Here is a 67,992-nt window from a genome sequence, read left to right on the forward strand (position 1 = left end):
GGGGTAGGGGAAGGAGGGAATGCGGGAGGGGGAGGGGGAGGGAGTTTAACTGGGGGTACAGAAGGAGGAGAAATGGGGGAGAGGGAGGAGGAAGAGAGGGATGCTGTTTTTTACCGGCTCGAGATGTTGGGGTATAGGGTTGGGCAGGGCTTGGTTGAACGGTTTGTGCTTCTGTTTCTTTACACGAACTACTACACATACATATCCGAAGAACGGGGTGAGAAGAGAAAGAGAAGGGGATTCGAATGAGGCGATGATGATACTTCAAGGTTAAGATGAGGGAAACGGCTGATTTTATGAATAGGTTTTCGAAAGATAGACCCCGGTTTACGGATACGCTGGATGTTATCAAGTTCCTGTGTAAAGATCTCTGGATGCTAGTTTTTCAGAAACAGATTGATAATCTGAAGACGAATCATAGGGTGTGTTTCTCCTACCCTCCCCCGCCCCCTTTTTCCTTTCCCTTATTCCTTCAACGGATATGCATATAAACATAAATATACTAGATAGCTAACTGGCAATAGGGAGTATATGTCCTCACAGACGCACAATTCAAGCCTTTGAAAAGACTCAGTGCCGTTGCAGGGGGCGGGGGCGTGGTTAAAGCTCAACCGGTATGTGCATTTCCCTTCCTTCCCTTTCGCCATCTTAAGCAAGAGGGAGGCATGAGATGAGGGACACAAGCAAGGGCTGACGAGAGGTGTATCTAGTTCCTATGGTTCCCATGCGGCATTATCAGGGGCGCGTTGGCTAGTATGGGCATTAACGCTACGGTGCAAGCGGAGACGGCTGATGGGTTTGTGGCGACGTTTCAGATTAAGAGTGTTGCTGTGAAGTGAAGTGAAAGCTTGATGGGTGTTGAGATGGGAGTTGAGAGAGAGGCATGGCATGGCATGATTCTTGGTGCGGTTTAGCGGCATGGGATTGGCGTTTGGGGAGCGGGGCATTATATGGCGATATGGCAGCATTAGCTTTAGATGAAGCTTAACGATATGTGGGAATCACAGAAATCACAGTGAACCAGGTCCTACTTTTCATGTCCATCCGTTACTTGCATTTCCATTGATTCATAAACAGGCTATCCACAATCCCCAAACAGGCCATCATGCACGCTCTCTTCGCTTCCTCTAGGGATGATTGTAACACGCTTCGCACATGCACCTGCACTCTACTGCACTGCGCTCCCATCTCAAACTCAAATCAAAAGAATGAAAGGGGCAATGTTCATAGTCTAAGTAAGCAAAGCCAATAATCAGTCAAGGGTACAGAGAGATCAATCGGTATACCACAGCCAAAAAGGACAGAGGAGAGGCAAGCAGACAGATGGATGGTTTTGGGACAACTACTTTTGAGGTGGGTTGTGGGCGAACTCTACACCCTTGGCGATGTTGCCTTTCAAGCCTTCCACGCAGGCTTTAAGGAGGGTCTTCTCGCCGTCGTCGAGGTTTGCGAGGGGGTTCTGGGCCTTTTCGGCTCCGGTGGTCTGAGTAGGTGGTTAGTACGATATGATGCTTGGAAGATAAAGATGAAATGCTTACGCCCAACTCAACTGGAACGGAGAAGAAGTCCAAGCCAGTCTCCTTGGCGATTGCATCACCACCGGGAATACCTTTTAGGTAGACGAAAGTAGGGGTAATGATGCCCTTCTCGCCGCTGAGACCCTTCAGGACTGCTTCAGCAAAGCTGAACACGTGCTGTTAGTATTATCTCAAAGCAGACGGGATATGAAATCAAACCGGAAGCCTGCATAAGCCATAGACAAAGTAGCAGATCCGGCACCATCCTTTGCCTTCACAACCTCGTCACCACCAAACTGCACACGCTTGATCAAATCAGCCAACTTGTCGGCTGGGATCTTAACGCTAGGCTTGGCCTGGCTGAAGAGTGGCACAATGGTCTCCCCTGAGTGACCACCAATGACTGGAATGTTGAGGGATTGTGGGTTTGCCTCGCCAATGATCTCGGAGACGAAGGTCTCGGCACGGACGACATCAAGGGTAGTGACACCAAAGAGACGCTTGGGGTCAAAGACTCCCTTGGCCTTGAGAACCTCGGCGGCGATTGGGACGGTCGAGTTGACGGGGTTGGAGATGATGAGGATGTAGGCTTTGGGTGCGACATCGGCGATGATTTCGATGAGGCCCTTGACGATGCCAGCGTTGATGTTGAAGAGATCATCACGGGTCATTCCTGGCTTGCCTGTATGGTGGGTAATATAATATTAGCACATCTCTATGCGCTTTACAATGTAGTAAGGTATACGTACGGGGAATTCCAGCTGGTATGACAACGATGTCTGCACCGGTGAAAGCCAGCTTGGCACCATCGTCCTTGGGGAGGTAGCCGGTGATTTTCTATTTCTCATCAGAACACGATTGATTACTTTTTTCCCTCTTCTCTTGTGGTGTACATACAGCAGGCGAGGAGATGTGCGAGAGATCGGCGGCGACACCTGGGGTGTTGACTACATCGTATAATGCCAACTCGGTGATGAGTGGGGAGGTCTTGAGGAGGAGGGATAATGGCTGTCGAGGTAATGGTCAGCAAAGATCCAGGGGTCCTTGTAAGGGATTCATTGTTGACTTACCTGTCCAATTCCACCAGAGGCACCAGCAACAACTGTAGCTATTAGAAGGGGCCCTAGATGCGCTCGTATCTTTATATTGACATACCGGCTTTGATTCCCATAGTTGCGATTTGGTGAGTGAGGGATTTGTACTACGCGCAAATGTCAACATTACTGTAACCCCGCATTTGGCGATATTGCGCAAACAAGAAATGGAAGATTTGTTTCACGTACCGGATTTGATGATTCCTAGGTATTTGGGAGAAAGCCTTCAAGGATAGACACTTTTCTGATTAAGTAGAATAGACAAGTTGATGATGGTATAGTACAAGAGTTTGACGGAAGTCTCTTGACTGCGTGGAGGGGTCAAGCTTCTTGGCAAATCACGAGGTGGGGAGGAGGGGCTCGAGGGGTACGGGCGTCCGGGAAATGAGCTTACTGCGGTCAACTGTTCCGTTCTTGCGCTCGCTGCAGCCAAGAAAATGTAACTATCCAGATGTTTCCAAGAGCGGAGGATCTCCCTTTTATTAGTTAGGAGAGCTACAGTAATGACCGCATGGGAATCCCCACCCACCACGCCGAGGCTCAAAGCTGGTCGGGATGGATCGGATAATTCTGACGCTTATTCTTACGGTAGTTTATCTTCAGCTGCACAGTCTACAAAGTTTCCCGAGTTCAATCTTCACATGTCGGAAGTTTCAAGGTTGACGAGGCACTCGACCAGAGGTAGGTACGTCTTTATCAGAAGCCAAAGTGGTGGTTGAAAGCACTCATATTCGCCGGACTGAGCTAATCCATCCCTCGCAATAATCACATACATTCAATTCAGACCAGGTTGTCGCAAATGCCATTCCATGATCATTCATTGATATGTTGACCTCAGTATAACTCCGGGAATTGAGTTCTATTCGTGACTAGCAAACACCTTTTCCTCGCTCAATATGACCGAACTCATTCTTCCTTCTCAGCAGCGGCCTTCTTCGCCTTCGCACCACGGAGCTTGCTCTCGGGAAGGTCCTTGGGTTCCTTTTGTGACTTGCGGATGGCGGATGCGCGGGCAATGGCTGAAGCACGGAGATCGGGTCGGTATCCTGACTTGGCTGTGTTGGAGGCGATGGTCTTGTAGGTCCTGGGGGAAACAGAAGTTAGAATGTATCCAGAAGTGATATTTATTAAGCAGCTGGTATAGACTCACTTTCTGGTGGACTTCTTGCCGCTCAAAGTAGTGGTGTGGGATTGGCTTGCTGGTCGTTGTGGGTGCTTGGCCTTCTTGGTGATCAGGGTAACACCTCCATCCGTAGCTGGGGCAACTCCGACGGCCTATTCCATCATCAGTATTTTCCTATTCTTCCCATTCCTCGTGTCCTCAAATTATGCGCACCTTGTCGTTGACGAAACCGGCGTTCTATGAATAAATCAGCTCTTGAACCTCGAATTCATTGCCAGAACATCATACCTTGCGCGAGTGGACGTTGGTCAGGTTAAGAGGATCCCGCGAGAATTGGATACCTCCAGACTGAGCGCGCTTGACGAGGTACGAGTTCTGGTTTCCTGTAATACCAAATTTCAGTCCATGAACATAATTTCTCTTCCGTGCCTTTTCTCCCACTGCCACGCCTCGGGGGTATTTTCAGGGGATAAAACATACGGGAAATCTCCCAGATTAAGTCCGAAGACACTTGAGTTGAGTGGTGTGCCATTTGTGCGGTATTGATGCGGAAGAGTGCAAATTATTCACGTCGTCTCTTCAATATAGTGCAGCCTCCAAATGTTGGAAAGTCGAGTGTGCTACTCGCCAAATGGACCAATCAACGTCGTCCCTGCTTTACCTGGAGCAGACGCGATTTAGTACGGCACTAGTACGAGCTTCGTCACGCATGAAGACTGCGGCGCCTTTTGAGACGGATATGGCATAAAGATGATGCTGAAGATGAGCTGACTGCCCCCGCCAGATATTGTATCTTCAAACCGCTACATTGATCCACTCCTTGCCTGACCATCCCATTTCCCTTTCTTCTTTTCCTCTAATTTCGAAAACGCACCATGGCCTATTTACTCTACACCTCCGTCTTTGTCCTCCTCATCCTCTCCACGGGTAAGACAAGGACCATGCCCCTCAGACTCTGCATCTCACTGACATATATGTCATATAGCCCTCTTCCTCACACGATCCCACTGGCTATCACATATGCCGTCTCTACCAGGCACCTCGTACCTCTACTCCCGACTCCCCTCGTCTTTCTCGAGCGACATGGAAGCCGGTCTCTCTTCCTCTGATTTCGACTTGTCTGGGAATGTCGCGGCTGGTGATTCGAGGGCGGGATTAGATAATGCTAGTAAGAAGGAGATCCAGAAGATTATGAAGAATAAGAGAGTGAACTTTGATGAGGCGAGGAGGATCTATACGGAAGGACGATTTGCGAAGAATAATATCGGACCAGATGGAAGACCAAGGGATCCGAAATTCGTCAGTTTCTCATAGGAGATGGGACATCTGCTCGTATATTCTTGGAGAAGGACTTGGGGATAATTTCTCTTGGAGAACTCCAGATGTATTGGACTTCGAGGGGTTGTTCCGAAATACGGATGAGGCGGGGTGGGATTCAAATACCTTACGAACCTTGCCATCACAACCTCATCTCACCCCCGACTACCGATCTCATTATATGTAGGCTGAGCCACGCTCAGCTGGACTCTCATCAACATACTGGCCAAGATGCCAATACGTTCATTTGATTTCTTAACGTCAAGGATCGAGCGGCAGGCGTTCAGAGCGGTGCCTCTCGGAAATGGATCCGCTGTAATGGCAACTTGTTTACTCGTTTGTGGAGCTGACAGCATCTTACGATGATACATTTTGTATATTGATGACCCAAGCTGGCAGGACAGCTTCAAAGACCTTGATGAAACATATTACACTTGATTTAGCCAAAATCGTGCTTAGCAACTCATATAACCAGTCATGTCTTCTTCCCCTCTCGCTGCAAGGCAGTTTTCATTCACAAGAACAAAGCACTTTCCGGAGGCACTGCACCATAACCATACTTTCGCTACTTCACCAGCATGCTTGCTACATGTCATTACGAAGCTAATTCGCCCGGATACAATGTTTCTTTTTATGTAATATTCTGCGTGTTTCATTCTTATTGACGTATGAGCCAAACGCTTTTTCCGTCTTCCAAACTTAGTTAATAGCTAGTCAGGCTTCTCCATTACCCCTTATCAATTATTATTACTCCTCCGATACAACACTTCTTCCTATGTACGACTACAAATTAAAGCCAATTCAAATAGCTGTCTGCCATATCGCTTCCTTATCCACCCTATTCCTGATCTTATACCCCTTGTCGTTCATTCTCATCTGCACCGTCCAATGCAGCTGCGGCTCAATCTCCCTAATAGGCCTGTACCTCCCCAAATTCATCCTCACAACTTTCTCCCACTCCTCCGTATCCTTCTTCTGTATCCTCACCTTAACTGGCCACATCTCAAGAACCCACCATCCCTTCGCCAGCACGAGCTGATCATTAATCGGCGCCATGGCATCGAAATGATCCTCCACATGCTCCGGCAACAACTCCGCTTCCAAACGACGCCGCTTTTTCTCCGTATATCCATGAGCGCGCGAGAACTCTGCTAGCATGTTGCTTTTCTTCTCGTCTCGGTCGATACCGAGCGCGGTTGAGCGGCGTTTGATCGGTGGGAGGGCACCGGATTCGTATTTCTCGACTGTGGTCGGGGAGGGACCAACGACGGGCTTTTTGGGTGTGAGATAGATGGGCCAGACGGTGGGAATGTCGATGCCGCTTTCTGCTAGGGCCGCTGTGCTGAATAAGATGCCGGTGTTGGTTTCGAAGCATTGGCGAATCATCCTGCCCAACGAATTAGCATGGCAAAAATCAGGGGGCCGAGGGGCCTCATCTCGGGAGCCGATATAAATCTACCTGCGGCCAAAAGCGGCCCCAGGCTCCAAGCTTTCCCCAAGAGGTTCAGCAAAGTGGTAATGATATAATCTTACCAGCGGAGAGGGATACGTGAGAGCATATGTCGCTCCTCGTTGACAACAGCCCCTCCACCAACATCGGCGTGGGCCCCTGCGAACCAGACTTCCAATACATCTGATGCTTTATGCTTGTGCACTGAATGGTTTTCCTTGTCAAATTTCGCCTCATACTTGTCTTGCTCTCGGTCTTTTTTCTCCTCGAACTTATTGAGTTGTTGCTCGAACTTCTTTAGCTCAGAAAAAGAAGATGCAGAGGAAGTCGAAGTTAGTTTGTCGGATCCTGCATTGACCTCAGGGCTTGGCTTAGAGCCAAAGCATGAACTGAAAACCCGCCGGACTTGGCCAACAGTTTTCCCCTTCTCGGCCTTGACTTTTGCCTTTGGGGTCTTATCGATGACTGGGACCTCCGCAGCAGCTGGATCTTGGTGCTGCCATTGGCAAACCTTGAATTTCGCCCGATGCTCATCCAGAGCCATCGCGTGTCTGAAATAACAAATGCTGCTGGTTGGTGATTTGCTGAATGGCAACTTTCTGGGAATGAACCCAACCGAGGCGACGCAGTCCCAGACACCGACAAAATACACATCAACGTCAATAGAGAAAGTTCTCTTGAATTCAGCGCTCATTTTCCACCCTTCCGGTGTATCGTCCTTGTAGAACTGGTATGCGTAGTAAATTTGGGCTTGGTTGTATGCTGGCAAAAGCCCAACTTTATGCAGCATACCGGCCAAACAACGCACCGTGTATGATCCCCTCGAGAAGCCCAGAAGACAAATTTTGTCCCCTTCACGGTAATTCTGCATCAGAAAAGCGTATGCATCCCTGACATGGATTCCTAGGCTGCTCCCAACTGCCATATCAATCGCAGCCGAGAAGCCGCTCTTCAACCCTTGTCCATCGTACGTACCAATTCCAGACTGATAGTACGTGACTTGAGACGGGTCATCTTTCTTCAAGCAACCAACGAAGTTGACGACATTGCTGTTGTCGCCGTCGAATTTGTCACCAGTGCCATCCAGACATATTACAAGAGTCCGCCCTCCAGGATACGGATCGTGCGAGTCTTGGACGGCCTGGATTGTAGTTGGGAAGCGCTCTAAAAATTCTGACTCCTGTGGTTGTGCAGTTTGGTTGAGGGAGTCTCCTGTCCATTCTTGAGCGGGGTACGCTTTCGGTCTCCAAACCGAAGCGTCCTGCTGTGTGTGGCTGCTCATTGTAATTTGTACGACAGATGTTTCCCGGAGGGCGAAACGGCTCCAACGTGACAGCTTGGTTTTTAGAGTTGAGGTAGGTTTGTTGGAGCTTGGAAAAACCCGTAAGCTATGTTCAAACTTCGATGAGCTATCCCGCCAGCTAGCATTACGACAGCAATATTTTAGCTCGAAGAGTAACTAATTAGACTGGAAGCTCTTGAGGAAAGCATCCATGGTCAAAAGCTACCCCTCTCAAGCGGCGCCACATCCGTACCATCCCAAGCTAATCAATCAGATGAACACTGTAGATCTCGGTATTGAAAATCAAAGCAGAACCCCGTCCAATGAAGCTTCCTACATTAGTCCTCATATTTTGCTCACCACACGATGTGACACCGAGGCAGGAGATCACAATCCGAGTACAGCTTGCAACAGACAGCCGTGGCGCTCCAAGCCTGCAGGTAGCCGAGTCGCCGAGTAGCCTTAAAGATTGATAGGGTGAAAGCAACCACTACAGAGCTGAACAATTTAAATGTGTATCCACACCTTTAGTAAGTTGAAGCTATTCCCAATTTCCCATTGAGTCGATACCATTATTTTTAGGGTAGGTCATAAAGCAAGAGAAACCGTCTAGCCTCCGATCCCGTGCCGTCTAGACCCCGCAAGCTAGGTAGGTAGACCTCAACCTCTTGAGGAACAGTGCGATCCGTTCAGGATAAGAGCTAACAGCTTTAAAGTTATGATCCGCGCATGGATGACCCGACTTGGCGGGGAGGAGGCAGATCCCGATCAGGATGGCGCTACTGTAACCGCACGACAGCTGAACACCTACACCTACACCTACACCACAGCCATCTGAGAACTGTGTGACTACCGGTAAAGCGGAGCTGTCTTTTCGGAGTAATATTACTATTGAAACATGCAAGACTACTGCAGTGATTGACTGCTCATGGGGTGACGATTTCTCCTCGAGATATTGTTACCCAATTAGAAGCCAATCGAATACAATCAAGTGAAACTTTTTCTTGCCTCTCTAATATCAACTGCATTATCTTAACCCCGCCTGCATCTTACAAGTACTATTCAGCCTATTCTCCCTCTCTTCGATTTCTTTAGATCATTCTGGGGTAGAATTACTTGACGTTTAAACAGATCCTTATTGTACAGAGTTCATATCTACTATCTCTTAACTCCACCACACAATGCCAGGTCAATTGAAGACTTTGATCGGGTCAATCAGGCGGAAGCCTGCCACAGCCCCCGATGGCAAAAGAGACGACGAGGTAGATCCAGTCAATGAAAAGACTTCCATTGGCCATGACCTAGCTCATATGGGCCTCAAAAATGCGGGAACAGTTGCAACCGCCGTAACGACACTTGCCTCCGGCGCGCCTCTAGACGACAAAGAGCTCCTGCTTGAACACGGTGTCTCAATGCTGCAGTCATTGCCACCCAACAGTGGCCTCAGCCAAACGGTTTCCAACAACTTTATTGGGATGCTATACCATGACCTCCCTCACCCTCCACCTACAATGTCTGGCCCTTCAGCTAGATACAGGCAGCATGACGGCAGCGGCAATAATCCGTGGATCCCAGAGATGGGCAAAGCTGGCTCGGCTTACTCCCGCAGCGTGCCTCCCACCAAGCCCAAAGGTCCAAATCTCCCAGACCCAGAACTGGTCTTTGACCAGCTTCTCAAACGGACTGGGCCATTCCGCGAGCACCCCTCCGGTCTAAATCGATTTTTCTTCTCTTTTGCTACGATCGTTATCCATGAGTGCTTCCAGACGTCCCGTAAGGATCCCTGGATCAACGAAACTTCAAGCTACGTGGATCTGAGTACGATATATGGCAATACAGAAGTAGAACAGAAGCGGGTGAGGAGTTATGTGAATGGGAAGATTTTCCCTGATTCCATCGCTAGTGAGAGGATTATGATGATGCCGCCTGGTGTTGTTGCTATTCTACTAATGTTCTCGAGGTAAGTTGGCCGCTAGGAGCCTACTCCTAGAAGTTCTTAAACCCGAAAATGATGTGAAGATTATGTGCTAACTTGAACTCTTCTCAGAAACCACAACCATGTTGCGGAGAATTTATTTACTGTCAATGAACAAGGGAAATACAAGCCTTGGGAGAAGCTTAATGATGAGCAGAAAGCTTGGTAAGTCCCTATTTTGAAGTGGTTTTATGGCTGGATGGATTCATTTGACATTTTCAATTGAAGGCAAGACAACGATATCTTTCAGCTGTCTCGAAATATCAATGTAGGCTATTTTGCGACTGTGGTGTTGAAAGACTATGTCGCCGCTATTCTTAATACTCCAAGGTAAGTAGTAGCTGTGGTTGAGCTCTATCCTAAATCCTATTGTGCTTGATCCCTCCCAAGCATTATGATACGTCTTATTCATTCAACGTTCCAATCCACATGTTCTCCAGCCCTGGTTGAAAAATATGATACTGACTCGTGGATGTACTATAGAGCTAATTCGACCTGGTCCCTTGACCTGGGTGCGGAAATCAAGTCGGATGGAAAGCGAATCGAGAGAGGAACCGGCAATGTTGTCTCTGTCGAATTCGCAGTGCTTTACCATTGGCATGCTGCTCTTTCCGCAGCTGATGACAAATGGATGGAGACTGTTATAATATCCGCCTTGCCTGATCTCAAATCCCTTGATGACATGACCGTCGAGTTATTCCAAAAGGTCATGATGACTTACGGTCATAAGCTCATGACAACCGAGCCGAAAAATTGGACATTTGGAGGTCTGGAAAGGGGACCAGATGGGAGTTTCAGTGACGTTGATATTGCAGAGATTCTTAAGAACTGTGTATACGAGCCGGCACATGCTTTCGGAGCGCATGGTACTCCTGCTAGTCTGAAGATTGTTGATATCATGGGTCAATTGCAAGCCAGAGATATTTTCAATGTCTGCACTATGAATGAGTAAGTAATAATTCTTTTTCTTGTGGTGGATGCAACAATTGCTAATCTGTTTTCTCTCTTATCAGATTCCGTCGATACCTTAACTTGAAGCCCTACGAGAGTTTCGAAGATTGGAATCCAGACGAGAAGACTGCCAGAGCTGCCGAACTGCTTTATGGCCACATCGAAAACCTAGAACTCTACCCTGGTCTGATGGCCGAGGTCACAAAGCCGGCTATGCCAGGTTCCGGTGTCTGTCCGGGTCATACATCAGGACGAGGTATTCTTGACGATGCTGTCGCTCTTGTCCGTGGAGATCGGTTCCTGAGCTATGACTTCAACAGTACTACTCTAACCAACTGGGGATTCGCTAAAGTTGGTACGATACTTCCGGGAGGCTATGGTGGTATGCTACCTTATTTGCTGTTCAATGGTCTTCCAGGCGCATACACTGGCACTTCTCCATACGCACTACTTCCTTTCTATACCCCGTCGGCAGCAAAGGGCATATTGAAGCAAAACAAGACCATCCAACTCTACGATATGGAGAGACCGGCAAGTGACATGAAAGTTATCGGCATTCATACCCACGAAGGCTGTAAAAAGATATTTGAGGACCGAGAAGTTTTCCGAGTTATGTATCAAAAGGCCATCCGCCAATGCACGGACAATCATGATTTCATGATTGGGTGGGATGATAATAAACGTCACGATGCCCGTTCCAGCATCCTCCACAAAGTATTATTCGAAGAGAACTTTGAGGCTAACATTACCAAATTCTTCAGAACTAATGTCGCCAAGCTCATCAAGGACCATTCATTGAAGTACTCTAATAGCACCAGAAGGTCAATTGACATCGTACGCGATGTCACAAATGTCACACCAATCCTCTGGTTAGCTGAAAGATTCGCTATCCCTCTCAAGACGAAAGAGCACCCAGCTGGCCTGTTATCAATCCCCGAAGCATTCATGATCTACCTCGTGCTGTTCATGTACCAGAGCTTCAACGTCATTCCCGCAAACGAGTGGAAATTGAGGGAAGGGGCAACAAAAGCCGCGCCTGTTCTTCGAGGAATATTCGAGGCCCATTTGAAGACGCAGCAAGGCATCAAAGAAGGCGTAGTCGACTGGCTCGCCAAAGGCAGCGCCTTTGAAGTTGGCCCCGAAGCCGACAGACTCTACCACGCTCTCAACAACTCCAAACTGCCCATTGGAGACCTAGTCGGCGACTGCATCGGCATGGGCGCTCCCGTCGCCGGAAACCTGACCCAGCAAGCCTCCCTCCTCATCGACCTCTTCCTCAGCGAAGGCTACGAGGAATACAAAGCCCGCATCATCGAGCTCGCACACAAAGACGACGCCGCCTCAGAGCGCGAACTCCAAGGCTTCGTCTTCGAAGGCATGCGCCACGCCGGCGTGGTCCCCGGCCTCCCGCGCGTCGCCTCCAGAAACATCACGGTCCTAGACGGCGCGCGGGGGCCCGTAGCCATCAAAGCCGGACACACGATCCTGATCGCGACGTCTAAAGCAGCCATGGACCCCGTGCAGTTCCCCAACCCGGAGAAGCTCAACCCGCACCGGCCGTTCTCCGACTACATCTTGCTGGGCCACGGCATGCATTACTGTTTCGGGGCACGGCTGGTGGGGAGTTCGCTGGCGGCGACGCTGAAGGAGGTTTTTAAGCTGAAGAATATCAGGAGGGCGGGGGGGAGACAGGGGCATTTTACGGTGGTCGAGCATGAGTTTGCGGGGGTTAAGATGAGGCAGTATTTGGATGGGAGTGCGAAGGAGAGTCCGATTCCTACGACGCTTACATTGGAGTATGATGAGTGATAGCTAGGTAGGTAGTTTTGTGGGTTGGTATAATAGTGATAGGACAGTTGAAAATAGTTTTTCTTTTTCGAGAGATTACCAGGCCGTTCCCCTTTTTCGATAAGCGAGGGATTGATCCTCTTTCTCTTTTCAACATTATAAGTACGATCGTTATTAAGTATCGCTGATTATTTCCGAACCCCCGCACGATCACATGAAATGGGTGAGGTGAGGACAGTCATGAAGGATGGTGAATCAAAATATTTTTTAAACTTTGTCTAAAGTCTTGTGGACGTAAAACGCGTGAGGGATATAGGTATAAACAACTCAGAAAACCCCCCACCATAAATCAAATAAATCATCCAGTCATCTAAAGTTACCCCCTAGCCTCCCATAATAACGACAGGTAGGCAAAGCAGAAAGTATGTTATGGTATCAAACGCCTCAGAAATGCTATGGTACCCGGTATCAAAATATCCCACCCATTTTCCTTTCTCTGTAGGAGGGGTAATTCATTCCCCAACGCCAAATCCCAAATGATGCGATGTTCGTTATAATCATCTAAAGCGGTGGTATTTATCATCGCTCACTCTGTCGTCCAATTTCCCTCTTCATAGAAATCCTCCCTCGCTTCCAAATACACCGACGCTGCCTCTCCATCCGCAGCGTTTATCCTGACCATCTTTATCGCTCCTGTCTTCGTTGTCAGGGCCGTACTCGCTGCTAGTTCTGCGACTGCCATCTCGGCCTGAGCTGGAACTTGCATTTGTTTGGACAAGTAGCAGGCTGCTCGTCGAGCTCAGCCTCTTTGCAAATTCCTGGAAACTGAGTCTTTTGACGCTGGTGCTGCTCCTTCTCTTTTCCTTGTCTGATGAGCTCGTTTTCAGGTTACTTCCTGATGAGTTGGCGTCCTTGAGAGAGGGAATTGTAATGCTTGAGACAGATCGGGGTGGGAGGGCGAGCGAGCTAGGCCGACTCGTGTTATTCCGAGATGACGTCGTACCAGCACGTGGTCGGAGACCTCCGCCGGATGAAGGGGGGGGGCCATGGAAGGCCGACAGGGCTTGCGAGTTGAGAAACGGGATTGGAGGACTTCGAGGTGCAGGAGAAATAGGTCGGTTGGATGAAGGTATGGGTGTGCGCCGACCCGATATGTAGTCCAATGCCCTTTGAGCAGGTGTCGGCATTGCAATGTCGTTATTTGACAGATCGAGGCCGTTCGTCTCGTCATCCTCGTCGTTAAGATCGTCGTCGTTGTCGGATCCCTCCGATTCTTCGTCCAGATCCCATTTAGACTTGGGCCCGACACTTTCCTCTTTCGTTCTATGCTTCTTTCTCTCGTCGGCTTCTCGCATGAGCGCCTCAAATCTCGCAATACTGCTGATTTTCTCCTCTTCTCTATCCTGAGCTCGATCGCCGCCTGGTATATATTTCAATTGAAAAGCTCTATCCAGAATAGTCTCCCGTGGCCCTGGAGGAGTAGACCCAAATGGTGGTGCTATTGGTGCAACCGCCGATGCTATGCTGTTGCTACCTCTTGTATGTGAAGATAGTGCTGACGAGCGCCCCTGAGCTGATGTCCAGCCTTCTATGAATTGAGAATCGTACCCGGAAGTTGATGCTGGAGATGGAAGGTCGGAAGGGAGAGTAGGATTGTAATTTTGGATCTGGTTATGAGAGAATCCCATGGGTGGATGAAGCGAACTAGCTTGGGACGAAAGATCTGATCTCCTAGATCGAAGACTAGGCGACGGAGAAATCATCGCTGACCTCTGTGCATGGGGATGCGTATTCGTATTATTCTGACTCGAAGCGGTCCGTTGATAATCTGGTCTACCAGTGGAACTTGTTTGACTCCTTGTCTCTCGAGAGCTAAAGGGGTTTGTAAATGAATATGACGGACTCGAGGGAGTAAGCGGGCTGTCATCCGGTGCATCGGGTGTGAGATTTGGCTTCACAGCGGCCTGCCAATCGTATATATTGTAACGCTCCTCCTGAATTGTTCGGAAGAGGAGTATATTTGCCCAGGGGTCCTTAGATGATGTGAGCCCACCAGTCCTACTTGACCTCCGCTTTCGTTGTTTCTCAGATGTCGAGTCTGGCTTGAATTCGATCATCAGTGTGGGTAGAGATGGGCCCTGTTTTCGGTGTTGGATGTTTCGTATCTCGCAGGACTTGAAGGAAGTAATAGGATGCTGTGCGAGGTATTCCCAATCGCCCTACGGAGCAGTGATGTTAGCATTTAACTGTCCATAGCATGCAAGTATAGTCCGCACCTTGGCCTTGTAGATGGATATATATAGCGTCTGCTCCTGGCTTTCTTGGGCTTGTGGTATAACATCTACCAAGCTCGGCTTCGAGGACGTTGATTTTAAAACTTTGCGCCCACTACTGCTCTTCCCCGTGGATTCTGCTAGGGCATCTATCTGTGCTTTCAAGGGCGCGCCACTTCCAAAGACAACATAACGAGGCTGCGAGTAAATTGCTATTAGAGACATAATCCAAAAGAGGATTGCAAGAAACCAACCTTCCACATTGCTCGCCCGATGAAAGTTCCCCGCTCTGGAGGAAGCGTCATCATTCCTTCCATAACTATCATGTTGAGGGGTAGCGACTACGCGCAATCAATTGTTGAGGTCCTAGTGGTCCCTGGCTGAGATTCCCGGGAGGTCGAGCGCACAAGGTTCAGATATAAAGGAATGCTTCGAACATAATAGCCTCGAGGTCATGTACAGTATACTCTCCGTTGTACCCCTCGAAGAACTCGAATTGCTGTTGGCACCAGCGTCTTTTTTTCAAAGACTAGGAGGCTAGATGGAGAAGAAATGAGGCCCGTTTGTTGCTCGCAGGCGGCAGACTGTGGAGGTAGTTAGGTTCCGAACTACGCACGGGTAGTGACGGTACCAATAGTTCGTAGAGGGGGTTCGAGACTTGGCCGTCCTCGGAATCGGATTTGCCTTCTGTTTTCCCTAAATCAAGAAGGCCGTTCGTCTTTTTTCTTCCTCTTCTTTGCCTCTCTTTCTCTCTCTCTTCCTTTCTTTGTGTGCGGCTCGCAGGTCGAGTGGATCTACCCACCCTATCTACCGCATATCCAGGGGCTTCAGCGGTATGTATTGCGATAAACCCGGTGTTCTCCAGAGTCGTATTTCACGCCACTTGATGTATGGAACGTTTGTTGCTGGTCAAATTACAATCAAAAACGGGCTTCAACCAACAGTATCCTGAACTGCGAACGTGTGCATATGCAGGTCAAATGGGAAAGGACGTCGGCAGCAAGTCTGTGCATGTATCCTGCAGAGCCTTGTCAGTGCCTGTGGAGGGTCAGGTAAGAAAGGTTTAGGCGCAAATGGCAAGCGGGAAGCTTAGGATATGAATAAGAGTAGTACGGTGGTAGAGAGGAGATGAAGAGGTACTTGAGATTTCATGAGATTCTTGTTCAATAATATCATAATAATAATAATAATATTATGGATTCTGATTAATGCGTGCCGGGAAATCAGATGAGCAAGATCTACTCCATTATGATTGGCTGGTGTGACCCCTATTTGATGGTTCCTGGTCCCTGGAATCCTCTTGTCTCACTCAAGAATGGTCAACCTTAGACTCTTAGAGCCGAGAGGAGGCAAACTTGGTAGAAGCTCTTTCTTTGCTTGCTTTCTTTTTGGTTTTTCCTTGTGTGCCACCCTCTCTCCTCTCTCCCCTTTCTCAACGCCACGAACTTGTAAACCCTTCTGGATTTTGCCACTGCCTCTTCAAAGACTTCTTTCATCGTCTCCGATTGCCCCTCTGCAAAAACATACTCTTCGTACAGTAGCTCGAGTAGTACTCGTCTACACTCTTTCTGATACACTTTGCCCACTTTTATAGTCATAACACTTGGCTTACGTACTGTGCCCTGCATTAGTGCCTATAACGGAGTACCTTACCTTCGCAAGGCAAGGCCCCAAACTTCTTCAAGTTCGTCTCCTGTACCACAAATCTCGCGTGGGATGTCAGCCATCCAGGTTCAGGACACCGCAACCCGTTTTTGATCAATGATCAATTGCTTGATCCACTTAGAAGAACGGCAGATCTACGATAGCCGTCTTCATTATTGAGTATTTACCCGCAGGTAATAATATCAATACTACCCCTATCACATGATGCCACAACTCTGGATAATAGCCAACTTTATGGAGGGTAGGAGTAGGAGTACGAATGAGGTAGTCTTACAATCTTCCTTCTGAGCGGAAATAACCCCTTTGAATCCAATTGCCGGGTCCTCCGGATGGTTGTACCCATATGTAATTTACCTACTCCGTATAGAAGCAAATATATTTCATATTACCTTTCAGGGGTAACGTTCTCTTTCCAGCCTTGAACAAATGAAGTCGTCGCAAACGGATCGCACTAGAAATCTCCTCAGCTCCGTCGTCCGAATCCTGTTTGCCTAAAGGAGTGATGCTTGACGCCGCCGAAGAATAAATTACTTCTAAAGGGATAGAGGAGCCATAAAATAGGACGAAGTACGAGCTCAGCATAGAGCATCTAACTCTTCTGATCCTAGCAGGAAAGAATATTATTAAAATCGCTTCCGGCGGGCCGCACTTTGGGTATGAAAGAGGACTAAAGTGATCTGTGCTTAGATAGTATAGTCCCCGACCCGATAATCGAGAAGATCCTATCGATAGACCTTTCTAGGTTGGTCCTTGCTGGGTTTCAGCTTCCCCATCCCCATCTTCGGATGCTGACTGAATTCCAAGCACGGCACGAGAATTCGAACTTCGAATCCTGTCCTTCAGAACAGAACAAACAAACAAACACTTGGAAAAGAGAGGCAAGGCAATACAAAACTCGTGGAACCTTATCACAACATGCGCATACAGTACAGTATGCTCTGCTTATCATTTCTCCCGTGCAGTGCAGCGGGTAGGTAGGCAGGTAAATGTAATCTTACCAAGGACTAAATGTTTTGCTCCTGCTGTTGTTGGCACGGTACGCTTTGTCTCCCTCATGAAGTTTTTCGGAGTTGATTTTCCTGTCCTGTTTGCTCCACAAACGCCATGGCCGCATACGGAAACAGAACTCCCACCGCTCAAGTAGTGGTGTGCCCACATCCCGTGTCTCGTCTCTCCGGCGCTGTCGTCCCCATGTTGCCACGTTTTCCCTCTCTCCCTCTTGCTTACTTGCCGCAGAGCTGGACATTGTTGGAATCCCTGGAATCTGTGCCACCGGAATGTGATCGGTCGCTTGGTTTTTGACGGCTCGGCAAAGGAAAAAGGAAAGAAAAGAGGGTTTCTGCGGAGATTTTCTGATACAGATACCAGTCCAGTGGCCTGGAGTCAGTCAAGGCTGAGAGGTGGCTTGCAGATTGTGTAACGACATCCAATGTTAAATTGGCATCTGAAAGCGCGATGCGGATAAATAGTGAGTTTATTATGGGGTTTTCTCTTCGTGCTTCGTTCGGCATTTTCTTTTCATAGCAGGATTACTCTGGACATAATGCTCAGGGCAACTAGCGTCTAGTATAGCATTTCTTTCTAGACAAAACCCACCCCTCAATTCACCGGATTTGAGAAGCTTCTCTCCGATTCAATAGATTGTAGATGTTGTGCTATAGCTTACAAGAGCAACAAATGCCAAGTTTGATTTAGTCTTTTGTGCCTTTAGTGAAGGCTATGCTAAAACGCGGATTTCTAGCGTAATGCTTTTCTTCTCTAGAAACGTACCGAGTCTGTGAGACTACTACCTTGGCTATGGAAGTCCTATGATCAAGTCAGGTGTTGCGTATTCATCTTCTTCTGCTAGGCTATGAAAACTGAAGACGGCGAGTCCTGTAACGAGTCAACCTTCTGCTTATGACTATCGAGCAACTGTCCTGACGAAGTTGTATTTGCATTTACATTCACAAAACCGCCGGGCTAAGGGTAGAGGAGTGGGTATATATAATTGAATAAACCCAACTCAAAATACATCCCAGGTGTAATGGTGTACTGGTCTAGGTTTCTTCAAGAATGAATCGTCGAACTTGTTCGAGGGTATCCTAGCCCATCTTTTTCTTTTTTTGCATTTGCATTTATGCTTGCCGTCCTGGGCTTGCTTATAGCCGAGAGCTTCGTATGAATTTTCTATAACAGGTTTCCATTCAAATTTCACACCAAACGCCGTACGTCTCCTTCGTCAGCAACCATACCTTCCAGCGTTCCTTCTTTTTAAATGCGACTGCCAATAATCACGATCACGATCCCCCTTCACCCGAAGACCTGCCAGCTCATTCGCATCGTCCGAACCCGAGAGCCGACGACTTTCCCCGATTCAGTCAGTACCTTACAACCATTCATGCTAGCTTACTTATAATACAACTTCGCAATTGCAAGAGCAAGGTTTTCATTTGGCTTTTAGTCTCCAATGACAGTAGCGAATCAATAACAGCATCTAAATTCTCCGACCGACTTTTCTCGACAGCAGTGAATATACTTACATCTCTACCTCTCTTACGTCCCACATTGAAAACTGTTGCGATCTAAACAAGTGGAATTTGTATGGTCCTCGAGGTATAATCTAAGCATAGGCTGCCAGGTTAGATTTAAGAGGCTCACAGTCAGTTCCAGCATCGTACCCGTTCAGAAAAGGTACCATTGCTTTTACTCCGTACTTTTGCCTTCTTCCCTTTCTTTTATATCCCGTTCCGCTGCCCAAACCCCCTTGTCATATCTAATCGCCCTTCCTATATACTCCATTTATAACAAACACCGCTTCACTTTTAGCGAACGCCAATTTTCGTTTTTCCGTATATCTACTAGAAGCTCTTCGGCGGTAGTAAGAGGAGTCAAGCAAGTATAGTGGGACAAAATGACCTTATATATATGCCTATGCACTTGCACGTTTCTATGGAAGGTTAGACTAAATCCCGTCATGATAGAATAGAGTAAGTCTATTATATCAATTCATGCTTCATGCTTTGTGTCATTTTCAAGTATTAATCAATTACCGAATGCAATCCCTTTTCGTCGGATAATTTCCACAGAAGCTGTTGGTTTGATGAACGTAATATTTCACTAACAGCCAAAAACTCATTTTCCAACAAGAAGACTTTACTCACATATTAGGTGGGAGTTGGAGTTGTGCTCATTACATAGCCGGGCAATGTCATGTTAGCTTTACGAGTAAATCTCTATCTATTACTGCCTCGCCACAAAGCTTGTTTCCTTCGCAGTTCGGAATTATGTAGAAGAGTATGCATCTATGGCATGACTTGTCTTTTATAGTCTTGCGTTTTGCACAAGGTTCGTGTAGGATTACGGTTTGGATGAGTAAACCGTGTCGGTTTACAGCTTCTTTGTCATTGAGTAAGATGGAATGGATGGTTCTATGGTTGGCAAATGTAGGAGCATTGTAATTGGACTCGAGTTTCCGGGGATCGTTTACTGGGCTGTAAGGCAACGGATGATTGTTTGTAGTATATAGCGCGATGCTTTAAGTGCTGGGGTTTGCTTATAAGACAAGCACTAGATGAAGGCTTTCAGACTATTAAAACCATACTAATAGAAGCGACTTGGAGTGATTGTAGTAAAAGTAAACAGCATGTTTACTATCGATTTCCGAGACAGATTTCCGTCATTACAATATGCAAATACCCAAGTCTCGAATGGGTATATCTTTGGACTCACACCTCAGAGCAAATCAAGCTCTAAGGGACATTATGACTTTTATAACCTACAAGAATCCCAACTCCAAACTCCATCCCAATGCAATCATAGCCCCCTAAAATCCTATGCCTTTTTCCCCTTCGCAGCCTCCTCCCTCATAGCCCCAATCAACCCATCACAAGCATCCATGTCCTCAGCATCGACCTTGCCCACCCAGTCATCGCGCCCCAACTTCCCCAACTCGGCAGTCAACACATCCATCGCCGGCTGATAATTCCTACACGCCGAACTCAGCGCATAAACCGCCTTCCTCCTCACGCTTTCATCCTCCCCCTCATCAACAGCCAGCTTGGCCAGCCCCGGGATGCCACCCATGGCCAGGAGGCGTTCCTGGGATTTAACGTTGTTCTGCACAGCAGTGCCCACACACCACGCAGCCATTTTCCGCATCTCGCTCTCGGCGCTCTCGAGACAGCCCAGCAGTGGTGTCCAGAGCGCAAGGGGGCCGAGGTTATTCGCGTTGTCGAGGTTTTCGATCAGCTGTTCGAAGTTGTCGAATGCGACGAGCTTGTCTTGGAGAGTGAGCTCGGGGTCGGGAGACGTGATGGCGCTCATGGAGGAGATCATTAGGTCTGCGTCCGAGGGGCCGCCGAAGAGCGCGTTCATGGCCTCGGGGTTTATTGTGGATGTTGGAGGTGCGGTGGTGGGGTCTGAGGTGCTGGCGCTGGAATTTTCGACGCTCCATTTTAGGAGCGAGTTCATGCCTGGATCCATGATATTGGTGGTTGTGAGGGTATTGATGTTGGTACGGTGGTGGGGTAGTTTCGAGACGGGATGTGGTGTTTTGTGGTTTCTGGTGGTAGGTTTCGAAGGATTGAAAGTATACGAGGTTTGAATTGAGAGACTTTACTTTATAGGTAGGTGAACTTGTAGATGAAATGTGTTCGGTATTCAAGACGTGAAAATTCGTCGATTTTGTTTTGTATTAGGGAGCTTTCTATAAACTTCTCGTGCTTTCCAGTTTAATTTTCCATGTGTTCTGCAGTAAGTCTCGGAGTAGATTTAGTAATTATATGGACCCCGCATTTGGCTCGTGATCTCAACGTCAAGCTTCATAGTTTTATATTGTGAACTATTGCGAAGTATAAGGCAGTTGCGCTTTGATTTTTTAGCTAGATAGTGGTTTAATGCAATTTTCGTAATAAAAGGGCTACAGAAGTTTCGAGTCTGTGCAAAGAACCTCTGCTGTCACGTGTTAGTTCCCACGTGTTTGACTAACATGTGTAGGACCCATGGTTCTCTCCGTACCTGGGGTCCCGCAGTCTAAAGCTTAATTGAACATCTATTGAACACCCAGGACGGCATCCAGGGCAATATCCAGTTTCATGCTGATTATGCATAAAATGATAAGCAAGTTTCGGAAGTTTTGGTCACAATTTACCCCACCAAGAATGCCCCTCGATAACTGCACGAATCTGCTACCTGAGGTGCCGTAGAGACAGTTGCTGTCTGAACAAACCTAACATGGTCGGTGGCTGGGGATGATGGGATGGGCAAGGCAACATTCTAATATCAGCTCCAAGTGCTGCCCTTGCATACCTACGCAAGCAGTATGTGATTCACAGGGAATTGTGCTTTGGAGGCAACAAAATGCATGGAAATGATGACAAGAGCCTGCTTGGCGCCAGAGGCTGACCATCGGATATAAATAACCGTACTGCCCTTGACGCGCGTCTGGCGGCGACAAGTGACACAACAGGGGGCAACATATAGTTGCCTCATTATAGGCGTCAAATAAAGATTGCTGTGATTTGTTGTTGTCCGGAGCATGCTTCGAGAGTCCGATGTGTTGCGGTGTGAATGGCTTCGTGAGAGAGCTTGTCTGTTTTGGGACTTGTTGAGCTATAGCGGAGGCTGGTGGGGCGTGCCACAACATGGTATGGGATGGGGAAAAGAACAATTTTGCTGCAGTCCAGCCACTACCTCCTGCTCTGATAGAAAGGAGGAAGAGCGTAATAATAGAATAAAAGAGACAGGCCTTGTGGTAACCTTGTACAATTCCGTCCCATTCATCTTCACTCTTGCTCTTCCTTGCCCGAACCCAAATCTGGTGTCCGACCTACTTACATACCTCACACCGGTGCCTAAAGCGGCAGTCCCCCTTTACCTACTGTAGATCTGCGAGAGCTGTTCGCTTCGCCTCCCGCACCGCAGCAGCCATTAACGCAGTCGCGGCCCACAAGAACTTCCATTCGTGACAGCGCCGACCGTCTCTGCCTCTTTCCTCCTTCAACCTCGACTCCTCCTCGAACACTTCTCCGCATTCCCATCATCAAGTCTTTTATCGACCACGAATCTCCTTGTCGTGATCTCCTACACCTTCGTACCCTTTCTCACAGTCTTATCGACGTGAGAGCTGTTCACCGCCATATCCCACACAACCTCGATTTTTAAAGACTTCACGTCGTAATCAGCAGCCATGGAAGGTAAGCACACATGGCCCCCTCTGAATACCGGGCAACACACCTGCAGCGCATCAACATGAGCCATGCGGACACTGGCTAATACTATCTTCCCTCTACAGAAGAAGTCGCAGCCCTCGTCATTGACAATGGGTAAGCTCCCATATTCCCTACGACCAAGCTGGACCTCAGCAGTGGGGCAGCTTTCGGAATTCCGTCTTGATATCTCGCATTTTCAGTGAATACAATATGTCTGGGCTTCGCTGACGAGTCCTGCAGTTCCGGAATGTGCAAGGCCGGTTTCGCTGGTGATGATGCTCCGCGTGCCGTTTTCCGTAAGTCCTCCTTATCTTCATCCTGCTCTTGTAGCAGTCGCATCAGCTCCTGGAAGCCTCAATCTTCAGCAAACGGAAAACTAACAATCAACAGCGTCCATTGTTGGTCGTCCTCGTCACCATGGGTAAGACCGCCCAACCCCGCCACTTTCCCCGCTATCCGTACACGAAGAATATAAAACTGATAAGAATGTAGTATCATGATTGGTATGGGTCAGAAGGACTCATATGTTGGAGATGAGGCACAGTCCAAGCGTGGTATCCTCACCCTGAGATACCCAATTGAGCACGGTGTTGTCACCAACTGGGATGACATGGAGAAGATCTGGCATCACACTTTCTACAATGAGCTTCGTGTGGCTCCAGAAGAGCACCCAGTTCTCCTCACTGAGGCTCCTATCAACCCGAAGTCCAACAGAGAGAAGATGACTCAGATCGTTTTCGAGACATTCAACGCCCCCGCCTTTTACGTCTCCATCCAAGCCGTTCTCTCCCTTTACGCTTCCGGTCGTACCACTGGTATCGTGCTTGATTCCGGTGATGGAGTTACCCACGTCGTCCCAATTTACGAAGGTTTCTCTCTTCCTCACGCCATTGCTCGTGTTGATATGGCTGGTCGTGATTTGACCGACTACCTCATGAAGATCTTGGCTGAACGCGGTTACACTTTCTCCACCACTGCCGAGCGAGAAATCGTCCGTGACATCAAGGAGAAGCTCTGTTACGTTGCTCTTGACTTTGAGCAAGAAATCCAGACTGCCAGCCAGTCTTCCAGCTTGGAGAAGTCATATGAGCTTCCTGATGGACAGGTCATCACTATTGGTAACGAGCGTTTCCGTGCTCCTGAAGCGCTGTTCCAGCCATCTGTCTTGGGTCTTGAGAGCGGTGGTATCCACGTCACAACCTTCAACTCCATCATGAAGTGTGATGTCGATGTCCGTAAGGATCTGTATGGTAACATTGTCATGGTAAGTTTTAGATTCTGGGTTATAAACTGCGGATTGCTAACAACCACATAGTCTGGTGGAACCACCATGTACCCAGGTATCTCCGACCGTATGCAAAAGGAAATCACCGCCCTTGCACCATCATCCATGAAGGTCAAGATCATTGCACCACCCGAGCGAAAGTACTCCGTCTGGATCGGTGGTTCCATTCTCGCATCCCTCTCTACCTTCCAGCAAATGTGGATCTCAAAGCAAGAGTACGACGAGAGTGGACCTTCCATCGTCCACCGCAAGTGCTTCTAAGGTATGCAAATATTTTCTGGGATCTTCAGATGCGCCACTAATCGGATTTACAGCATTTTGCAGACAATTTGTGCGCCCTTCACGAACTTCACGAATATGATCAAGAGGAAAACTCGAGCAATCTATGGAGCCCCCTTGTTTTGCTCTTATACAACGTTGTTACATTCCGAAAAGTGCTGTTGGTAGTGATTGAGCGGTTGGGTGGTCTCAGATAAGGGAATATTGGCATTCTCTTAGCTGGTTGTTTTACTTGCTTTGGAGGAGCGGTCAACATTGTGGTCTACCAAACGAATAAATCATACGAAGGCTTTTTTCTATCTTATGGTTGCGTATTCAACGAAGTGTTTCCACCTTTTCATAAGATCGCGAGGATGGTGTATGGTTTTTCTCTAGAGTCAACAAAAGAATCGTCCACTGATACGCTTTTCTTTTGCTTCTGATTGTGATTGTTTCTTGCAGTAAAAGCCATTAACTCTCTTAAGCCCTTTTTACTAGATTATCAGGTGCCTGGCGCAGAGGTGATGTTAAAGGGGCTTTGAATCTCTTTTTGAACGTACTTAAACAACCAGATCATTGCTGATACCAGCTATATTTGATGTCTTACTTGATTCAGACAACGTTGTTTGTGCAGCCTAAATTGATTTCAGACCAGTGTGTCAAGGAACATGCTGTTCCGTTTTGGAGGGTCACGGTTCAGGCACAAGCATGTACGGTAACGCCTAAGTTAATTCAGCCTTTATGGGAATGAATTCGGCCGGCTGGAAATGTTCAATATAACTGTCATCTGACAAGCGATTTATAGTACCATGCCGTTCCCTGAACGAAGGCATATAAGTTCTTCTCCATTCCAGCTCTCTTATTCTCGTAGCTTCTTGTTCACTGCATTCCTTCCTACCCACGCACACAGCCAACTTCATCATGAAATCTCTTATCTGCTGGAGTAGTCTAGCATTTCTAGCAACTACGAGCATTTCTCTCGCTCTAAAACCCTACCAGATTCGCGGCGTCGAGGATCCCATCTACCACCTATACCTACAGGCCTTGCCATCCTCGCCTAGCACGCCCGTCATGGGTCCCGAAGCGTCGTCGGAGTATTTCAATATTAGCGATACGATACAGAGTACGAATACTAGCATGTTTTTGAATGTTGGGAATGGTGGAGGGGTTAGTTATTTGCCGTTGAGTTTCAATGCGACGGGTGGGGTGGGTCCGTGGGGATTGGAGGGGGATACTATTATTACAACGGTGGGGAGTAGTTATGGGAGACGTGAGTAAATTTCAAATTACTGAGAGAGGCAGAGGGAGAGATGGGGTGCGGTGTTGGTGTTGGTGTTGGTATGCTGAGGGGATGGAGGAGAATATACGCTGACGAAACTGGGAAACAGAGTTGAATTTCTTGGTTTGCCCGAATAGTATGAGCGGGTATTATGACTTGTATTTGCAGACGGGGAGTGATACGCCGAGTGGGGAGACTTGTAGTAATTACCAGACTATACATTTGCCTTGCTTGTGCTGAGAGGGTAGGGGACGAGGTGTTGAAGGTCTGGGAAGTTGCTAGGGGAATGGAGAGGGAGGATTGGATGAATGAATGACTTGTATATAGGGGTTGGAAATGGGGAAACTTGTAAATCTGGATATTGAAATGTGCATAGCGTGGGACTCTACATCTAGTCTTGGGTGAGTGCTTGAAAGCTTTGAGATGGGTGACATCTAAGTAATGTGCCAATAAGACCGGGGAGCCGGCAATTTGAGCGTAAACAGTAGAGATACAGTAAGGGAGCGCCCTCATATCCAAGTGCCTTTAGGGGCAAGGAATAGAACATGTTGAAAGGCCTTGATATGATAGAAAACTCGAAAGTGATCAAATGAAGGTAGAAAACGACGTTAGGGTGAGACGGGAGAATGATGTAGGCTTCTGTTGAGAGTTTGAATCCACAAAGAGAGTAGACCTTCCTAGAAGCTCAGGGTTTGATTGAGAATCAAAAAGTACAGCAAACTAGTAAGCCAAAAGAAAGAATGCGGGACTATAAAAGATAGTAATTATGACAATGTAAAAGTATTGCATGGACTAGGAGTATTGCAGATAGTGAACGGCTGCATGTAATTCTGGAATCCAGACCATCTCTCAGTACTAGCATTATGATCATATCTCATAGAAGCTACTCTGAAGTGGAAATACTATAGAAAAGATGAAATTAACTGGGAGGTCGTTCTCGAGGGGGGGAGCGGAACGCGCCTCTCGGGAGCAGCCGAGTCCACTGCGGATCATCAGAAACGTCTCGGATACTACATTTCCACAACCCCACGAAACCAAGTCGACGACACCTGCGAATGGCCTTGCCATACAGACCAAATTCACGCGATCGCGATTAATAGCAAATGGCCCGCAACAGATATGGGAACCTGGGCGATGATCCCTATGGTAGCAGCAACGGAGGAGGATACGGAGCTTCGCCCACGCTCGACGGAGACGATTATGATCCATATGGCAATGATTATGGCGAGAGGTACGGGACTCCACCAACTCCGGTAGTTGCTCCTCCAGCAGCAAGATCTGCTGCGTACTCCCGTCCCAAGGTCGCGCCCGAGAGCAGCGGAGAAAAACAGATAGCCGATGTTCTCGAACATATCAAGGAGGAATGGCCGGCTATGTGCAAGAACGACTCGGTGCCGGTTCAAATAGCACTTCAGTTGCTGGATACGAGCTCTGTTGGGCGGGCACACGAATACCAGAACTTTGAGAGTACACACAAGTATCTGCAGGATTCGCTCAAGGCCATTGTACACGAACATCATCAGGGTTTCAACAGTTCAATTGGTACATTTCACAAGATCCAGTCCAGCATACAAACATCTCAGAAGAGGGTACGGCAGTTGAAGGAGTCTCTCAGCACATCCAAATCGAGTCTTGCAACTACAGACCCGGAGCTGCGAAAATTGGCGACTGCGTCGGGGAAATACGACGAATTGCTACATACGCTTTCGGAAGTTGAGGATCTGGGCTTGGTACCGGATCAGTTGGAGGCACGGATTTCAGAAAAGAGGTTTCTGACTGCCGTGGACATATTGCAGACCGCATTACGGCGAATACGGGTACCGGCGCTGGATGAAATCGGGGCTTTGAGTGATCTGAGGAGTTACTTGGCGAACCAGGAGTCTGCTTTGACAGACATTCTGATTGAGGAGCTCCATGATCATTTATATCTAAAGTCACCTTATTGCCAAGAACGATGGCAGACGCTTGCGAAAGGTCAGGGTGGCATTGGCGAAAATAAGCTGGACCCAGCATCTTCGATAAAGCCCTTCTTCGAGGTTTTAGATGTGATGGACTTATCTCAACCAATGGTGGAGGATCCCTCAAGAAATCCAGAAGCCGACACATTTTACTACATTGAGCTACTGGTAGAATCACTTAATAAGCTCGGTGCTCTCGAATCAGCTGTAAGTACCATCAAACAACGACTTCCCGTGGAGCTTTTCGGGATCGTGAACGAGACAAATAGCGAAGTTGATCAGAAGCATCCGAGCTCGTTACGTGGAGGCATTTCGAAACAGTCGGGGAACCAGGCATTTGGCACTCGGGAGAATTCTATCCGTACTGATGTTATATATGATCTCCTGTGGACTTTATACGCCAAATTTGAGTCCATAGCCGAAAGTTACCGCGTGTTCCACGATGTTGTCAATGCCATTACAAAGCGAGAAGGCATAGAGAATTCATCAACGCTTCTTGGGGGTTTCAGAGAGCTGTGGAATTTGTACCAGAACGAAATCAAATCGTTACTGCACAACTATGTAACGACTGATGCAGACCTTTACCAGTTCGACTCGTCTCCGAAACTGGGATCTTCAAGACAAGACTTAAAGCGAGAACACCTCTTTCAGTTTTCAGATGCAGACTCCAAGTCTGTTCAAATGACCACCGAGTATCAAGACTTGGAAGGGATCATTCGAGCTGCAGTTCCTGGACTGATGTCTGGCTCTCGCAAGGGCACGGATGGGAAGAAGCTACCTACCAACAGGACTGATAGCATGATTGGTCGAAGCGGATCAACGCGGGCGACCAGCGCCTATGACAACAAGACCGGCGGGCTTGGAGCCCATAAGTCCTTGGTGGAGCCAAGTGTTTTCAACATGAGCTTGTTGCTACCTCCAACCTTGAGTTTCCTCCAGAGACTTAAGATCATTGTGCCTCCAGGATCGGATCTCGTTACGAGTACTCTGACATCTTTCCTGGACAATTTCTTAGTCAATGTATTCCTTCCCCAGCTAGACGAGACTCTGGGCAAACTCAGTGATTCGGTCTTTGAGCAATCCGATTCTTTCCAAGAAGATTCACAGTGGGCAAATATTGCTCGGAGACCAATCTTCAAAGGAACAGCTGCATTCTTTGCCCTAATAACAGAATTCTGCAGGATGCTGGATACGATTCCTCACGACCAAGCGCTCAGCCAGCTCATCATTACACAAATGCTGAGATACTACGATCGGTGCTATGACTGGTTCAGATCCCTGGTTTCGCGCGTTAGGGATTCGGACGGCACCACCCTAAAGCTCTCTGCTTTACTTGCTACTGAACAGGGCGATATTCACGAGACAATGGAGAAAATCTGGGCGTCACAAGTGGAGGATCGACCACTTCTTGAAAAGGAGACGGGCTTGTTAATCACGCAGACCAACCAAACTCCCCTGCGATTGGACGATACAATCACAGACCGAGATACCATATCATCGTTATGTGTTCTTTACACTAGCATGAAGTGGCTCGCAATCAAAATCGGCCAGCTTCGTCATATTACAAAAAACGCTGCCGACTCGTCCCGTACAGCGCAAAAGCCCATGGGCAGGCGGTGGACGCTATTTAATGAGTTTGAGGTGTCGAGGTTGCAAGATGAACAGAATCCGGTGTACCTGCCTATGACTCAGGAGACTGTCAGGTAAGTCGCCACATCCTTATATCAGGTTACACCGCTAATGAATCTCAGTGCATTTGATTCCATTGTGTCATCTTACCAAGAGCTTGCTGGCACGGTTCTCTTGACATTGCATATGGAAGTTCGATGCCAGATAATACTTTCACTTTCAATTGCCCTCGCCCCAGATTCAACACCATATCTCCTCGAACAGGCCGCCAACGATCCCGATCCGAAGATCCTGAGCCTCAACGCCGATCTTGTTTCTTACGACGAGACTGTTGTGCGCTTCCTTCGCGACAAAGAGATATCGTTCATCCGCACAGGTCTAGGACTTCTCATCGACAGCTTCCTCGTCACCAACGCTGGCCAGGTGAAAGCCATGAATATAAATGGCAGTGGCAGGATGCAACTTAACATCCTAGTCCTGCAGCAGAACCTCAAAAACATCGAGGCGGATGTCAATCTCGACCGGGCGGCCAGATTCTTCGACCTCTTCAATGAGGGACCTGATGCTGTAATCCGACACGCCAAAGAGGGCAACGGTAGCAATGGTGGCAAGGAGCAGTTCAGCTACGATGAGTTGAAGACGCTAGTGGAGCTGTGCTATTCGGAACAGGCGTCGAGTCCAGAGAGGGGCATCATCACGTTGGCGAAAAGGGGTCTAGGGGATCATCTGCTGCAGCTGAGCGAGTTTATGTGGCAGAGCTAACAATGGAAGATTTACTTTTGTCATTGCTGGCAGGTGTATTTGTATTGGCATTGGCATTGGCATTGGCATTGGCGCGGAGTCTGGAGTACCTCTGTATCTGTAGTTGTGGTAAACCAATAGTTGTATAGTATGGTCTGGTATGCCATGATTGGATCTGAATCGACGAGTTAGAACCTCTCCGTTGGGTTGCACATGTCGGTACGATACTGCAGGTGCAGACGCCGGTGATGTTGTGGAATAAATCTACTAGTAAAGGCATAATAAAAGCACATACAAGTAAGAGAGGATTGCTCGAGTACGGTGCTCGGTATCCCCGCCGCCGCGCCCCGCCCCGCCGCAACATGACAAGCTTTGGCTTGAACCTTAAGGTAAGCAAGATGCGGAATGCTTACCTACCGAGCCTACTTCAGGGGTCAACTTCAAGTCGCACAAATAAGATGAGAGAGTGCCAAGAGTCCAGGTTGTTCTCCTTTTTAATCTTCCTATCCGATGTTATCCTATCCTATCATGTGAAGTTGAGGCGCACGGGGATTGGATAGTCTTCATCTGAAACACGTCTTGCTGTAGTACAGTAGTGACAGTGAGTCCTGAGGAGAAATTAAAAATTTCTCAGGGAAGGGGACGGGACCTAGGGTAGCATGGAATGGAATGGAATGGGAATGGAAGGAGCCGCGCAACGTAGTCACCACATGTCTGAGTCGTGTATTTATCTGTATATAGGTGCGAGTATAAGGTATGTGTCTAGGTAAATATATGTAAATAAGGAAGGTTGAGTTTGAAGATACGGCATTGTACGGTATTATAGCTACGTAAGGTATTATTGCAGGTGGTAATATTGCAGGTGGTATTGTTGCAGGTGTAGAACAGGCGGTGACGTACTGGATCCCTGCCCTCTTTCTCTCCTGAACAGTTGAAAAAGCAAGTTCAAGACTAGAAGCGACACCGACATCATTTTCTGGGTAGATTGCATTGCACTGCACTACGGAGTATACGGCATTACACGTGTGGAGATTCGCGGATTGAGCCTATTGGTAGTATCACCGCTTCCTTCCCACACTTGAAGCCACAAGCCCACCTCCAACGTCTGTCTCTTGTCTCTACAAAGTACGGAGTACGGATCCTCGAGTAAATTCCAAAATAGATTCATGAATTTATGTTATCAGTCAGCCCCCTCACTTAAGCTTGCTTACCCACCTCACCCACGGATATCCCTCTCCTACTGTAATCATTATATCAAAGCCGACGCCGTATCATTAATTGTTCGGGACGATACCTGCGCACCCCCCTTTGGTCAATCCAGGTACAGGTACAGGTACAGAGCAGAGAAACTAGCAGCCGGCCTGGCAAGAGGAACCGCGAACCGGTATTTCTACGGTCACCCAATCAGGCCTAACTCCTAATTTAATCAACCCGCCCGCCTCCTCAAGAACAGCCATCCATCGGCTTTAATCCGACACAACGCGCATTCAACAACGACATTCTTTTGCCAGAATCAACATCCCCATCGCCGACAAACACTTCATATACACTTCGCCAACACGGCTAGATCTACCCAACCAACCCAACTCATAGTGTCTGCAATCACTGCACAATCGCCAGACATGGCGTCGTAAGCACCCCCTTTCTCTCATGAGGATCCAGGCCTTGTTTGCCGCCTGTATGAAAGCCAACAAACACCAACTGACAATCATGCTGCTGCAGGTTCGGCTCTGCTTTCAAAACCTTCTGGCACACCATGACCAGCTACGACCGACGTGCGTCATCTACTTGTCCCTCCTCCCCTGGAACATCGCGACTCTAACATAGTAAACAGATTCCTCCTACGACTCCCCCTATCGAACAGGCGAACATCAACCCCTCGGCCAAAGCCGACATGCACCCTTGACCTCAGTCGCAACAGCGGCATCAGAATCTCGCGGAGACGTCGATTCTCCCTATTTCGAGGATGATATAAACAGACATTCCACCTCAGCTTTGAACGGCAACGCTTACCCAAATTCCCCACTCCCTCATAGCCCAGGACCACGATCCCCTTACTCACCGGGTATGAGATCGGAAAATCTGAAGCGGTCAAACACAAATGAGAATTTCGAGAATGTCACACCTGGCGAGATTCAATTACAAGCCTTTCAAGAAGGGCTTCCTCCACCCCCTCCCGCGAACCATTCCTGGAAGCGAATTGATCGGTGGGCAGAGGAGAACTACGAGGAGCTGTTTGATAATTTGGGCGAGGGCTGCACGACCAACGATCTGAATGAGTTGGAGCATATACTGGACTGCTCTCTTCCCATGGAAGTGCGCGAGTCATTGCAAGTTCATGATGGGCAAGAACGTGGTGGTCTTCCTACTGGTATCATCTTCAGTAGCATGCTACTGGACTGTGAGGAGATTGTACAGGAGTGGGAGAATTGGAAGAAGGTCAACCAGGAATATCTTAAGGAACCGGTCAATTTCAAGCCTGCGACCCCGTTGAAGGCGTTTGGAGGATCGTCATCTGCTTCTTCGTCGAAAACTCCTGCTCATCCACAAGGTCCAAATCTTCATTGGAGACAGGAACTGCTTGCCCGTCAAGATTCTCAGCCTTCAAATGCCATCCAAAAGGTATATGCTCACCCAGCTTGGATTCCGTTGGTTCGAGATTGGGGTGGAAATAACTTGGCCGTTGATTTGGCACCAGGCCCAGCTGGAAAATGGGGTCAGGTCATTCTGTTTGGTCGGGACTACGATTGCAAATATGTGGTTGCGCGATCCTGGTCTGCATTTTTGGCTACCGTTGCAGATGATCTTAACAGCGGGAAATGGTTCGTGGACGAGGAAACGCATGAGCTCAAATTGAGAGAGTTCAAGAATACTAAAGTCGAGCCTGGATACTTGGATATCTTGAGGTGGAGAATGGATCAAAAATATGGCCGAAAGAACAACAACAAACGCCGATCGCAAGGCCCTCCAAATGGTCAAGCAAATGGATCCCCTGGGGCCTCGCCTTACGCCAGTCCAACAGCTGAGACCGGAGAGCCTCGAGGACGTTCAATGCAACGCTTCAGTGGCGCCTCGCCAGTTGCAAGTCCCGCGAGACCTAATTATGGAAAATCGAGTCCGCTAGCCCGAGTCACCGAAGAGAGCTCTGGTGCCATCAAAGTTCACACCAACGGAATTCCAGTCGAGAAGCTCGTCGAAGTTGAGACTCCCAGACCCAGCGAGGACGAAGTCAAGAAAAATAAGACTCTGGAGTCACTACTCGAGCCCGTTGCCCTCGACGATAACAAGGAGAACTCGGGCGACGGGGACTCGAATTCCAAGCCTCAGGGCCTCGGATTAGTAAACGGTAGCGCGGCGAAGAAAGCTACGGTCGAGGACGATAACACGATGAAAACGATCGAAATCTAATCCAAGTACAAGGATTCGCGCCACAAATATACATGGAAAGAAACGAAAGGCGTTTTCGGAGTTTTCCTTATTCAGCAAAGAGAGAAAACCCCCCGATTTTACATTTGTCATTAATGAAATGGCTTGATCTGGTGCATTGGAGCGGATATCATTTATCCTCATACGAACGAAAATGGAACGGAATAAGCAAAGGCGGGACTCCTTCATTCGGAGTAATTGGAATGTTTCTTTCTTCCTTTTCTCCCCAGGAATCAGAATCCGCGTATATGAATATGCATTGGAGGTTTAGGTCCTCTCCTTACTATTCATTCATTCTCTTGTTCTTTCGAAGCCGGGACTTCGTGATCAAAATGCATTTGATTCGGCATGCTGCTTGTCTGTACAATTAGATGGGGGGTTTGGTCGGGAGCTTGTTTTTCGTGATTTACTTTTTTTATTTCTTTTGCTGTTGAGGGAGGGGATGCTCTGCTCTTTTTTTGTACATTGATGAGAATGAAAGTGCTAGTGGATGAGCGAGCGGGAGAAAGAGATGCATTTTATGCTAGTGGGCACAGCGAGACGCGTATACATTGAATAGGAGAGCGATGGTGAAGGTGGAATGGGCTGTAGTAATGAGCGGAGGTGCTACACCAATACAATACATGGTATAAATCATCAATTAATCTTTTCCCTGCTGTGTGTGAGTTATTATGTGAGGGTCTTACTAATTTCGACCTATTATGATCACGACTTCGTTTGTGACTACGGCTTTTTATAGAAAACAAGAAGGTGTACTCGATAAACTGCAAGGAGTAAAGAAGAACGTAAGGTTTGTGTTGGGTTGGGGACATGCACGTGATATCAAACTCTTAGCGTGGGCTCGCGGCTCTGTCCTGTCAATCAGTCAGCCGCGCAAGCAATCAAGCTGGCAACGAACTCGAAGTCCCAAGCTCACGATAACAGCGCAACGCAGCGCCTACGAACGAACAGTAACGAACTACGAATTACCGAATTACCTAAACCGATTTCATTTTTTGACGAAAATATTACGAAGAGAGAAAGGAAAGGGATACGCAAAGACAGATAAGGTGTCGTCACGATCATGTCGGAAGAGCGACTTTGGAAGTTCAAAAAGCCGGAATGGATGAATAGTGCTGTGGCGAGGAGTGCGGGGGTTTATGCGGCTGGTGCTTTGGTTTGTTGCCCTCTCTCTTGTCATCTCTTCTGTGGTGGGTATGAGGAGCTCTTGGGGTTTGAGTTGCGTGGTTGAGGTGGAGGTGGAGTTTGCGATGGGGGTTGATGTTCCACCAGCCTTCCCACTCCAGCGTACTTGCTGATATGATATGATATACTATGGATGCGCAATGCTGATATGCTACACAGTTCTCACTATCCTTCTTCCTCCTCCTCGACGCCGCCGTCTTCTCGCACTCGAAACTCAATGGCAGCGATCCGCCTATCCACATAGCGTTTATCGACTGGCTGCCGCTCATATTCTCATCCCTCGGCATGCTGATCATTAATTCTATCGAGAAAACCCGTCTCTCCGCTGATTCCTTCAGCTACAGCGGAAGCGGGGTTGCGTGGAAGGCGCGCGTCGTGTTGTTTTTGGGCTTTGCGAGTCTGGCGGGCGGCATGGCGGGTGGGGTTACGGTACTGGTGTTGAAGTATGTTGTGCCTGGAGTGGTGTGGCCGGGGTTGTGGATGGGTGTTGCGAATGTGCTTGCGAACGGAGGGGTTATGATGAGGTGAGTTTCTTGTGGAGGGGCAGGCTTGGTGGTGTTGAGGGGATACTTACTGACTGATATTCAGCTCCGTTGTGCTATGGGTTAGCCAGAATATGGAGGATGAGTATTCTTATAACTTGGCTCTGTGAGTTGGAGCTGGGTTGGAAAGCTTTGGGTATATTTGGAAGGGAGAAGGGAAGAATGCAGATGGGAGAAGGGAATGCTGGCTTTGCATGGGATAGGGGTATCGATATGGATATGAGCAGCACTGGCGGAATGGCATCTTTTGTAGTATAACATTGGGTCTGTATACGGGAGCGAATCAAGCGTTATTTCAAGAGATCTAAGTACATAGTAGTATTTCAGTGAAACACTACCTCCAGGCCCGAGGTATCAAATGCGTGATTACTACAACACGAAAACGCAGAGAGTTGAAAGTCTATCCTACGGAGAGAGCTTGCTTCATATTCATATGAGCTATAATGTTGAACTCAAAAGGCATTTCTAGGCTATCTGAGGACACTTTTCTCCGAACCTCCGAGGACCTTAAAAGATTCGCGTCACCAAGAGAGACCGACGCGCAACATTTATTTCTGCCAGCCTCAAAAACACCACAATACATTATTCCCTCTTAATCCATTTACAGTCCTTCCTTTGAATCCATGGCCCCGAGAACACAGCCCGCCGTATTTCTACAATAATATTTTTTTTTTTTCCACGCCTTGCAACCGCAGGGCTATCCATTTTTTTAATCCAAAGACACAATGGTCCAAGCCAAAGTCCCCAAAGCCGCACCAGGCAATTACAATTCCATAGCAGCGCAATACGCGCGCGCGAAAGCTATAAAAGACGCGGAGGAGGTGGCGAAGCTAGCAAAGAAAGCGCCAAAGGAGAAGACGCCTGCAGATGATCTGGATGAGTGGAAGAAGGGACGGTTTGTGAGGGAGTGGTGGTGGGTTGCGGGGGCTTTTATGTGGTTCCTGTGCGTACAATATATACTTCTCTGCTAAAGCGAATTGTGCTGATAGTAATACAGATTCATACATGGCAGTGGTCTCTACTTCTTCACGCGGGGCTTCCTCCTCACCCGCCTCGTGCTCGAGGAAAAGTCCTCTTGTTCCGAACCCCCAATCGCACTCTCCTCCTCCTTCAAAGGTGCAGGCACTATCGAAGGCGGCTGCTGGCATCCTAAGACCTTTGATAAAGCAGTGGTGGTGATCATCGATGCGCTGCGCTATGATTTCACTATCCCCTCCAACGATACGGAAGCTTTCCATAACGCTTTACCATTCCTATACGAGACGGCTATCTCGCAGCCTCAAAATGCCTTCTTGCTTCCATTTATCGCGGATCCGCCTACTACAACTTTGCAGAGACTGAAGGGCTTGACTACTGGCACTTTGCCTACATTCATTGATGCTGGATCCAACTTCGCAGGTACAGCGATTGAGGAGGACAATCTGCTTATGCAGATGAAAGATGTAGGCAAGAGGATTGTACATCTGGGAGACGATACGTGGACAGCTCTCTTCCCGGGGTATTTCGAAGCGAATATAAGCCGCGCATATGACAGTCTCAATGTATATGATCTACACACCCTTGATAACGGCGTGGTGGAACATATTATGCCCCTACTATCTCCAGAGAGAAAAGGCGAGTGGGATGTAATGTTTGCGCATTTCCTAGGGGTGGATCATGCAGGGCATCGTTATGGGCCTAATCACCCTGCTATGACGACCAAGCTGCAGCAGATGGATGGCGTCTTGAGAGATTTGGTGGCTACACTAGATGATAACACCCTGCTCGCTGTGATGGGTGATCATGGGATGGATGGGAAGGGAGATCATGGTGGAGAGAGCGATGATGAGATTCAGGCCGCGTTGTGGATGTACTCGAAAAGAGGCATCTTTGGACGTACAGACCCTGCATATATCACTCCTCCTGCTACAGCGAAGATCAGGCCTGTGAACCAGATCGATCTGGTTCCTACCCTGGCTTTACTGCTTGGACTACCCATTCCGTTCAATAATTTGGGGAAGCCAATCGAGGAGGCTTTTGCGGGGAAGAAGGGAAATGTGTGGGGAAACCTTGCGGCTATTGCAAGGATGACTGCTGCAGGTATCAAGAGATATCAGGCTGCTTACTATGTTGCTCGTGGTCTAGATGAGAGCACCATTGAAGGTTCGCCTCACGCACTCTGGGCTACAGCTGAGAAAGCCGTTGCTGGAAATGGGAAAGACAAGATGTGGAAAGAAGGATATGCTGCATTCTCTGCCTTTCAAGAAGAGACATTGAGAATATGCCGAGAATTGTGGGCTCGTTTTGACGTCCCGAAAATGATGTTGGGAGTTGGTATTTTAGCAGCGAGTGTCGTTGCTTTGGTCCTTTTCGCAAATTGGAATGCAGAAGATGAAGCAGCTGTTGATGATCCAGAGTTGGATATAGCGGAGAGCAAACTGGAACTCGAGAGTTTCTCCAAGGGCACTCTCACATCGGAGGATGAAACCTCAGCGAAGTCTTTCATCCGAGGAGCGTTGATCGGTATGATGCTTGGGGCTGCTTCCTCGCCTACTATTTGGATCGCCAGTGGAGGAGCAGACACATTCGTCGATTTCGGTCTCGCAGTTGGATCAATCTCTGGAATCGTAGGTGTTTTCTACCAGGAGCTGAGACGGAGGATGGAGTTCAGCAACCCCTTTCCCAGAACATTATGGGGCTGGCTCGCTGTTATTTTCACAATCACCCAATCTATTGGATTTGCCTCGAATTCATATACCATCTGGGAAGACTCTATCTTACTATTCTTCATTTCGACATTTGGAGTAGCTACAGCGACATCTTCATTACGACTGGAAAAGAATTCCGAGAGAGCATTGGGAGTCTACCACTCGTTGTGTTTCATTGCTCTGGGATGGATAGCCTCGTTCTCTAAACTCTGTCGAGAAGAGCAAATGCCATATTGCCGCTCAACATACTATGCTTCAGCAACATCCTCAACCTCGGCTCCATGGCAGCTTCTCATCCCTTTTCTACTAGCAGCCCTCTTGCCATCTATCATCAAGTCCTACTACGCGAGCAGCCGATCATACGAGGGCTTCGCACCCGTCTGGATCGGATGGGCATTCCGCTCCGGCCTCGTCCTCAGCGCCGTCTTCTGGACTCTCGACGCAGCCGACGATGGCGAGTGGCTCCCAACCCTACCTACAGGACTCCTGAAAAACATCCGCATCCCCATCGCCCAAACCGTTTTCGCAGTATCAATCGTAGTAGGCACCATAGCATTCAACTACGCCCCGCCCTGCATCTCAGTCCGCACATCCGCAACCCAAGCCCCAACGGCAAAAGTAACCAGCCCTAACGCAACCGTAACTATCCTCGGCTTCGCAAACACCCACGGCACCCGTTACTTCCTCCTCCTAACCAACATCCTCCTCGCCGTGCTCATGGTACAGAAACCCATGGGTGCCGGCGCCATCGCACTCATGGCCTGGCAAATCCTCTCTCTGCTCGAAATCATTGATCTCAACTCCCTTGCCTCGTCGCCTATTGGCCCTGTAATCCTAGCACTACTAGGTTCCTTCCACTTCTTCAAAACAGGCCACCAGACTACGCTCTCAAGCATTCAATGGGAATCAGCATTCATTCCTCTACATACCATCCGCTACCCCTACTCCCCCTTGCTCGTGGCGCTCAATTCCTTCGGCGCGCAGATCCTAGCCGCGGCCGCAGTGCCGCTCATCGTGCTGTGGAAGCAAAAGCCTAAGAAGAAAGGCATTCTCCGCAGTGTGATCAGTGCACTGGCGTGGCATATTGCTTACTACGCGGTCATCAGTCTCGCGACGACTATGTGGGCGGGACATCTGCGGAGGCATTTGATGCTGTATCGGATTTTCTGCCCCAAGTTCATGACAGCTGCTGTGGTGATGCTTGTTGTGGATGTAGTGGGGATAGTGGTGGCGCTTGTGGGGGTTCGGTGTAATAGTATGGCTATAGGAGAGGTTTTCGGCTGGGGGTGAGAACGTTGGATGAAGAAAAGAAGGGGTTTGTATATAGTGTGTGTGTGTATGTAAATACAGTAGATGGTTGTTGTGGAATTTATGTTACATAATTGCATAGCTTGGTCATGTCATGTATTGTATTGTAAATGAATAGGAATAGGAATAGGAATGAGAAGGATAACACATTTCATTCTCCCCACTCCCAGGACTATGCTGCTCACCCCCCTCGCACGCCGTAAAAACCGCAAATCCTACCTACCGCCTGAGGTACGAGATCCGGAGCACTTATCGCCGTATTATCTATCTATTCATGTACCAGTAGTCCGTCCATCTCTTGGTCTATAGCCCCCTAGATAAACTCAAACATGCAATATCGTCAAATTTAAAAGTTTCGCTCTAATGGCTTCGAATTGACGAAAGAAAGAAAGGAAGAAAGAAAGGGGGTTGTACCGGTACTGTACCGTAAGCGAGTTGAAGACAGGGGTAATGGATCGAAGACTATTACACCTCTTCCACCGGCTTATGATTCTAACTTCTAGTTCAATAACCGCAAAAGGAAGGTGCAGTCGAGAAATATGGAATAAGCTTTGTTCCATGATATCATATTCACCACTGCCGTTGTGTAGAAGCTCCTGAAAATGTATAGGATGGGTATATTCTTTGTCGAAAGTACTTGAGTCTTGCTTTGTCGTTCCTTGGAATTCTCCTTCCAGGTTCGTGTATATATTAAAACCTATGAGCAGTCATGTTGGTCATAATGTCCAGGGAATTAGCACACGGGAAGACCGACTGAAATGAGATCTATATCTCCAGGATATCCGCCTTGATCTAGAAGTCATTTGGCCGTCTCGAATTTATACCCTTCTTTACGACTCAGATGTCGACTCAGCACCAGCAAGGCTGAGTTGGCTAAAGGCTTCAAGATTGAAAATTTCAGAGTGGTAGAGTGGAAAGTTTGATGTTCTGTGTTTCTTTACTGTAGGACCAACTGTACCAGGCCAGGCATATAAATACGAAATACGAGATACGAGTACTACTCAGACCAAACAGACTGATGGTGTGGAACGCGATTGGGTCCGTGCCTTCTACGCCACGAACGCGCCTTCACATGAATGAATTTACACATCTCCATGTTTCTGCGAAAAGCGCAGATCAGGCAGAAGTAAATCCGTATTTATCGATTGCTTATACTTTATCTCACTGCTTGAAATCTGTAATTATTCCAGATCCAATTTGCCTTTTCACCCAGCCACCTCAAGCGCCTTTGCATGATTACTCAGGAGTAAAATAGTATATCTGCCTAAAATTATCCAGCCGGCGAAGGATATTCTCAACGGCCAGGGCCATAGCTCCTAATATATGCACGGGAAAGACAATTCTTGGCCACCATTGTTGCTTCAAGCGTAGTCTCGAAAATAGCCCTTTCCTGTACTCCTCAAAACGACACGAAACGCACGAAAGAACGCTGTAATGCATGATTTCGAAGTCTCTCCGTATGTACCTTCTTTAGCATCTAGCTTCTTACTCAGACAGTTTTACTTGAAAAGTATTCCGAGACCTCTGATACTCCTATGGGAATCTTTCTCGATCAATAACGCTGAACCTGAAAATCAGTGCGAGGGCTCCTACATGGGAGGATGTATTCAACAATTATCTCATATTCGAGAGAATATTTACCTACCTCGAACCTGGTGGAATCATGGCTCTCCGAGGAACGACGAAGCAGCTGGTACATTCCATCGACAGGCTGTCCAAGGTCCAGTGGAACATCAATCGTGCCCTGAAACGATTCGTCAACGACCCAGTTGGACTTAGGTCATTAATGGCCCGCCACGAAGCACTTATCTCCGGAAGTTTTGCCCTGCAATTCTTTGCTAGAACTGTCTGGGAAGACTCCGATCTAGACATATATCTTGAGGCTCCGGGCCAGGGGAAGGAGGACGGCATGAAAGCCCTAGCTCGGCATCTGATGGAGAATGAAGGCTACAACTTCTCTGGGAGTAAGACCAAGCCGCTATCCGTTATTTACGCGCAGCTTACAGAGGTCATTAAAATGGTTTGTCCTTCACGTCAGACTATCAAAAGTCCTTGAATCTAAATGAACACGCAGGTTACAACATTTACCCGAGCGAACGACGAGGGTGACGAGGTTAAAGTCCAACTGATCGTCACGAAAGCCCCTCCAATAGAAATGATCTTGACATCTTTCTACATGACTGCGGTGGTCAACATAATCTCGTGGGACTGCGCATACTCGATCTTCCCAGACATTACTTTTATCAAGAGGAAGGCCTATCAACTCAAAGCCATGACTGTATACTACAGCAATCTTTGCGAAAAATATTACCGACGTGGCTGGCTTTGTCTCCAAGTCCCTCGAGATGATGACAGAAAATGGACGTTGTCTTTGCAAACGTATGGTTCTCGGCGTGTTGGTGATTCCAAGTGCTGGAAAATGGATCTCGATACGGCAGATGTGGAGTCTGGTTCCCCTTCGTCGCTATTAGAGCTTCCCTTCCATATTAGCAGGTACAGTGATTATGACACCAAATATTTTAAGGTACTGCTAGTTCGAAAGTTTCAAAGATAGGAAGTCGGGGACGAGGTATAAGCAAGACATTCTTGGGGCAATGAAGCCCCTCTTCTCATTATTTACAGTACCTGCCAAGTTTTCAAAGCGTTGTTCTACCTCCATCCTCAAACAATCCAAACGGCATCTACAGATCTTGAATCTATCCCATTAGCCAAATCATTATCTCAAAGACTTGATGAGTGTCCACATCCAAAATCGGTCTACCACAAAGGACACGGAATGTGAAGGGGAATAATCCGGGTGGCTTTGGGATGTTTTCTTAAGTCTAAACAATATTGAAGATTTGATCCTCTTATTTGTTCAACCGGCACATAAGAGAGTAAACATTTTTTACTATAAACCATTCTTGATCTATAAGATTGAAAGTCGCACAGGTCGGCCAATTCCCCCCTTTCTTTGTTCCCTTCTTCGCTTAACTGGAAAAGGGAGCTAGAGCTGGGCCTGGGGAAAGGGGCTGTCGAGTCTTCATAAACTACTCGCACCTACTCGCACCTCCCCACACCCAGTCATGGTGACTCCATTTATTGAAAAGCCCATGTATCCGGGCATGAATGAATAGCTTTCGCCTAGGTGGCTGCCTCGCAAACAAAGAGGCATCGTCCACGTGATGCATGCGGACAGAACGTATCCTGCTTTGCCTTGAGAGAACCGCAGCTTCATGTAAAGGGGGGCTTTTGAGCTTCCTTCTCCCTTGTGTCATGTCTGCGACCGCACTAGGAGCGAAGAGGAATAGTTCTATGCTGCGCATTGAACACGAGGGACTTTTGCCCAATTGGCGTCGACTGCGTGTAAGCGCCAAGTGGATCTCCGGATTTCCGAAGATGGATTGCATGAAGTTTGAAGACTGGTATAAACACGAAATCGGTGGAATACAAGGATATATGAAAGGGGGAAATTATTGGAATGAACCTATTCAGAAGGGCAAGAGCAAGGGCAGTGGCGAAAATGCCGGAGGTTTTTCGTTCTAGACTTCGTGACAAGCTTTCTTGGCGGTGCACCGCTTGCTGTCAGCCAAGAGATCCATGACTGAGATAAGCAGATCTACAGTATGTACAGTAGGGTCCAGACCAGATAAAGGAAGCAAAGGAAGCAAAGGAGAGATTGACTTCTGCATCAAACCAGCATTTCACCAGATTGAGTAGAAATAGTATGCAAATCATTTGAGACCTTATAAATCCTTCGATTCGTCTCTGTGTATATGTCTAGTAAACCATCGCAACGCTCTCGCTATCATTTGCTGTGAATCCGCGGTAAGGGTATCCAAATCGCTGGCTCATGTGCAGTTGAGGACAAGTTATTAACAGCAGCCCTCGGCGCATCCACAACCGCAGCACTCGCAAGATGCCTCTTCTCCTCCACGCAGTCCGACGGCGTCGCCAGAGGTGCTCATGATGGGAGCGGCTTTCTACGGTACGGATAAGAGGTTAGCAGATTGCCCGTCGATGTATGGTAATAGCAGATTCTGTTCGATGTGTTGGAGTGAGATACTTACTGGCTGCTCGACCTCAACGTTGGAGGATTGGGTGGTCATTGGCTCCGGGGCCTGAATCTGTTGCTCGACGACTGGTGCGGAAGGCATGGTGAAGCTGTATGTATCTGTAAGTATTCGGAATGCCAAGTGTATGTAGTGCGTAGCCTTACATGATATGGATTGAGTTGGCTTGGCTTGGCTTGGTACTTGGCTTGGTACTTGGCTTGGTACTTGGCTTGGTACTTGGAGATTGATGATGCGATTGAAGTGGAAATGTTGCAAGATGTTTGAGGAAGGGGAGAACTGACTTTCCACCGCTCTTATGCAGTTGTGTTGTCGGCCGCGGGGGGTTTATGCAGATGTTGTGTTGATTTTATCCCCTCATTCTGACCAATGAAAATCGAGATCTAACTTGTATAAAACAATAATACGAGAGTCTTTTCTCTCCATCTTCTCCCATCATTTCTCTCCAGTTTCCAGTCCCCAGTCCCCAGTCCCCAGTCCCCAGACGAGGTAACACAAGGCTGTACAAACGGAGCAGCTGATGGCCTTTGGAATAAACAGTAGCTCAGCCTGATGAACTTTACTTTTCTTTCTCCAAATTATTCTTGTACTCCCGCGTACTTGCTATTTTAGGCCCAGTACCGCGTCGTCGTTGTACAATTTATTTCCGCTCCATCTCAAAAGACGAGCAAGTGGTCGTAGAGCTGCTTCCTTCAATTTTACTCCGTTGATGAACTTGATGAGGGCCCAATGTAAACTCATATTCGGCTTCTGCCGTTCTTCATGTCGGAGGATTCAAGCGCCTATTTCAACTGCATTGGCAATGGCTTGGCAGACAGACAGACCCAATACCGAATCTAAGCCTCGGACTTTTTTTTTTTTACAATTGTCATGTCTTGATTGGATATCGGTATGCCAACCTATGAGCCTTGTCTCTAGATCGCTAGCCACCGAATAGGTATACCTTGAAACCCGTGACTGCCACTGGGCTCTACCCAAGCGGGAGGCGCATGCCTTAATTTTGACCACACGGGCGCCTCTCTGTCACCAACGGGAAGTTGATGGCCCTTGCGTTGGAAAGCCAAACAGAAAGCCTTGCGCCAAGCGGCAACTTCCTTGGACATATCGCTTCTTTTGTCCCAAAACGGACACAAGGCTGAAAGACAGGGTCGGAATTGGATGAATCCCATGCTGCCAGCATCAGACTAAGATGCGGCTGAGAGAAATACATACCCCGCTGGACGGGACGGTGAAGGATGCTTGGAGGATCTTGCCTCTGTTTGTAACTTGGCGTCCATTTTGGTGGTTCAATATAAAGCCATGCGCACCCTTACATCCCGTCTCAACGGTCACATCAGGTTTCATTTTCTTTCCCACTTATATATCTTCAAAGTCTCTTCAACTTCCATTTTGAAGCCCATTTCGAAGCAATTTCTACGGCAAAGATGTCCACAACTAATCATGTCCTTGCGTTGCCGCAAGCATTCCTGGCTTTGAGGATTGCCCAACTCGTTGTTGGAATTGTTATCCTTGGCCTTTCAGCATACATAGTGACTTTTATTGCATTCGATAGTGCCTGTCTGACTTTGTTCACTGTAAGTCCAATCCGATTACTTCTCAGTCTCCAATCAAACTGACCTATCCTAGGCTATTGCAACAATAATCATCGCGGTCTACAGTCTTGTATCGAGTACTGTACTGAAGACCGCCTATAACTACTGGGCCATAGTAGCACTTGACATTTTCGCAATCATCTTCTGGATCATCTCGTTTTCCTACCTGGCTTCGACAACTGCCGCAGCTTCGAATTGGTACGGATCGTCTTACACTTGCGACGACTACTATTATTATTACTGCTACAAAAAGCGCGATGCTCCTCTTGTCCCTCGCGCCACTACCAATGTCGTGACATACCGCCATTCGATGGCAGCCGCAGCTGGTCTTGGAGGTCTTGAATTGTAAGAAGCCCCATATTGCTACTCTATTACCTCTCTAATACCAATGCAGCATCCTCTTCGCCATCACCTTGATCTTCACAACCATCCATGTCCTCCGCCACCGCAAAGCAGGAGGACACTGCACGCCAGTGCGCGCTGGTACTGGTCCCGATATAGCCCTAGACGCTGGGCCAGCTCCTGTATATTCCGAGGCCAAGACCCACGACTTGAACGCGCAAAATGGACAACAGCAATACGTACAACAGCCAATACAGCAACCAGTACAGCAATACGTCCAGCAACCGCAGCAACCAACGCCGCCAACTCAATATGTAGAGCACTCTGGACAGGCCGCACCCCAACACCTGCCCCAGCAGGAATACTACACCCCTCAACAAGATTCAACCCAGCACGTACAATCGGCTTAGACCGAATCACATTACATTACATGAACTAGTCCCAAGTATATATGACGATAGTGAGGCCTGGCTAGCTAGCTCACCGATTTGTTTATGCGACGGCAGGCCATAATAATCGGTGGATCGATGGACGGACTTGAGAGCGAGACGCTATATTTGCAAGCAAAGAAGGATGGATGGATGGATGGATGGATGGTTATACCCAGTCTGAGACAATCTTACAAGTCGAATAATGGTGGTGTTAATTTTACCTATATAATTGTATCAATATTGATTGCATGTCCTGTCCTGCCTGTACTAACGAAACCTGCAATCTCTATACTCCACCCTACGATCCCCAATTCTCATTTCTTAACCTTGAAAAACTTCCAAATGTCATAGTCATACCTCCCTATGATTTAATTCTACTATATCCTACCCACCCCACATATTTTCTGTACGGGATGCATGTAACGGCGGGTGATATAAATAGAAATCAATAAATGCAAGTGCATACGCCACTGCACTCCACCTTCAGCCGTTTTGTCCAACCCTGCATGCATTGGGCCGCTGGAGCAAGTCCGTACTCCGTACAAGCTTTCAGCCCAAGGATCGCGATGTAACATCTCTTCTTGTTCCACGGTATAGTAGTTTCCTTTGTCCAACCATAATATCAGATGGTTCAAAGCCCTCTCAATCACTTACTTGGAGTTTATAGCTACTCATGAGTAGCAACTCGTTAAATATATAGTACTTCGTCTTTAGATGGCGATAGGTTTATAAGATACTTTTAACTTTCTATTGGGTTAGTTATCTTTTACTTATCTCGAAATATAATGATACACGAAATCGATCACCTTTTCGGTATTTACCTTAGTTATGCGAATAGTATGATATACCATAGTATTTAGCGTAATGTTTAAGGGGGACTATATTGTCGGAATTTTCATTACTCGTAGCGTACGTTAAGATGGTAGGTATTACTTGTACCTATGTGGAATTTTGGATCACCTTACTTGTAGTTAGAATAGAAAATGATGTAAGTCATAATTGTCTAGTGTATGTCACATTGTGAAATGAGGCGCTAGGGGCTTATGGATTGGGTCCGTGCCCTTGAGGTTATTCCCAACCCAACTGCCTGTACTTGTTTCTATACTTCGAGACTTCCCCTTCATAGTTGTCTTAGTCAATAAAACCTTTATATTGGTGCTCTACCGAACCGTCTCAGTCCATGGACGTTGGCAAATTGAGGCTCTTCTCCACTTCTATACAACTCCGCGCTCCACCTTCAATAGCAGTAAGTCATTATGGCCGGTAATCCACCTAGCATGCCTTGCACAGATTATGGCGCCCTCACCCTTTCTAAACTGCCAATTACCGACTACACACTCGATGGGAACCTCCCAGAACTCGCAGCTCCACCTTCGACCCAGCCTCATTACTATATATCACAACCCTCTGCCCGCCTTGGTTCCCTTAGCCGCCTCCCTATCGAGCTTCTGCAGATGACACTCTGTCTTCTTGACTTGCGTACACTTATGGAGTTTCGACGCGTCAATCAACAATCCCTACAGCTCGTAGAAGCTCTACCTCAATATAAAGCGATCGCTTCCCACGCACTCGGCGCGCTCCGCGGGGCTCTAAGCACTGGAATGGGGCAATGGATCACATGCCAAGACCTCTTCAATGCACTCTGTACAGCTGAGTGCAAGGAATGCGGCGATTTTGCTGGCTACATCTTCCTTCTCACCTGCACAAAACTATCTACCACTGCGATACGCCCACGCGAAAAACCAGTTTGGGCTCAGCCGTCAAATGATCACTCATTTACCACATATGAGAAGTCTGCCGGGGACCTATACGCTATTTAAGAATAAGTTCAGTGTTCGAATCACATTGATCGACTTTGCTTCCGCTCGGGCTGCGGGCATTGCACGGGACGAGTCTCTCGCAACCAGGGAAAGAGATGCATCAGAGTCAGGGAGACCATCTAACCCAGCTCCACGCCGTTCTGGGACCGAGGCACCTTTTGATTCTAAAGTTGGGAATCCACTCCGTTGCATGGCCATAGTCCGTGTTCCGTGGTTCGATAGGGCTTCGAAAGACGTGGAATCTAACTGTTGCAGATAGCATTTATCCGTAAATAGGCCGCCAGACTCCATCAAGAACCTCCCTAGGGTATTTGACGATGCCCAGCACACCGTGAGTTGAGTGTCTTCGACGTCCATTCCTCGCCCATCCTTAACATTTAGATAGATCTCAAAATGCTGCTGCTTAATGAGGTATTGGAACCCATCAAGTGGTCCGGCATATAGGTGCAATGCTGTCTGACTTGACCTTGGATAAAGCGGGGGTTTGCCGACATTAGTAGGGTACATAGGGTCGCACTGCCCCTCTTCCACTAAAACACGTAGAGTTTCAAGAGCATCCTTGGGGCGAGCTACATTGTCGATAGCATCTATCAAACCGCTACGGGGTGGCCAGAAGTCATGACGGCTTCGGTTTGCCGTAATATGCAAAGGACTTCTATGAAGAGTCGGTATATGACCAAAATTGGACTTTTGTCAAGCGTACCGCCCCTCTTCAAAATCAACAGCATTTGGCGGGACGCCTTCTTCACTCAACCACCTGCAAACATTCGGTCGTAAGTGAGCTGCAGCAACCTAGACTGTTTAGACACCGATAAAATACTCCCAGGTGAAAGAAATACTCACATGCAGTAGATTCAACCCTTCTTTGGTAGTGCCACATACGAGTTCCCTCTCAGAATCTACTAGGAGTCGTATTTGTGGTAAGTCTCCAGCTCTGCAAGCCCGTAAGATGGGCGATTCCTCCGGAAGTACGCATATAGGCCTCAGAGAAAGCCCTGGCAGTCCAAAGCCATTATTCGGGGCTATCGAATAAGCTTCTATGCCTAAAGAGGCGTGAGGAAATAATCTCCACTCCTTGTCTGAATGGTTCCTTGGGGAATACGAACTGTGTACGGGCCCACGGCCTTCGTGAGTAGTGACTATGACCTGAACCCAACCAAAGGGACACCACCATGTTGATGTTTTGCAACTCCGGACTTGATGCTTCTTGGGACGAATGACTACCTTAGTAGTATCCCTCTCAACGTTAACAGCCCTGGGACACAGGTCGCGAGGAGAAGTCACTTGTGCATAGTCTAGTCTCAGCATCACGGTGATATCCCGCATATGTTGCCTTGAATTTGCACATCAGCCGTATTCTTCCAATTCTGGGAAGGGATATACTCACATTATAAGCCATCACTGCCATCGTAAACGTACTCTTCGTCCTCTCCAATTGAGCGACTAGTCTTTCCGTCTCTTTGGTTTTGGTAGCTGCCTTGACTCTTCCCCAAGACCCTATTCTCCTCCCCTTATCTTTGTTCATTCTAGCTTCTAGTTTGTTTAAGAAATCCCTAAGCTCGAGCACACTGGTCTCTACAAGAAACCGACTTTCCTGCGCCATGCCAGTCCCATCTTGTGAGGATCTCTCGACCTCTGTGGCGAACACCTTGATTTCGCAGAGGAGATTTGAGACTTACTTAGGAGCACCTTTAATGCTGGTCCAGAGATTGTGCAGCTTTTCGCTGGCTGTGATGATTTAGGTCGCAAGTTGGCCCACTGCTATACCGCTGGCGATGACACCTAGTCTGTAGAGAACGTAATTTAGAACGTTGAGTCTGGTTCCTTTCTTCAGGAGTACGAGTATCTTACACTTCTGCCATGTTCGTCAAGTATTATTTTTAATTGGGTCGAAAGCCTGATTGAACCGTTGAAGTGAATTGGGTATACAAAACATTCGGTGGCACCAATGGAGGCAAAATAGGCAGGACATTGCTTGCGACATTTTAAAATGGCGGCGAGAGAATGAGGCTGTGGAGCGTACTGCATATTCGTCCGTAGATTGAAGTTGGACAAACAAAATTACTCGGCGAGACTGCATGCACCCCGCCTTGCGAATTTCTTCCGAGCCACAGGAGGGAGGAGCGAGTGGCAACTAAGCCCTTCAGTTGACGGGGACTGACATGACACATCCGATCGGTGCAAGTTTAAGGATAATATAATTTCCAACTGACAAGTATGGCAAGTGCATTTTGAGGTAGGCCTCAATACAGTATCTTCTCTGTACCTAAGCAGTACTACTTGACCTGTTTCTGACATCAGGCCTTCAAAACTATCGAATCCGAGGTTTAAAGAAACAAGCCAAAAACAAAGCCCACTTCGCAAACCCGGTGAAGATGTAAAGCTAACACCGTCTGAATAGCTGTTGGGCGTGTCGTCCGGCATATCCCACGTCCAAGCTGCTCCCTTGCTAACAGCACTAGCTAGCCGTGCCTTTCGAGTCAACCTCAATCAAATGCTTCGCAGTCGACAGCTGGTCAAAGGCTATTTGGAAATGGCCGGCATCGTAGAGGGTATTGAGGATATCTTTGTGGAACTGGTGGATATCTTGGAGGCGGGGAAACCCATCTAGGATGAGTGAGAGCCTCTCTGCAAACATCCCTTGTGCAAAATTGACCTTTCTAATTTCTGCTGGAAGTTTTCGGAATCGGCGGCCCAGAACTCTCAATTTCTCCGATTTGACATCATAGTAGTTGCTATCGCTATAAAGAATACTCCATGGGCTTGTCTAAAGTGTCTGGTGCGCTTCTGAACTTTGTCTCTAGTGATTGAAAATTGAAAGGATTGGCAAAGCCAATGTCGAGCGTGGATTTCGACCGCAGTTCGGGAGTACGTTCGTTCACTTACCAGCACAATAATACGTCGACGTCCATGAGACTTCATTCCATGCAGTCCATTGACACCAAACCTAGCACCGGGGCGAAAGGCAGAAGCAATGCAAACAAGCAAATCCGTGTATCATGATTCATGGCCATCCACCGAATTTTACCCCGTCTAGATCTATTTATCCACATGCGCCCGTCCAATCCCTGACCCCGATATTCCAGCTATGAGTGATATCTAATTTCCCGATCGTACAAACCAGTGAAGGAAAGAAAACCATGCTCAATACAAGTTATCGAAGGCAGAGGGTTGTACACGTATCATACGAACGTTCGGAAGGGCTGCCACTGTGAGGCGATGAAACGGGTCTGAGAGTGCACAAGTGACGTGTATGTATGATCAAGAAGGCGTTCACTTTGCTTGCAAGCATGTCGGTGGCATTATACACTCCTCGTCGAGGAAGCAAGCGATAGCAGCCTTATTGTTGAGTCTGATGGTTGTGTAAGTGTTGACTTCACCGAAGTATTCCAGCATATAGCAACGCAGAAGCGATTTAATTTGCTAGCCTTTCGAAACTTCCAAAGGTATGCGAAGATTAAGAGGTTTGCGTGTTGTGCTTGAGTCAATCTCTAGATAGAGGATTCTCTGGTTTGCGATCGGGCTTTGACTTGTCGGATTCGCCATCGAGATAACCCTCTTCAAAATGACCAGCTGCAGGAGCGAATGCATCTTGGGATAACGTTTTGGTGGGCTCAGCTGGAGTACCGAGTCCAGAACCCGGAAATGGGCTGACAATACCACTGGAAGGCACAGGGATCCTAATGTCTTCCGGAGAACCAGGAACGATGTTGGAAGCGACGCCAGGAATAGTGATACGTTTGGCTTCATTTTGGTAGGATGCAGGGATGATCTTATTGGACGCTAGTTAGTATACAGCTTTTGAAGAAGATTGCAGGAATAGGGGCTTCATATCTAAACTGACCTCGATAATCTCATTCCTCGGGAATCTGAGATTTGGAATATTCATAGCATCACAGGCCATAAGATAGCCGTAGAGAACACGTAGAACCGACTCATGAGCGATGATGAGAAGATCATTTTGCTCTCTTTCGAGCTCCAAGATGCTAGGTTCAAGACGGACAGCAAGATCATGATATGACTGTGCATCATTAGCAGATGTAGCCAGGAATTTTGGGCAACAGGAAGTTAATACCTCAGCTCGTGGATATCGGTGATGATACGGGTCCTGCTCGTGCATTCCAACCTCATCAGGATACAGGCGACGGATGGCGTTTTCAGACAGCTTTTCACAGACACCTGGGTTAAGCTGGCTCATCTGTGACCGTTGGCGTACTTTGAAACCGCGTTCTCCAAGATACTCAGCGGTCTCAACAGTGCGTTTTCTCGTCGAAGTCCAAACCGTGAGAGGCTTCAAGGGGATATCAGGATTACCATTAGCAATCAAATCTGCTCTCTCTGCCTCACGATGCTTGAGAAGTGTCTCGGACATCTTCTTGGCGTAATCTTTACCCTCTTCGGAGAGATGAGCATCGGTCTTGTAATGATCCTCTTGACTTGAAGTGCCAGCTCTAGCGAAGAACGTATGACGGGACTTTATATGCAAGTTCATGAGGTAGAACACAATACGATGGGAGAGATATCCAAATGAGACATTATTATACTCGATTCGCTCGCCAGCATTGATCATCTTGACGTAGTTTAGATCAGACTCTACCATGGTCTCGAAGTATGGAATTTTGGTGTCAATTCGCTTGAGATAAAGCTTTGCAGCATCATCTGGATCCATATCCACAAACTGAGGCCCATTAGCTTCAACAACCCGTTTGGGCATTTTCAAACTTGCATCTGGGGACGAGATCTTCACGCTGCGTGCGTTCTCCCGAAGGATCTTCTCATCTGTAACGTAAGATTCTAAGAATAGCGTCTGTTTTAGGTTAGTGAAAGATCCCAAAGGCGGTCATGAATTGAAATACTTGGACGTCATGCTTCGCGAACTCCTTCTCTAGTGACCGCCGGCCGTTTGAAAGAGGATTGACAGCATCGTAAATGGCGACTTGGCCATTCTCATGATTGAGCCAGGCGTAAATGTCTTCCCGACACTTCTTGAGAATCTTTTGACGAAGCACAACAGACTTCGCCGAGGCATTGATGAAGAAGTAGTCATCCGGTATCTCAGCTCCTGGGGGAAGGGTAGCACGACGATAGTCTCCGAGGTGAAAGATCCGAGTCTTGACACCAAGCCTGTAGAACTTAGTAAAAAATGGTGTAGAATTGATGACCTGAGATCTTACCATTGGAGATATCGGGAGAGGGATACAGAAATGTGGCTTTGGAATAGAATTAGTATTAGGACGATCAAGCACAGATCGAAACTAGGCGGGGTCGCTCACGTCTTTCCTCGAGCTGGGGGTCCGACAAGCACAATGACGATTCTTCCGGAGTGGAACAGCCGTCCAGACATAGTGCTATACAGCTGTGCAGGTGCCATCGGAGAGTCCTTCTCGTTTGGGAGGTCGTGGACGCCATCGATAAAGGTCGACGAACGTCGACGATATCTCGGCGAATTGGCCGCAATCTCAGCGGTACTGCCATCGAGCATGTTAGTATCATCGTCGTCAATCAAAACATCTGCAAGCTCGGGCCTAGAGGCACGACGATTCATGAATGCCATGATCATCCCCTGATTCGCTGTCTCCTTCCCTTTCTGCGTCTCCATGATTTTCGGGAATGTGCACGTGTATTGTTTTGGTGAATAAAGTTGAAGACTGGGTGAAGAGTGGATATTGAATATGGGATGGAATGGACAGGTACTTACAGAAGTGTGTCCATGTCTATCTGCGTATTGGTGCCGACTGCAGTATGACTGACTGACGATATCCAAGGAGGCAGGAGCAAACAAATTATTTCCAAACGGAATTTCTCTTTTAAACATGCAAAACAAATATATCTCCTCACAGAGGCAAATTCGACAATGGAGCTTTGGACGCTTTGGCGGGACTGCTCCGATCCACAAAGACGCCGGAATGTTATCGTGCCTAAGCTAAGGTACCTATTGACCGTGGACCGAATTTCTGTTATAGAAGATGTCCACAGAAGCTAGTGCAAGTTTTGCCTTGCAAACAAATCAAGTCTACAAAAGATAGTTGTGAAGAGAAGTAGGTAGACAGAGAAGCAGAAATGTAGAGAATCCGTTGGTTCCTCCTGCCCGAAGATGAAGATATCTAGGCAATCTCTTAGTAGTTTTCCCGCTCTCGGCTCGGCTGTCGTCCAATCGGTGCGCTGCTCTCCTGCTCTCGTCCTGTTTGCCTGGCGTCTGCAACGCTGCTTTCTAAGGCAGCACAGCTCTCATTTGGAAAAAAGTTGACGGGCGCCGAGAACAAGACAAGAAGCTGTTCAAGTGGCTTCAGCTGTTTATCCATCTATCCTCAACCGTAAAACCGACCACGCTTCGACACCTATCCTATCCTATACTGTCGCCTCTGTGTTATCTTCTTCTTCAACCTGGTCACCTTTGTCCACTTCAGCTGCGACATTAGTTCCCATTCCTTTGATCATGTCGTCGACAATCGCGCTGGAGAAGGAGGCTCCCTTGGGGTTCTTATACAACAATGCGGTCGCTGCAGCTCTGTCCGATACATACACATCCTTTTCCGAACGGAGGGCGGCATTAGGACTGTCAAATCCGGGATCAGTTGACAAGATTGCGAAGGAGGTGCAACGGGATGTCTTCCTAACCAACTCTATGTTCTCTGGCCTGAGGGCGGATCTCACCAAGGCCTTCAGCGTTAACCCTTACTTCAACGTCTCCCATGCATTTGCCAGCGGCTCGCAAGCTCTGGCCCCGTACACATTTGCAGCCCTCTATGGCACAAGCAAGGTTAGTTGGCATCATAAAGATACCCACAGAAGGCTTCGAGCCTCAATCGCTAGAGATCCAGGGCTGACATCTACCAACACAGGTCTTCATGCAAGGAACGGTCGATAATGATTCACAAGTTACAGCCCAGTTGAACTACAGATGGGCACCCGCCCTTGTTTCCAAGGTTCAAATGCAGCTACAAGGAGCCCAAGCTATGGCTCAATTTGACAATGAATATACCGGAAATGATTTCACAGCCTCGATAAAAGCTATCAACCCGTCAGCTATTGATGGTGGACTGACTGGTATTTTCATTGGCAGCTATTTGCAATCTGTCACACCTAGCCTTGCGCTCGGGTTGGAGGCGATCTGGCAGCGCGCGGCGCTGAACCAAGGCCCAGAAACCGCAATGTCATACTGTGCCAAGTACAAGGGGAGCGATTGGATTGCTACTGCGCAACTACAAGCGCAAGGAGCAATCAGCACATCATACTGGAGGAAGTTGACAGACAAAGTGGAAGTTGGTGTTGACTGCAACCTTCAATTTGCAGGACTATCAGGAGCCGGCATGATGGGGGGTCCAGTTAGAAAGGAGGGTGTTACGACGCTCGGCGCAAAGTACGACTTCCGAATGTCAACTTTCAGGGCGCAGGTAGACTCGACAGGGAAGTTGAGCTGTCTGTTGGAGAAGGTGGTTGCGCCAGTTGTTCGGATGACATTTGCTTCCGAAATGGATCACGTCAAGGTTTGTAACACAAATTCTATCTGCGTAATCCTCACTGACATGAGAACTTATAGCAATCTGCCAAAATTGGTCTGGCAGTCTCCATCGAGTCTGCAGGCGAAGAGCTCCAAGAACAAGCAACTGCTCCCCCTTCATTCCCCGTCTAATCTGTCCTGGCGCAACATCGCACCCCTCCACTCTAATCGATACATAATGCCTCGAACGACATCAGCGCCTGGACATATCTGAAACAGCTTCTTCGACACCTCTTTTTCGCTCTATTTTGTCTTACTAAAAACGAACGACCCTCAGCATGTGGTTTCGTCTTGCGCTTTACCGGAAAGGGTCTTCTGCTGCATTATTGGGTGGGCGACGGCTGAATAAGATGTGACGATCATAGACTTTTCATTATCTTGTTTGTTCTTGGATGCATCTCTAGGTTGCAATACAAGTGTATTGGATCAGAGCAGTTGGTTGTGGGAGCGCGAGATGGAGGGCGATATCTGTATTATAGTGGCTTTTGTCCGGAGCGAGGTTGGGCATGAAATGCTACTGTAGATACCTTTGTACAAAAGAAAGAAAACGTTACCTAATATACTAGTGCTGTATGTCCATTCATGACGATGAGGCCAATAGCTCGGTCTTTCATACTCCTTAGAGCAACAGAAGTAATCTCATTCTCACGTAGAAGTGTATTAAAAGTCCGCAGTAGTTCTGCATCCTTCCCCACTATTCTACAAACGCATCGGTTTTGTTTCACCTAAGAGAAATGGAATTCATACCTCCAGCCTTCAGGAATCAGCATTGTTGTCAAGGAGCGAAGGAGCGAAGCCTAAGAGGTGGGATTATCCCGGCTTACTAGCGCCGCTCTACAGTAGAATGACTCCTTAATTATAGTACGTCTAATAATAGCCAGGATATTTTCCCTTTTAGATTTACCGTGCATTGATGCTTTTGTGAAATGAAAAGTATTGCGATTGGATTGTGAGATTTGTGTATCTTTTGTGTTAATTATATGCGGTTTTATATGTGCTTGTAGTTGGCTATTAAAAATGCGAAGAAATTGTAGTTATGTTTAGTTGCCCTTATAAGTATCATCTCTGATTATTAGATTTGAGAAAGAAAAAATAAGGATCATAACATGACTACATTTGCCGTATCACAGCTCTAACTTAAAATCATGTGCTTTGTTCATCGTCTACGTTTCTCATCTCTCATGCCTCTATTTGGTTTTGTCTACCTTCTTCTCGCGTCTCTATTGTCATTATCCTTTTGCGGTACATGGCCTGTCGTTCCAATTGATTTGTTAACAACTACTCTCACTTGCCATGTTACCCCACTGCGTATATATTCTTCATTCATGTCTCTTTTGCAGTAGGGAACCTCTGGATGAATCAGGTGAGTTGAAGATCTAGTATAACTCATTACCATGTATTAGCTTTATCTTCTATACCTCATAAACATACGCGAAAATACAGTCGGTAATCCTATGTAGAATTCTGTATAATTAATACCAACTCGTGCGGACTTCCGATAAGCCTTGAGTAGTCTTCTGTTCTTGGGGCCTTTTCGCTCGTAGCTGCGAATTCAAAAGACAAAAAGCTACTGGAAAGGCGGTATTGAATATCTCATGGACCGGTGGTGTGAGCGGTGCCGCATCACAAGTAAGGATCCTTGGTCACCTTATGGAAACACGCATATGGAATCGTCATTTCATCCAGTCATTCCAGGGTAAGATGTTGATGTCCCTTTACTCCGAAATCCAACTTCGTATGCAGGATGCTGATTAACAATCCCGATACGAAGCAAAGCTAGGAATGTCAACAAGTATCCCGCACTGCATTGTTTGCAGGACACAGAACCCCATTCTCAGATATGATTATTGTCGGCGCTTTCAACGTCGGCGGTCCAGGACTGGATATTCGCAGGGTGGACCGCGTCTGGATATCAGTGCCCCTGGTTCAGAATCGCTAAAACGGCATCTTCTAGCCGACAGAGAACCGCAGAGGCAAGAGCTCATGCTGACGGGACATGTCCCAAAGGCGAGCTTTCGGGTGGGCCAACTGTTGAAACAGCAGCGATGCACCTCCGGAGGACTGGAGAACAATCAAGAATCCGATGCTGGTTCTTAGCCGAATCGTACAGCCAATAAATCTAAAGTGCGTTGTGATTTGGTTTTGGGGGGACAATAATACACTCGGGGTAAGTTCTGACAACCGTTATAATTCTAAGAAGAACAATAACAAGAGAATAACCGCTCCCTCCAGCATCTAGATACTCACGCAATCTTCAGCTAGGAGGTCTCGGCTAGCGCCTTAAGGGGGGAGCCCCATGTATACAGTATATCGTCGTATCTAAGCTGAGCAAATCAAAGGTTTCGGTCTACAACGTTACCCTGTATAAATAGACGCCCTCCCAACGCTTAGGCTTCTCGACCTACGTCTCAGCACATAGTATACTGCCGAATAAACCGTTGCAATGAATACATGCTCATTCAGAACAACCAAGCAACATGCGTGCGTACCTGAGACATCTAATAAAACTCAGGAATTGAATTGCAGCTGCTCTTTCATTCAATGGTGTTGGGTTTTTGACATGCTGGCATGCTTTAAAGCAGACAGGTGAAGGCTAGGCTACTGAGGATGAGTAAGGGTGTGTTCTGACATTTACTGGATTCGAATACCTGTGGGGCTTTTAACGCTTCCTGCTCGTGGTCTGAGACAGGCTTGCAGCTTCTTGAAAGACAAGAAAAGAAAAGTGAAGCACATGTGAGAAGAAATGTTAAATGCACGTAGCCCGAAGCAACGAAATGGGTTTGTGACAACGATTAAAAGATGTTAGATATGAGCTTGGTTTGGTTTTAAATCAAAGTGTTATTTTACTTCTCAGGGTTCTCGCTTGAAATGTGTTTGTGTTTGTTGGACATGAATATAGGAGGATAATAAATACTACTATGAAGAAGAAGAAAACAAATCTAGAAGATCTAGTACATACCAGCACACCCAAATCTCTACACCTAAGATATAATAACGACGTAATTTGAATATATGAATGCGAACTATCTATCATCCCTCAGCCAGGACGCAATCCAGACCCATATTCCTCACCCAAATTTCCGTCGAAAATCAACGCATTTCTTCCTTCATTCACGAACACACGCTTGAAAAAGCAGCCTATAAAGTATGTAAGGAAAGCTAGCTTCAAACCAAAGACTCAAAACCGATTCATTCATCACTTATCCATCCATCGCTATACCTGCCAAATAAGAAGAAGAAAAATCCCCTCCCTTCCAGTAGGACTTCTCCATGGCCCAGCACCTAGCGAATAGCACGAATAAATGCAATTGAAAATGCACTCTATGTATCTCACTACTTTAATTACTTAAGAGTTAACACTTGCTAGCTTGATTGCAAAATACCAACAGATAGTCTAGGCTATAACACTAAATAGTAAAAGACGTATTATAGTACGTACGTTATGGCTGATCAACCCAGCTCTATTCGTAATTACATAATTAATACAACGCGGCTTATAGCTTGAGATCGATCGGGTAATTAAAGGTCCTGTCTAATACTCCGTACATATGTAGGCAGGTAGGGGTTTGAACCACATTTTGAAGGAGCTTGGTACGTTTGTGGAGAAAGCAAGCAAGCAATGATGCGATGTGATGCACAGGAGTAAGTTAGGTTGCGGATGTGGAGTATGTGGGGCTTGAGAAGCAGAAGCTTGGGAAGACCTTTCGGTACATGTAAGTAGGTAAACAAACAAAACAGAAATCAATAAATAATAAATACAAGTACTATACTAGTTTACTCTCTACTGAATGCACCTCTACCTACCTACTTATTTGATAAGTTAAAGTAAAGTAGAGTGCCTACATATGCGTATTTGGTGTGGACAAGTACACACATACACGTGACTCTCCTCCTCAAACCAGAAATGCAATCATTGGTAAAGGTAAGGTACCACGGTACTGTACTTGCATATAGGTTTTAGGACAAGCGCTGTTCGCGAGAGGGAATAAAGAGATAAGTGTACCTACAGTACCTTGGGCTACTGTATGGGTGTGGGTGATGTACGGAGTATGTCATAATCTTTCATGTAATAACGCTGCACATATAGTACAGGGCAGGAGGAGCAGGGCTTGGATTGAAATTCTTGCGGTGCAGTACTGTGCCGTTGGTGTAGGTTCGCTATGGCATGCAGTCCGGCACGGTACGGTGCGGCGGGAAGGCTCAATTCACTTCACACCTTGGCTTCAGATGGATGGATGCTCGCTTTTCCCCGCCCCGCTACGCTTCAGATATATCCATCCTGTCCTGTCCTGTACTGCTGTGGGAGATTCATATAAATAAGGTCTTGTAGATTAGAGTAGATTTAAAAAGAAAGATATATAAGAGCGTGTGAGAAATATATATATATATATTCGCTTGGAGGAGAGAAACGGCGTTGTGTTCTTCTGTTCTGTAAGAATATTCGGGTTCAAACTCGATGGAGTGCTAGGAGAGGATTAGGTTTGGGCTTCTGTAGAAATTGGAACCCAGAGCTTGTAACTGGCTGGGTTGGCACGAGCACGGTGGCATGCACATTGCAGTATGCACGTCGCTTGAATAGGATCGTTGGGCTCAGACAGGCGAGTCGGGATGTGAAAAGGACTGAGCGTTATTTTCTGTAAGTACTCGAATGAAGCTGGAAATTTGAGTTTGTAAGGATTGGATGTGCGTGGTGGCGACGCGCGAGAGATTATGATGATGATGCATCGAGACGGCCGGTTGAAGCGAAGAACCGGGTAAACTTCTACTCTGACTATTGCTTGTGCTGCATGCCGTTTTATATTGAGAGAACAAAGAGAATGTTAGAGTTAGAGTGTCTTTATATGACGAGGCACGGAAGCGGTTCTGATATCTGATAGAAAACAAACGGGCGTGTGTATTCTTCGTGGTTGTTTGTCTGGTTGTCGGGGTATCTGACGGTACAGTATCGCATCGGCATCGTTACATTATTTGCTTGGTGTTGTCATTTTCTTCATGCGACCCCACCTTGAACTTGGAGAACCCCTCACTTCCCCTCATTTGAAAGTCCCGCGCCAATATAGAACTGGTTCCCCAACTCACGAACCATTCAATAATGGCTGTGCTGGCTGGCTGGCTGGCTCGCTTGAGAATGATCAATGATGCCTGCAACTGTGTCGTCACGGTACTTGTCCTAAGTTATTGCTAAGGAAATCCACACGAATCTTCGTTTTGGCCGCATTTGTAAAGAAATGATGCTATTGATTCCCGGATATTATCTCCTCTAATCTTGGCTCGGATTGTAAAGCCTTAGTAATGAACACAAGATGATGCTGATACCTATTGAAACCTGGTTTGGACAGAATTATGCCCTGCCTGTCTGTTGGTTTCGGTTGTACGATGAAGGTTGTGGAATGCGAATCCAGAACTGGTGATCCTTTGCTTTTCAGAATGCATATGAGGGAGTTCTGATTCCTAGTCGGAACGTGGGTTTGTGTGAGCAGCCAGGGCCAGACGTGCATCCAATGCAAGCCGCAGGCCTTCGTGCCAGATTGCTAGATTCCCGCTGCTGGAATTGGCTAGAATCGGGTTCCACCGCAGAGTTCTCTGTCAGATGTGGGTGTTTGGTGCCACCTGCGTAAGTATTACTAAGTCACGGCAGTCTGCGTCCCCAAGGCTGGGGCTGGGCAGCTTTTGTGGTGGTGCGAAGAATAGCTTTACCCTTCCTTCCCTTTACCTTCACTTTCCGAAGATTGCAGCGGCTCTGCTCACCTACTGTAGGTCTTGTATCTTGATCCGGAATCTTTTGATTCCCGACATCTTATTCGTCGAGTGTGGAGGTGGTAATGAGGATTTTTCTCCAGATTATTCGCCAATGCCGAGCAAGCAAGCCGGTGACTGGCTGACAGAGGCATTCTAAGGCCCGAACAGGGGGGGGCGGTCACGAGCTCGGTTTGGAGCGCTAAATGTGTCGAGAGGGGGGGTTCGAAGCTTCTTGTTGGTTTCGCTCCTGGCCTCGCCTACTGGCCATCGCCCATTATAGTTTTGCTATTCGTTAATCTCGGTCCCGGTCAACATGGCCGGCTCATGGCTGAGATTTGGAAAACAGCATGTCAGCGTATGAAGAAACCCATGCTCTGTCGTACGAGCAATGCTCGACGGGCGTGAGACTCGTGACGGGTGGGTAATTGCCCCTGAAGTGCAGCGCCACCACTCGCTGCAGCGTGGGTTCAACAGACCCTGATATTGGAGATTCCCATGCTGGTGGTATCTGAGCCCATTGGTCTGGGATTGCGGAAGTTTTTGAAGCGCATTGGCACATGAAGGTCGATATTAGCTTTTCTTTGGATGGGCATGGACATGGACGGGGAGACCCTCGACCATTCCGGATCATTCCAAGCGGGTGACCATTGATGAGACCCCAACTGCACTCCTAGCCACCTGGCAAAGCAAGCTACATGTGCATGTAGGTAGAAGGGTTGAAGACAAAGACCTCGTCGTCGTCACCCTATTGAAACATTTCATCTCGTTTTCGTTTCATTTTCATCTCGTCTCATCTCATCTCAATTCAGTCTTGTGGTGGGTGTAGTTGGCCGCCGTAGTACTTTGCACTTGCCTTGCCAGGGGCGGAGCTTTAAGCGAGGCTTGACTTGACTGCTGGGTGATCCGTGCCCGGCTTAGTGTACCACTCCACACGCTCACGAGCTTGTCAAAGATTTCAACCCGAGTGGGTGGTGTTGGTGAGAGGTGGTGAGCTTATACAGTAACGAACCATCCGCACGCAGAGGAAATCTATACGGAACCGCGTATCCCAGCGCTTCAAATAGAGTATTCACGTAGGTCCGGGTACGACATTGTAAATTGCAAGGGCTGTAGGCCAAGATATCAAATTGGCCTGTGCTCGATTGCAATTCAGCCTCTTGAATTGGTTGGGGCCGTTTACTGGCACTTGCCATGTCTCGCTTGATACTGATACTGATATTGATACTGATACTAATACTATACTCCACCGTACTGCCACGATCCCTATATGTCTCGCGGGAAAGACTCGAGGGCAAGCTTCAGAGTACAAGACCGAGGAGAAGAGAGCTTGAGGTTGCCAGGAGACAAGTTCAGCCAGTAACCTGATTCCTGGTGCTTGTGATGTCCACAACATGCATCCAGATACAGATACAGCAGGTTGCCCTTCCACGACACCCGTGTGACGGCGACCGTTGATACCAGCAAGTTACCGTGAAGCCTGAGATGTCCAGATTCGTGGCGGCGGACTAATCATAAGGTACCTACCTGGGTAGTCGAAGTGATGATTCTGCCCCAACCAGCGATATATTGATCAATGAGTGACAAGTCCTTGGCCTGTTATCATCTCCACACACAGCTATTGTAAAGGTTGAACGAACGCACCGCTACAGCATGTCGTGGTCAATGGTTATGGAGCGTCCTCGATGCTCTCTCGTACCTGACGGTGGCTTCGTTCATGTCAATGAATGAATGAATGAATGAATTCTTTCGGATCCTACTATTACTTCGCTGAACAGAGGCGATAGATATATGGATGGATACACAAGCTCCCCGAAGAAGTAATCAGCTTCAGCTCCTGCAGACTTCCAAGGCCCTAGGGCTGCAAATAATGCTGATCCAGTCAGGGCGATCTCAAAATGCGAGCCTGCTGCGACACGCTTATGCATTCCGCTCTGCTTTAGGAGTTACTGTAATAATGCAGTGTTGGCTTGAGTGAACTGCCATATTCTTGACGCTGCCCGGTGCGTGTTGGCCAGTGCTGTATCAGAACTGGTCCCATGATCAATACTACCCGTTTTTTGGTGGCCCGTACCCGTACCTAGGTAGGTAGTGACAATGACACTGACGTTGGCACAAGAAGACAGAAATAAACCCGCCCATTTAAAACGAGGAGCGGATGGCGGGATCTCGCGGCATCTATTAGGGGAGTTTGCTTCTAGACTGCAAAATTGGTGACATGTTGGGTACCGCAAGTCCTACCTCGAGTACTGTATTTACTGTGTCAACAATAGAATAATCAATTAAAGATAGATATTTGTTTGTTCCTCTATACTTGTACGAGTCCCCCCATCTGTCAACAATCACCCAGCCTTTGTGATTTGCGTTCATAGCCGTCGTTGTCGTATTGTTTTATGTCCCTGAGTCCCATAGCTACAAATGATACGGAGGTAGCGCAGTCGTGGGAAAAGCAACCAAAAGCATCTCTAGATAGATACCTAGGTACCTAGTACCGGTAGGTAAGTTTGACAGCATTTCCTCACTGCCACACAGTCAACGTTGAGCGTCCTGACCTGTCCTACCCCTCATTCACACCGCTGTTATAAATATTCACCAACTTGTTGTTCCGTTTCCTTCTCCTTCCTCTGCCCTTTCCTGGTGCTTGTAGCTATAGAAACGAACATACCGTATTACCCCCCATCCCCTCCTGCTGCTGTTCCTCAAAACAACCCAATTTTCCATTGGACCCTTCCAATCCCGTCCTCATCAGCATGCCAGTATTTACCTAAACACACACGTACAAAAACAGACACATACACATAACCATAACCATACCTACTCATAACCATATCACAACCCTCCCTTTCACACCTCAAGGGGAGGGGAGGATCTTTCCCTCGCCAGAGCCCCTGTCTCGCTCGCTGCGGGCGCAACGTCGATAGGACAGGACAGGATAGGTGTAGCGACGCTAATTAGCGATCTCATAGCCTGACACCCACCCTACGGCAAACTACGAGTACCATCGTGATCTTTGAACTTTTGAACAACGACTCCATTTCCCGACACGGCTACTGTACTCTCTACGCCTACCTACACCACGCCCGCCTCGTCCAAAAGGTCAGGACTGCCCTCTCTTTTTTTTTTGGCGGCTTCTTTTCTCTCAGACGACCTTCAAACTTCTCTAAATTCGACCTGCCTGCACTGCCCTGCCCTGCATTCATTGTTTCCCCTTTACACCAACCGGTACTCGACCGACTGAAGCGTACAGTACGCCGCCAGCCCACTCCACTCCTCTTTCCCGTCCCACTGCACTGACTGCTGCACTGTCTGTCTGTAGGTACGCTCTCCGCCCTCGTTCTCATTCCGTACCGGTGCGCTGTTAGGGTGCCCACTTCACTGCCCCTCCCTCTCCTCCATCTCACTGCCATACGCTGCGAGACTCTCTACGGGCCCCCATACGCACACTACACAGTCTCCCAGCTTCCTGCTAACTCCTAACGCTACAGCGCTTCTTTTCAGACCAGTGACCGCACTCAAACGGGCGTCCCCTCACCCAGCCACCAGCTTCGACATTGCCCCCCAGTCGCAAATTAGTCCCAACTGCTCATCTCCATATTCGAGCGCGTGAGCAGAGCCAGTCTTTCGGGCCAAGGAAACTCGCACCGTATCCTTGCCTACCTTACCTTGCTTGCTAGGTTGCCTTACCTAAACTACTCCGAACCTACTCTCGTCTACACTTCTCGCCTTACTTCATCATCCACCAACTCAACTCAGCACACACCAACCACATCCGCAGCCATCATCGTCAAATCGAAGCTGTACACCCCCCCCCCGCGAGACAACTCAACATTCCACCTCCTCTTCAACCCCCCGACAAATCAACGGAATCACTGTCTGCTCAGCTACAGGCGAAGCAAATACGAGTGAATTGATCCTGCTGGGGCTATTCACGTCTGTCACGTTACTGCTTTCCGTCAGTAATCGCTGATTGATTGCCATCAAACACTGCTCGTGGCTTAACCCTGCACCCAATTGCCCATCACGGACTCCACGAGGACATCGAACACTCTCCTTGCAATCTTACTCGCCTTCAGTCCACCGCACTCTCGATAGCAGACTTGTTTTGGAGCTCAAGATGTCGCAAAATCGGCCGGCAGCCTTCTCGAGTCTGAGAATGGGAGGTAAGACAAATTTGAAGGCTTTTTCGTCCATGCAGCAACTACTAACACTCGATCCAACAGAGGTTATTCGGGAGAAGGTCCAAGATGGCGTTACCGGAGAGACTCGAGATATGCAGTATACACAGTGCAAGATAGTTGGCAATGGGTCCTTTGGTGTGGTTTTTCAGACCAAATTGTCACCTTCGGGGGAAGATGCTGCCATCAAACGCGTATTACAAGACAAGAGATTCAAGGTGCGTAAAAAATGGTGATTATGGAAGGGCGATTGCTAACTGGAGCAGAACCGTGAGCTACAAATCATGCGCATTGTCCGACACCCCAATATCGTAGAACTCAAGGCTTTCTACTATTCGAATGGCGAACGAGTATGTCATCCCCACAATATTAGGTCTATATCAGCTAATGGCGCGACAGAAGGACGAAGTCTACCTAAATTTGGTGCAGGAATATGTGCCGGAGACAGTCTACCGCGCTTCGAGATATTTCAACAAGATGAAGACGACCATGCCAATCCTCGAAGTGAAGCTCTATATCTACCAACTTTTCCGTGCTCTGGCCTATATTCATTCCCAGGGAATCTGCCACCGCGATATCAAGCCCCAAAACCTGTTGTTGGATCCGAGCACCGGCGTTTTAAAGCTTTGTGACTTTGGGAGTGCCAAGATTCTGGTAGAGAATGAGCCCAACGTCTCGTATATCTGCTCCCGATACTACAGAGCTCCCGAATTGATTTTTGGCGCCACCAACTACACGACTAAAATTGGTATGCTTAATTTTTATTTTCTCGCTTTCCCAATAATTTTTAGTTCTTTCATGTCCTGACTGACTGTCTTAACAGATGTTTGGTCAACCGGTTGTGTGATGGCAGAATTGATGCTTGGTCAACCATTATTCCCTGGGGAGTCTGGCATTGATCAACTCGTTGAAATTATCAAGGTTCTGGGTACCCCGACAAGGGATCAAATTCGCACGATGAACCCTAACTACATGGAGCACAAGTTCCCTCAGATCAAGCCACACCCATTCAACAAGGTCTTCCGCAAGGCTGATGCAAATGCCATCGACCTCATCTCGGATCTTCTCGAGTATACGCCTACCCAGAGACTCTCGGCTATTGATGCCATGATTCACCCATTTTTCGACGAGCTTCGGGACCCTTCAACTAGACTTCCGGATTCACGTCATCCAACCAACCCCCCGAAAGAATTACCCACGCTTTTTGACTTTTCACGTCATGGTACGTTCCCTTCTGCAAATGACATGTATAAATCAACTAACCCCCTTTGAGAGCTTTCAATTGCCCCACCGCTGAACCAAAAATTGGTCCCCCAGCATGTTCGAGCTGGACTGGCCGGCCGAGGGCTTGATATTGATCACCTCACGCCCATGACGAAGGATGAGATGATGGCTCGGCTGGATTGAGATTGCCGGTCGCAGATGATTGACGAATAAATGCTTTCCTGTCGCTCGGCGATTGACTCTTACCAGGAGTCGGTATTTTCGAGCGTCTCGCACCGGCAACCATATCAGCACGTTATAGATCCTGCAAGAGAATTCTACCCCCTTTACAGGCTGGGATGGATTGTGAGAGTACCGAAAGAATATGGCGAGATTACGGGATCTATGAGGTTATGCGTTATTGGTCTGGAAGAATACCCATGAAGTTGAGATTTTCCCACGAGACTTTCACTTCGGCAACGGAATTCTTTGGTTTCCGATGGCAGATTTTCTGTGGCACAGCGCCAGATGCGTGGTTCGATGGACCTGCCATTCAACCAATCTGGTTTTTAGACTTTTGCATGACGGAAATGGGTGTTTACTTTTCTATTCTACTTGTCCCACTACTTGGCGCCTACAACAGCGAGCAGATGGGTGGCTGGTCTTCCTTTTTCTCTACATCCCAAAGATTCAGGCGTACTATACTTGGCGGCACGCTTATGTTGAATGAATGAATGCATTGGAATGGCATGGAATGGGTTCATATTCCACCCTGGGATGGCTATCGCTTGGGCTGGCACGGTCAAAAGATTCCTTTTTCTTTATGTCAATTGTGCCTTCGTGGCTATCAAAAGGGGTTGGCGGATTCACAAGATCATTAAAGATTTTCCGTACTTGAGACTGACACTGCACAATTCACACTCCCCTCACCTACCTTCTCATGTGTGTTACTAATGAATGAATGATATGTGATGTTTTGGTGACGTGACATGATGACAAAATATTTCCCGGTAGTTTTAGGAGCAGCCTCATCTCATGTCAGCATTTGATCCGTCTCACCAGCCTCCCCACAACCAAGCCACTATCCTACTTACTACTTTACTTGTAGTGCATCCTGCGTAAAGTTCCACATTAAATGCGAATCCAGGAATAGATATCGGGATCATTTGGACGTATTATTCACGTGATCACATCTCGCAGCGCACGCTAAATGCACCCCTGTTTTGGATCTACCTTGCCCGAACCCTAAGCTCCAAACAAGCACCCTTTTATTCCAGAGGAGCTGTGTAGAAACCACTCCACTCCACTCCAGATCCCAGATCCCACAGCAAGCACCAAAACCATGGCGGACTACGACCAGAGACCGCGCGGAGGTCGCGGCGGGGGCTACAATAACCGCAAAAGGAGATACAGAGGTAAGAGACTATCTGCAATTGCGTTGTACCAAGCAAGGCTGATACGCATCGTCAACAGATGAGGAAGACTACGACCGCCGCCCGCAACGACGCCGCTACGAAGAACCTCTCCCTGTCAAAGTCCGGAAACAGCTTCTTGCCATTGCGGAATCGCCGCTTAAACCTGTGGAAGAGGAGGTGGGCGTTATTGCAAAGACTGTTTGCGACAATTATGAGGATGCAGAGTTGCGGAATAGCTTTTGCGAACTGGTGGTGCAGTTGGTGGTTGAGCAGCCCTTTAAGACCCCGTTTGTTGCAGCGGTGGTGCTGGTGGTTAACACGTTGAAGAGCGAGATTGCTGCGGATGTGTTGGCTAGAGCAGCTCAGAAGGCGAACGAGGGCATTAAACGGGGGGAGTGGAGGGAGGTGAAGCTTTTGATGAAGTTCTTGGGGGGCTTGCAGGGTCTTTTGGAAGGAGATGGTATCTTCAGCGTGTTGCAGGACCTTTTGACTAAGGCTGTTGATTTGCAGACGGAGAATAATGAGGAGGTGAGATCTGGTTTCGTAGAACGTCGCGGAATTGCTGCTAATGAGGATATGAATAGACTATTGGACCAGAGCTTGTCAAGATTATCCTCTTTACGATCCCGTACATCATGGCATCTTCAGCAACAGACGTCCAGGAGAAGGCCAACAGCTTGTTGGAGAATACTGATATCATTGCTTCGGAACCGCACGTCTTGCAATCATTAGTAGACCCATACCCAGGGAACGGCACAGACGAAGCCACGGCTCCTAATGGCGTTCTAAGCCTCCTCCAAA

The 67,992-nt window shown here is 47.8% G+C and overlaps 20 protein-coding genes across 20 annotated transcripts in view; 13 read left to right on the forward strand and 7 right to left on the reverse strand.

Moving 5' to 3' along the window:
- TRAPPC6B (Trafficking protein particle complex subunit) lies at positions 1-839 on the forward strand (the record flags this gene model as incomplete). Its single annotated transcript, XM_031148933.1, has 4 exons — positions 1-161; positions 305-422; positions 525-614; positions 711-839. Coding segments are annotated over 4 exons (498 nt in total), but the record flags the coding sequence as incomplete, so codon positions are not given.
- A 503-nt stretch (positions 840-1,342) lies between these two features.
- On the reverse strand, positions 1,343-2,688 carry MDH1_1 (Malate dehydrogenase, cytoplasmic; the record flags this gene model as incomplete). The annotated part of the gene is made up of 7 exons (XM_031148934.1): positions 1,343-1,483; positions 1,539-1,683; positions 1,737-2,199; positions 2,267-2,354; positions 2,415-2,525; positions 2,588-2,640; positions 2,673-2,688. The coding sequence occupies 7 exons, from the start codon at positions 2,686-2,688 to the stop codon at positions 1,343-1,345; spliced, it is 1,017 nt and encodes a 338-aa protein (XP_031004921.1).
- An 829-nt stretch (positions 2,689-3,517) lies between these two features.
- rpl44 (putative 60S ribosomal protein L28e) lies at positions 3,518-4,266 on the reverse strand (the record flags this gene model as incomplete). Its single annotated transcript, XM_031148935.1, has 5 exons — positions 3,518-3,695; positions 3,762-3,886; positions 3,948-3,971; positions 4,023-4,183; positions 4,215-4,266. The coding sequence occupies 5 exons, from the start codon at positions 4,264-4,266 to the stop codon at positions 3,518-3,520; spliced, it is 540 nt and encodes a 179-aa protein (XP_031004922.1).
- Positions 4,267-4,609: 343 nt separating this feature from the next.
- YCL012C (UPF0357 protein) lies at positions 4,610-5,048 on the forward strand (the record flags this gene model as incomplete). The annotated part of the gene is made up of 2 exons (XM_031148936.1): positions 4,610-4,661; positions 4,720-5,048. 2 exons carry the CDS (start codon positions 4,610-4,612, stop codon positions 5,046-5,048), a joined length of 381 nt encoding a protein of 126 aa, XP_031004895.1.
- An 804-nt stretch (positions 5,049-5,852) lies between these two features.
- YEL023C_0 (Uncharacterized protein) lies at positions 5,853-7,783 on the reverse strand (the record flags this gene model as incomplete). The annotated part of the gene is made up of 2 exons (XM_031148937.1): positions 5,853-6,438; positions 6,585-7,783. The coding sequence occupies 2 exons, from the start codon at positions 7,781-7,783 to the stop codon at positions 5,853-5,855; spliced, it is 1,785 nt and encodes a 594-aa protein (XP_031004894.1).
- Positions 7,784-8,964: 1,181 nt separating this feature from the next.
- ppoA_1 (Psi-producing oxygenase A) lies at positions 8,965-12,518 on the forward strand (the record flags this gene model as incomplete). Its single annotated transcript, XM_031148938.1, has 5 exons — positions 8,965-9,743; positions 9,831-9,923; positions 9,987-10,088; positions 10,242-10,706; positions 10,772-12,518. The coding sequence occupies 5 exons, from the start codon at positions 8,965-8,967 to the stop codon at positions 12,516-12,518; spliced, it is 3,186 nt and encodes a 1,061-aa protein (XP_031004897.1).
- Positions 12,519-13,108: 590 nt separating this feature from the next.
- On the reverse strand, positions 13,109-15,096 carry LHYA1_G003973 (uncharacterized protein; the record flags this gene model as incomplete). Its single annotated transcript, XM_031148939.1, has 3 exons — positions 13,109-14,716; positions 14,774-14,968; positions 15,025-15,096. 3 exons carry the CDS (start codon positions 15,094-15,096, stop codon positions 13,109-13,111), a joined length of 1,875 nt encoding a protein of 624 aa, XP_031004896.1.
- Positions 15,097-20,248: 5,152 nt separating this feature from the next.
- FES1 (Hsp70 nucleotide exchange factor) lies at positions 20,249-20,899 on the reverse strand (the record flags this gene model as incomplete). The annotated part of the gene is made up of 1 exon (XM_031148940.1): positions 20,249-20,899. One exon carries the CDS (start codon positions 20,897-20,899, stop codon positions 20,249-20,251), a length of 651 nt encoding a protein of 216 aa, XP_031004891.1.
- Positions 20,900-22,604: 1,705 nt separating this feature from the next.
- On the forward strand, positions 22,605-24,172 carry actA (actin; the record flags this gene model as incomplete). The annotated part of the gene is made up of 6 exons (XM_031148941.1): positions 22,605-22,611; positions 22,710-22,740; positions 22,867-22,922; positions 23,017-23,047; positions 23,119-23,890; positions 23,942-24,172. The coding sequence occupies 6 exons, from the start codon at positions 22,605-22,607 to the stop codon at positions 24,170-24,172; spliced, it is 1,128 nt and encodes a 375-aa protein (XP_031004890.1).
- A 918-nt stretch (positions 24,173-25,090) lies between these two features.
- On the forward strand, positions 25,091-25,563 carry LHYA1_G003976 (uncharacterized protein; the record flags this gene model as incomplete). The annotated part of the gene is made up of 2 exons (XM_031148942.1): positions 25,091-25,439; positions 25,472-25,563. The coding sequence occupies 2 exons, from the start codon at positions 25,091-25,093 to the stop codon at positions 25,561-25,563; spliced, it is 441 nt and encodes a 146-aa protein (XP_031004893.1).
- Positions 25,564-26,548: 985 nt separating this feature from the next.
- On the forward strand, positions 26,549-29,797 carry sec8 (putative exocyst complex component; the record flags this gene model as incomplete). The annotated part of the gene is made up of 2 exons (XM_031148943.1): positions 26,549-29,109; positions 29,158-29,797. Coding segments are annotated over 2 exons (3,201 nt in total), but the record flags the coding sequence as incomplete, so codon positions are not given.
- A 1,702-nt stretch (positions 29,798-31,499) lies between these two features.
- Positions 31,500-33,184, forward strand: cot-2 (Glucan synthesis regulatory protein; the record flags this gene model as incomplete). The annotated part of the gene is made up of 2 exons (XM_031148944.1): positions 31,500-31,551; positions 31,611-33,184. Coding segments are annotated over 2 exons (1,626 nt in total), but the record flags the coding sequence as incomplete, so codon positions are not given.
- A 1,081-nt stretch (positions 33,185-34,265) lies between these two features.
- Positions 34,266-35,039, forward strand: VPS68 (Vacuolar protein sorting-associated protein; the record flags this gene model as incomplete). Its single annotated transcript, XM_031148945.1, has 3 exons — positions 34,266-34,358; positions 34,547-34,911; positions 34,976-35,039. The coding sequence occupies 3 exons, from the start codon at positions 34,266-34,268 to the stop codon at positions 35,037-35,039; spliced, it is 522 nt and encodes a 173-aa protein (XP_031004898.1).
- A 615-nt stretch (positions 35,040-35,654) lies between these two features.
- On the forward strand, positions 35,655-38,906 carry GPI13 (GPI ethanolamine phosphate transferase; the record flags this gene model as incomplete). Its single annotated transcript, XM_031148946.1, has 2 exons — positions 35,655-35,872; positions 35,927-38,906. The coding sequence occupies 2 exons, from the start codon at positions 35,655-35,657 to the stop codon at positions 38,904-38,906; spliced, it is 3,198 nt and encodes a 1,065-aa protein (XP_031004912.1).
- A 3,872-nt stretch (positions 38,907-42,778) lies between these two features.
- Positions 42,779-43,060, reverse strand: LHYA1_G003981 (uncharacterized protein; the record flags this gene model as incomplete). Its single annotated transcript, XM_031148947.1, has 2 exons — positions 42,779-42,886; positions 42,974-43,060. The coding sequence occupies 2 exons, from the start codon at positions 43,058-43,060 to the stop codon at positions 42,779-42,781; spliced, it is 195 nt and encodes a 64-aa protein (XP_031004913.1).
- Positions 43,061-44,400: 1,340 nt separating this feature from the next.
- LHYA1_G003982 (uncharacterized protein) lies at positions 44,401-45,320 on the forward strand (the record flags this gene model as incomplete). The annotated part of the gene is made up of 3 exons (XM_031148948.1): positions 44,401-44,550; positions 44,603-44,913; positions 44,963-45,320. The coding sequence occupies 3 exons, from the start codon at positions 44,401-44,403 to the stop codon at positions 45,318-45,320; spliced, it is 819 nt and encodes a 272-aa protein (XP_031004914.1).
- Positions 45,321-50,645: 5,325 nt separating this feature from the next.
- Positions 50,646-52,760, reverse strand: YLR345W (putative 6-phosphofructo-2-kinase/fructose-2,6-bisphosphatase; the record flags this gene model as incomplete). Its single annotated transcript, XM_031148949.1, has 5 exons — positions 50,646-50,933; positions 51,006-51,968; positions 52,018-52,285; positions 52,336-52,371; positions 52,435-52,760. The coding sequence occupies 5 exons, from the start codon at positions 52,758-52,760 to the stop codon at positions 50,646-50,648; spliced, it is 1,881 nt and encodes a 626-aa protein (XP_031004915.1).
- An 837-nt stretch (positions 52,761-53,597) lies between these two features.
- tom40 (Mitochondrial import receptor subunit) lies at positions 53,598-54,794 on the forward strand (the record flags this gene model as incomplete). The annotated part of the gene is made up of 3 exons (XM_031148950.1): positions 53,598-53,921; positions 54,004-54,648; positions 54,702-54,794. 3 exons carry the CDS (start codon positions 53,598-53,600, stop codon positions 54,792-54,794), a joined length of 1,062 nt encoding a protein of 353 aa, XP_031004916.1.
- A 9,718-nt stretch (positions 54,795-64,512) lies between these two features.
- gsk3 (Protein kinase) lies at positions 64,513-65,980 on the forward strand (the record flags this gene model as incomplete). Its single annotated transcript, XM_031148951.1, has 6 exons — positions 64,513-64,558; positions 64,619-64,791; positions 64,840-64,923; positions 64,958-65,321; positions 65,397-65,795; positions 65,847-65,980. 6 exons carry the CDS (start codon positions 64,513-64,515, stop codon positions 65,978-65,980), a joined length of 1,200 nt encoding a protein of 399 aa, XP_031004917.1.
- Positions 65,981-67,118: 1,138 nt separating this feature from the next.
- cbc1 (Nuclear cap-binding protein subunit) overlaps positions 67,119-67,992 on the forward strand; it is a gene marked incomplete at both ends in the record, with an annotated part of 2,654 nt that continues 1,780 nt past the window's right edge. The window contains 3 exons of the mRNA XM_031148952.1: positions 67,119-67,191; positions 67,250-67,719; positions 67,776-67,992. The exon at positions 67,776-67,992 is cut by the window's right edge and continues 858 nt beyond it. Of these exons, the coding sequence (XP_031004918.1) occupies positions 67,119-67,191; positions 67,250-67,719; positions 67,776-67,992 (760 nt within the window). The remainder of the gene's footprint in view (positions 67,192-67,249; positions 67,720-67,775) is intronic.

The sequence above is a fragment of the Lachnellula hyalina genome, assembly GCF_007821495.1.
Source record: "Lachnellula hyalina strain CBS 185.66 chromosome Unknown contig00077, whole genome shotgun sequence".
NCBI lineage: Eukaryota > Fungi > Ascomycota > Leotiomycetes > Helotiales > Lachnaceae > Lachnellula > Lachnellula hyalina.